The sequence below is a fragment of the Mustela nivalis genome, assembly GCF_964662115.1.
Source record: "Mustela nivalis genome assembly, chromosome: 8".
NCBI lineage: Eukaryota > Metazoa > Chordata > Mammalia > Carnivora > Mustelidae > Mustela > Mustela nivalis.
In genome coordinates this window covers 118,451,320-118,521,023 of record NC_139027.1, presented here as the reverse complement: position 1 = coordinate 118,521,023, position 69,704 = coordinate 118,451,320, and the positions used below count along the sequence as shown (strand labels likewise).

General features: G+C 52.1%; 2 protein-coding genes and 1 long non-coding RNA gene across 16 annotated transcripts in view; 1 reads left to right on the top strand and 2 right to left on the bottom strand.

Moving 5' to 3' along the window:
• The window catches only part of ID1 (inhibitor of DNA binding 1), a 1,258-nt gene extending 708 nt beyond the window's left edge, over positions 1-550 (bottom strand). The window contains exon 1 of the mRNA XM_082745908.1: positions 1-550. This exon is cut by the window's left edge and continues 20 nt beyond it. Within this exon, the coding sequence (XP_082602034.1) occupies positions 1-403 (403 nt within the window). The 5' untranslated portion in view covers positions 404-550.
• Positions 551-19,239: 18,689 nt separating this feature from the next.
• Positions 19,240-68,491, bottom strand: HM13 (histocompatibility minor 13). 14 transcript variants are annotated; one of them, XR_014315694.1, is made up of 14 exons: positions 68,169-68,470; positions 58,380-58,478; positions 53,348-53,430; positions 47,555-47,643; positions 45,828-45,967; positions 45,605-45,730; positions 44,091-44,148; positions 40,879-40,962; positions 37,849-37,885; positions 35,910-36,012; positions 30,820-30,905; positions 28,905-29,107; positions 28,174-28,350; positions 27,595-28,055 (listed from the first exon to the last, which is right to left on the bottom strand). XR_014315694.1 is itself a non-coding variant. In XM_082745839.1 (14 exons), exons 1-14 carry the CDS (start codon positions 68,349-68,351, stop codon positions 27,953-27,955), a joined length of 1,515 nt encoding a protein of 504 aa, XP_082601965.1. In that variant the 5' UTR covers positions 68,352-68,472; the 3' UTR covers positions 27,595-27,952. The 14 variants fall into 14 exon arrangements, 10 of the variants coding, with proteins under 10 accessions (XP_082601968.1, XP_082601967.1, XP_082601965.1 ...); XR_014315696.1 differs by having other exon boundaries at positions 45,828-45,913; positions 68,169-68,469; XM_082745839.1 differs by having other exon boundaries at positions 28,961-29,107; positions 68,169-68,472.
• LOC309872172 lies at positions 23,623-25,483 on the top strand. Its single transcript, XR_014315703.1, has 2 exons — positions 23,623-24,549; positions 25,068-25,483. It is a non-coding gene; the product is annotated as an uncharacterized lncRNA (long non-coding RNA).
• Positions 68,492-69,704: the final 1,213 nt, after the last annotated feature.

The window sequence follows — 69,704 nt, the reverse complement described above, 5'->3', positions numbered from 1 at the left end:
TCTCGCCGTTGAGGGTGCTGAGCGGAGCCCGGGCAGGGAGACCCCGGCCTCCGGGGGTCCCGACTTGGGATTCTGAGTTCAGCTCCAACTCCAGGTCCCAGATGTAGTCGATGACGTGCTGGAGGATCTCCACCCGGCTCACCTTGCGGTTCTGGGGCAGGGTGGGCACCAGCTCCTTGAGGCGCGAGTAGCAGCCATTCATGTCGTAGAGCAGGACGTTCACCTGCTGCTCGTCGAGCAGGGCCGGCAGGCGCGCCCCAGCGCCCCCAGCGCAGCGCGAGATGGCCACGCTCTGCTCGGACAGACAGCGCACCACCTCGCCCGCGCCGCCCGCGGTCTTGCCGGCCTTCAGCGCGCAACTGGGGCCCGCGGCGGCCGCGGCACTGCCACTGGCGACCTTCATGATTCTGGCGTCGGAGTAAGAGGAGGGAGGCGAAGCGCACGGAGGAGGCGGACGCCACGCGAAAGCTAAGAGCGAGAAGTTGGGAAAAGACGGTTGTAGAAAGCGAGGGCTGAAGCCGGGAGCCGTCTTTATAGAGGCGCCGCGGCTCGCCCGCCCCGCATGCCCCCACCGCCAGAGGCGGGCTCAGAGGTTCAAAAGCAACCAATGGGCGGTCTAGAGGCGTGGCCTCCGGTGCCTCTGGGTCCCGCCTCCTGCTCCACTCGTGCACCCTCACGGCCTTGGAAAGGGAACCCAAGTCTCAGGAACAGAGAGTGTGAAGGCTCGGGGCGGGGTGGCTAGTGGAGGCGAGAGCTACTTTGGTCTTCTCGTAAAGGAAGCATTGCCGACAACAAAAAGACTTCAAGAATCACTTTTCTGAGGTTCATCTTCTCAACTCTCCAGCTCCATTTTACAGATGAGAGAAACTGAGGCCCGGATGGGGAAGCGGCTAGCTCTGGGTTATCTAGAGAGCCCAGGACTACAGTCCGGGCTTCTGGGAGCCTGAAACTTAAAGCGGGCCCTCCTTTACACTCTGCCCCCCAGAGCTGGTCTCTCTTACCCAATTCCCAGAGAAAGTTGCTGGTTAATATTCCTAGAACCAGGAAGGCTTTACCCAGGCCCCTCGGGGTGGGAGCAACTAATTCGAAAAAGTCTTCCTCTGGGATTGGGGGCCCATCCTCTGGGACATGAACTGGATAGAAGGCGCCCAGAGGGGGGCTGCAAGGCCTGATTCTATCCTAAATTTGCATCCCCTGCAAAAATGCCCGAAATCTGCATCAACTAGTGATTTTAGAATTTTTCTCCCTTTTTTGGCTGTTTCCTGTCCCTCTCTCCCCCCCCTCCTCCTTCCAAAGACCTCCGATCAGGGTCTCCCTCCCACGGCGCGGCAGCTGCGGAGCTCGAGTGCTCCCCCCACCTCCCGGGCGGGTCTGTGTCAGCGTCTGAACAAGCGGCTCAGACCGTTAGACGCCAGGCCCGTGACGTCACCCATTCATAAAACCGGGACGGGCTGTCAGGCTGGCGCCGCGCGGGCGGTCGCCATGGAGACGGCAAACCCAGCTAGAGCGCTCCCCCACTGCGCCGCGCTCGGCCAGTCACCTGCGGACCTCTGGCGGGAAGCTGGGAATGCGCTCCTCGCGGGCGCGGTCGCTGGGCAAGGGTCACCTTACCTCCCCGGCTCCACACCTGGGACTCGCCCCCCAGGCTCACACCTCAGACCTCTGGGAAGTTTCTTCACCTCCTCCTCCGCACCCCTAGCTTCCCCCTCCCGCCGGGGGAGATTTGATCCCAACTCTGCAGCTGAGTGAAAAGTTAGTTGTCTCTGGCCCTTTCTGATTCCTAATAGAGTATTTATTTGCCCGGTATTTGGATAATGACAGAAACGGCTTATTGAACTCTTAGTTCGTGCAAGGCCCTGTGTACTTCAGTGTGTGCAGCCTTTGCTTTTATCAACTTCTGTAATCCTGGCCACGCCACAACTCTAGCGGGGTCTCTTTGGTTTCTTTATGCAAAGGAGGAAACTGAGGCTCAAAAAGCCTTCCAAGAACAATCGCTGTTGTAATGGCTGTATTATTATAACTGCGGCACTGTGGTGTAATGCGATTTCTTCCTGCCAGGGTAGGCAGTCCGGCTCCGGAGTCCTAGACTGTCCAGAAACGGGGGACATCGAAGTTTAGAATATCCACCCAAGGGCACACAGCTTTAGCAGGACTAAAATACTGTACCCACCAAGGAGAGAGTCGGTATTATGTTTATGGCCCCTCCTCCTCCTCCCCACCCCCCAGCAATTAATTCACTGGGTATAGCAGGTTTCCTTTTCCCACAGAAGTCTGGGGGAGGGGCCAGTGAACCTGGCTTCTGCCTCCACATGGGGGACCCAGGAAAACTGATCAGTGAGACCACCTTCAAAGGAGAGAGACATTACTAATTAATTAATCAGATTCCTCATCCCCTTTACCACACCCCCCAAACTCTCCAAACTGCCTAAGCCTTGTTTAGCAATCTTCTGATGACTGAAGGGAACATTTTGCTGTGCAAAACAATTGCTAAAGACTTGGAAAGACAATGACCAGCCAGAGGAAATTAGAGTATTAATTCATTACCCAGTGTTTATTAATTGACCCAGCAATTCTACTTGCAGGCATCAATTCCAGAGAAACCTACACACACAGACACAAAGATGTCTGCCCAAGGATGTTCACTGAGGTGCTGTTTTCAAGAGGGGAGGTTGAAGTAACCTAAATGTCCATCAACAGGGGTATTATAGGAACTATAAGTGAAACATACATGTTATGAATGGAACATCAATGCTGTGGAAGGTCTGTGCAGCAGGTGGGAAGTGGGGCTGAGAGATATCTAGATTCCACTGTTGGAGGTGAGACCAAGTATTAGACTGGGGGTCAAGGTAGAACCTCTTACATGTGAAAAAGCAAACATACTGCTCCCAAGTGCAAGCATATCTGGAAATGAATTTTTTAATTAAAAAAATTTTTTTTGAGAAATTAATTTTTAAAAAACAGGCAATCAAGCTGTGGGAAAAATTTCAAACACAGTACTATGTAATGTCTCCTATATGAAGTTCTAGAACAGGCACAACTAATCTTTGGTGAAAGAAATCAGAATGGTGGTTGCTTCTGGGGGTGGAGGGTGGGAGTTGCCACAGAAGGGGTGTGAGGGAACTTTCTAGAATGATGAAAATGTTCTATATGATGATGAGGCTGGTGGTACACAGTGCATGAATTACTCAAAACACACTGGATTGTATACGTTTGTGCATTTCATAGAATTTAAATTTCAGGGGCACCTGGGTGGCTCAGTGGGTTAAAGCCTCTGCCTTCGGCTCAGGTCATGATCTCAGGGTGCTGGGATGGAGTCCCGCATCTGGCTCTCTGCTCGGTGGGGAGCCTGCTTCCCCCTCTCTCTCTGCCTGCCTCTCTGCCTACCTGTGATCTCTGTCTGTCAAATAAATAATTAAAAAAACAAAAAGAATTTAAATTTCACCTCAACAGGGCCCCCCTGACTGGCTTAGTCAGTGGAGCATGAGACTCTTAATCTAAGGATTGTGAGTTCAAACACCAAGTTGGAGGTAGAGATTACTTTTAAAAAATTAAAATAGGGGCACCTGAGTGGCTCAGTGGTTTAGGCCTTTGCCTTCGGCTCAGGTCATTATCTCAGGGTCCTTGGATGGAGGCTCTCTGCTCCATGGGGAGCCTCCCACCCACCACCTGCTGCCCATCTCTCCTCCTGCCTCTCTGCTTACTTGTGATCTCTGTCTGGCAAATAAATAAATAAAAACATAAATAAATAAATTTTATTCGACGGAAAAAAAAAAAAGATGAACAAACATAAAACTTGATGTCCCTCAGTGAAGACTGAGGGAAGGAGAACAATATAAAGTAAGACCTTCCCTCTTATTCACATAGACATTTCATTCTTATATTTTTTTCCTGAGACAGTGTTATTGAAGTGTAATTGATGCACATTAACTGCATATATTTAAGGTATACATTTTGATAACTTTTGACATGCATATATACCCATGGACCATCACCACAATTGAGAATATTAACATATACTTCCTCAGCTTTAAAAGCTTTCCTCTGGGGGCGGCTGGGTGGCTCAGTGGGTTAAAGCCTCTGCTTTTGGCTCAGATCATGATCCCAGCGTCCTGGGATGGAGCCCCACATCACATCTGGCCCTCTGCTTAGCAGGGAGCCCGCTTCCTCCTCTCTCTCTGCCTCTCTGCCTACTTGTGATCTCTGTCAAATAAATAAAATCTTTAAAAAAAATAAAAAATAAAAGCTTTCCTGTCTCTCCTAATGCCTCCCTGCCTCCTGCTTCCACCCAGTGTCCACACAACCACTCATCTTTCTCTATAGATTAGTTTGCATTTTCTAGAATTGTATATGATTGGAATAGAGTATTTACTATATATATATTTTTTTCTTTCCTATCAAAAAATAGCTTTTCAGCCTAGATTCTTTCTTTCTTTTTTTTTTTTTTACTTTTTTTTTTTTTTTAATTTGACAGAGAGAGAGACATCACAAGTAGGCAGAGAGGCAGGCAGAGGGGGAGGGGGAAGCAGGCTCCCCTCAGAGCGGAGAACCTGATGTGGGGCTTGATCCCAGGACACTGAGATCATGACCTGAACTGAAGGCAGAGGCTTAGCTCGCCGTGATTGTATAGTGGTTAGTACTCTGTGTTGTGAAGGCAGAGGCTTAACCCACTGAGCCACCCAGGCGCCCCTCAGCCTAGTTTCTTTAACTCCACATAATTATTTTGAGATCCATCTGTGTCCATTCCTTGTTATTGCTGAGTAGTAGTGGTATATGGATATGCCAGGGTTTGCTTATCCACTCACTTGTCCAGGACGTTTGGGTTGTTTGTGGTTTGAGGATAGGACAAATAAAACTGCTATCATCATTTGTGAACAAGTGTTTCTATGAATCTATGCTTCTCTTTCTCTTCCGCAAATACTTAGTAGTGAAATGACTGGGTCACAAACTATTTATGTAACTTTATAAGAAAGCGCTAACTTGTTTTCCCAAGTGGGTATTCCATGTACATTTCTCTCTCCCTTTTTTTTTTTTTTTTTTTTTTAAGATTTTACTTATTTATTTGTCCGGGTGAAAGAGAGAGCACAAGCAGGAGTGGGGAGAAGCAAGCTCCCCACTGAGCAGGGAGCCCGATGTGGGACTCGATCCCAGGACCGTGGAATCATGCCCTGAGCCAACGTCAGATGCCAGCTGACTGAGCCACCCAGGCGTCTCTCCGTGTCCACTCCAATCAGCAACACTGAGGGTCCAGTTCCTCCACAGCCTCTCGAAGTGTTGGTATGATCAGTCTTTTTCGGCCATTCTGATAGAAGGGTTAAGGTATCACACTGCGGCTTTAATCTGCATTTCCCTAAAGACTAAAGATGTTGATCATCTTTTCATGTGTTTATATGTCACCCATACATCATCGTCTTAGGTGAAGGGTCATTTACTTGTTCCTTAAAAAAAAAATTAGGTAATTGTAGACTCACATGTCGTTATAAGAAATAACACAGAGAGATCCCTTATAGCCTTCACCCAGTTTCCCTGAGGTAGCATCTGGCAATACAATACCCCAGCTGCATTTCTCCAGCTTTACGCGCACTTGCTTGTGTGCATGTGTTTAGTTCTATGCGATGTTATCCCACATGCAGATCCGCACGACCACTGCCATAATGAAGACCCAGAATGGTTCCATCACAGAGGTCCCCCGTGCTACCTGTCAATCTTTTGGCCATTTCTTTTCATTTGTTTGTCTTCTTCTTATTGAGTCATAAGAGTTCTTTATATATTTCGGACACAAATCCCCAGACATATGATTTGCAACTATTTCCTGTGTCTGTTCTTTGCATCCTCTTTACAGTATCTTTTGAAGAACAGAAGTTTTAAATTTTGTTGAAATCCAGTGTATCAATTTTTTTAAATTTTATAGATCACACTTTTCTTATCATATCTAAGAAATCTCTGCCTCACTCAAGATCACAAAGATTTTCTCCTCCTATATTTTCTAGATGTTTCATAGTGTTAGGTTTTACATTTCAGTCTGTGATCCATTACACATGGTTACTTCCTGAATATATATATGTGTGTGTGTATTTAAATTTTATTTATTTGAGAGAGAGAGAGCAAGCAGGAACAGTGGAAAGGGGCAGAGAGAGAGGGATAAGCAGACTCCCCACTGAGCAGGGAGCCTAATGTGGAGCTTGATCCCAGGACCCAGGGATCATGACCTGAGCCGAAGGCAGAAAGTTAACCAACTGAGCCACCAAGGTGCCCCTCTTGAATATATTTTTATACAAAGATGTATTCATGTACTACTTTGTGTCATAAAAAGTCAGCTCCAAATGTTTAGTGTACCTCCCTCTGGCCTGACTCCTAGTCAGGTTGAGATTGAATGTCAATGACACTCTGCAGACAAACAGAAGAGAAAGTCAAGGGACAGTTAGGACCCCCAATAGTTAAGTGTACTTAACAGTCACAAACACCCACCTCCTGCAGGTCCTGTGCTGGCCACGGGGCCATAGAAAGGAATTATTCTCACATTGAGACTATATTGAGAAATTTCCCACTAGGTGCCTTAGAAACACAAAGAAAGGAAGACATCTATCTTGGAGGAAATCAGAATGGCTTCCTAGAGGAGGTGACTTATCCTCTGGGCATTCTATGTAGGAAAGGCACAAGAAGAAATGGCCTGAATGAAGACAGGTGGGGCCACTGGTGTCTGGACAAACTTTGAGAATTTGAAGAGAAATAGGTGACTGTGGAAAATTGGAAAGGGCTAGAGTTCATGGTCCGACAGCTCAGGCTTCAAATCCTTATTATACTGTATCTGAAGGAACACCCTTCACCTCTCTGAGCCCCTGCTTCCCCACTGGCAAAATGACAGAAGTTCCCACTTCCCTAGGTTACTGTGGGGAGTCATTGAGATTAGGCTGGTAAAGTGCCTGCCATGGTCTTGGTACATAGTAGATGCTCACTGAACAGTGGATGGGCATAGCAACTGGCCAATTCCAGGCCAGACCGCTGGGACCCATTGGGTTACTTCCAGGAGTTTTTAGGGAACTCTGTGGGTTTTGAGGGAGCTCTGTGAGATGGGCTTCCAGATCCTCTGAAATGTTCTCTTCTCTGTGCTTGCTTCAGGCTTCCCAACTGAAATAGTTAGACCCTCCTATACTCAAACCCATCCCAGGCACACGGGGGAAAGTTGGCTTCATTCCTTTCCAGAAAATGTTTGGTACTCCCAGACATCGGTTATCATCTCTTACATTTTTAAGGCCTGACAAGGAGTTTGAATAAAGACTGTTTATCTGGTTGCCAAATGGGCATTTTGCGTGCCCTCTCCCTCAGGGTGTGCCCTGAGCGGGGGTGGGGGGGTATGGGGGGGTGGATGTGGGTGGGGGGGCAGTCTTCTCCTGGTCCTACATACCAGGTCAGCTGAGGAAAACAGACTCCTCTTTCAGTGGCCAGGAAATTTGAAGGACTCATTAAAAGAACCCTCGTGGTCCCAGCCCAGGGTTCGTGCCTGGGGTCTCTTTGGAAGCCCTTCACACATCCTTGGCACCGTCTGATTTCCCCAGCTCCTCCCTGGGGCTGGCAGTGGCTATATTACTATCACATGCCATTTCACAGATGAGAATACTGGGGCCAGAGAGGAAGAGGGACCACGGCCCCTTTATACCTTCAAATCCTGGCTCCTCTACCAGGAGCCAGCTGTACCTGTTTCCTCATCTGTGAAGTGGAGATAATGCTTAGCCCTTTTGGTACCGTGGCTGGGGGAGTGAATAAGCTATGCCAAGAGGTGACATTATTTCTCTGTCTCCACATCTCCCTTTCTGCCTTCAAGTACCCTCCTGTGGCCTCCAGGGCTCAGGGACTCCCATTTTGTAAGTGCTCATACTGCATCAGGCATGGTTACAAGTTTTAACCGAAGACAGTGAGCTCAGGAGGGGCAGGGACCACACAGTCCTCTTCCCTGCTGTAATCCGGGGCTCAGTGCAGTGTCTGGCACCCAGGAGACACCCAGGGAATATTTATCCAACGAAGAAAAACAACCCATGACCTAAGGAGTAATGTTATGTTCCCTTTCCCACTGAGGCCACTGAGGCCCAGAGAAGTAGAGTGATTTGCTGCAGATCACACAGCTGGGATGTGGCACTGAATCTAGGGGGTCTGGCTCCCCGGGGCAGTGGCTGTGTGGGGCTAAGGGACTTGCGTGCATGCGTGTCTCCACTGCAGAGTGCATCCTTTTTGATGCGGGTTCATGTCCGGCCTGTTCACCACTGCCCCTCCCGAGTCTTGGCCTTGTAGGCTCCAGGGCGGGCCTGCCTGGGCCACATGACCCGCTCTGTCCCTGGCCCGGCAGCTGTTCCCCAGATGTGCCCACAGCATGGTCTTCCAGCCGCCAGGCCGGCGCCTCTGGGCTGGGACTGCTGGAGCTGCGGGGGAGAGACCTTTGGCTCTGACTATCCCCGCCCCCTCCCTTGTAACAGGAGACGACAAGGCCCCCCTCTCCCCCCAAAACACAAACACACTCTACCCCCAGAACCCTGTCTTTGCCAACACTGCCTCTCTGCCCATCACACTGAGAATAAAATCCAAACCCCTCCCAGCCTGCCGCCCCTGCCCACAGCTACAGACCTCACCACTTGCCCTGCCCTTTCTCTCCCAGGCCACGGGTCTCCTTTCCTACAGGACCAGGAGCAGATCCGACCTCAGGGTGCCTCTGCCCTTGCTGTTGCCTCTCCCTAGAACTCTCATCCCTATTGTCATAAGACTTCTTCAAGTCTCAGGTTAAATGCCACCTCCTCAGAGGCCTTCCTAGAACCTGCCTTGGGTATTCACTTTCATGCACATTTTCCTGGTCTTAATTATTCATAGAATTTATCTCCACCTGAAATGATGGATGTTTTCTTGGGCATTGTTCATCTTCCTCCACCCAACGCTCTCCCTGGGCTGTGAGCTCTAGGAAGGCAGGAACTGTGGCTCCTTTGGTCACTGCTATGTCCCTGGAGCGAAACACAGGACCTAGCCCAGAGAGGGTAAGGGACTTGCTCAAAATCACACAGCACAGGAGGTACCCAGCTGGCTCAGTTGGTAGAGCATGCAATTCTTGATCTCAGGGTTGTGAATTTGAGACCTGCGTTGGGCAGAGAGACCACTTAAAAAACAAAAAAAGAAAAACAGTTGTTGTGAAATTGCATTAATTATCAGTGATGTCAAAGTCACACAGCATGGTACCTAGAAGAGAGTAGTATTTAGAGTAATATCTGTTGAATCAATGAATTAGTACCGTATGGCCCTCGGTCTCCTCATGTACAAAATGGGGACAACATTTCAACTTAACCTACGGTTATGACACTGCGTCAGTCCCCGGCACATGGTAAGTACTCAGAAATGGGAACTGGAACACAGATGTGTGTTTTTCCAGGGGTTTCATTTCTTTGTCCCCCAAACCCCACGGGGCCCTGGATGGGCACATGAGGGTGTGGAAGCTTCAAGTTCTCTGTCCTTAACAGCTGTGAACCCTCTCCCAAACCCCTTTCTCATGCTGGACCTCAGTTTCCCCATCTGCAGCTAACCCTCCTTCCCAGGGGTTCTTTGCTGGACTCCTGGGTCATTTCAGGGAGGACAGGGGTCCAGGCTCAGGTCCACCTTTTGCCTCTCATCCTGTTTTCCAAAGAGGCCCCAGAACAATGGCCAGGGAGGCTGGAGCCCGCCAGTCTGGGCCCCTCCCTGGGTCCCCTGCAGATGGAGGGGGGTGGGGACTTCCTGTGGCCTGACAAAGGACCACTGCTGTCCTGGGGTCTCAGGGGCTAAGAGGAAGGGCAGTCAGGGCCCAGGGAGCTCCCATCTCAGGTCACTCAGCACAGGCCAGACCTGCGGGGCTGCACAAACACAAGCTGCCCACACCCACAGAGCGACACAGAGGGGCACTTCTACGCAGCCTACAGAGCGCATGTGCGCAAACCGCCAAGTCCACGGACAGCCACACCTTCCTACACACACCCACCACAGCAGCCCGCTGACGCACACGACGCAGCTACGCACCGTGCGTACAAGCAGCACGCTGACGTCACAGCGCACCATCCAAGGCTATACCACCAAGACACCCATGAATGTACAGGGACCAAGGAGGCAACACATCACAACGCCCTAAGATCACACCTGACAGAGCCAGGCTAAGGCAGCACACCACCATGACACCCTCCACGTACACGGCACACAGATGCACATACCCTGCTCGGTTTCGCCAAACACAACACACGCTCGCACCAAGGTGCTGACAAGCCGTGCCCGCGTCCTTGCAGAAGACAGCCCAAGGCAAATCGACAGAGCAGCGTCTGCAGCACACAGCAGACCCATGCCCACCTTCCCCAGTTCAAGTTCCCATACTGCCTCCTCCCACCTTAGGCTTCTTAGGTATAGACATTGCCTCCCCCAACACACACACACACACACACACACACACACACACAAATTCAGAATCCTGCAGAAACCCCGAGGACACACACCACACACCACTTGACCATATGCACCCAGACCCCAGGAACTCAGGCCAGACAATGCAGACCTTAGCCTTGTCCAGGCCAGAGGTGTGGGACCTGCAAGCCACAGGCTAATGCCACACCACTAGCCAGACTACCACGCCACCAGCCAAAAGTGCCCCAAGTTGGGGCCCTACCCCTGCCACGAGGCTCATGCAGGGCTAGAAGTGGAATCGGGGAGACTGGGTAGGAGGACTGGGAGCGGTTTCAGTGGCTTCCCCCCATGACCTCCCTGGGAGAGAGGATGGACAGGAGGCCCCAGAGGGCCCCTCCCAGAAGTAACATCTCTCCTACCTCTCCAGCCTGGTGCCCGGCCAAGCCTGCCCCTGACTCACCTGCCTTCCACGCATCAGGCTCCTCCTCCTGCCGGAGGGCCCGGAACCTGGAACCTGGGGAGGGTGTGCCTCTCAGGACCAGCCCTGTTCCCTGCTGGCCCAGAAGAGCCTGGAGCAGTCCCCACCCTCTCAGCTCACCCCAACCCTAAGTACCCTGTCACTAGGGGGTGGCACCTCCAGCTGCGCCCTTGCCTCAGGTCGCAGGAGTGCCTATACTCCTCAAATACTATGACTCATGATGATAGCTTAAGTCTTTAAAAAGGCTTATTACTTTTTGCTGATGAAAAAGCAGAACTTTCTGGTTGAAAGGAAGTGACGTTTCAGAAACACTTAAGGAAGAAAGGGACCCTTTCCTAGAAGACTGCAGTGTGGGGTCTCTCAGAGAGCCAAAGAGCCCAGGGTGACATTCTGCCACCGCTGCTGAGCTGTGAGACCACAAGTCACTTCTTGTCCTCCTGTCTCAGGGTCCCCATCTGTGACCATGAGGGTGGTATGGGTTCCCGTATCTATGAGGCTTAAATAAGTTAAGTCATGTCAAGAGCTCAGAACAGTCCTTGGCAAAGTCCACGTTCAATAGATTCTGGTCATGATTATTGCCCTACCCACCCCCCTTTTTAAAGTAGTCTCCTGGCCCAACATGGGGCTTGAACTCATGACCCTGAGATTAAGGGTCACAGGCTCCACCAACTCTGGTTGTTATTAGTGCGGTGACTCTTCCACCTCTCCTCCAGGTAACCCCTGTTAAGCAACTAGGTATATGCTCCACCACAGAATTACAAAACTTAAGGACCATTAAGTGCCAACCATTCATTCCATAAACCATTAGCGCGCACTACTCTGTGCTAGGCATAACAGTGAAAGAACAAGATGTGGGTTCATGCTTTTCAGGGAGCTGTGTTCATTTGGGAGTGACCGAGTGGAAGTGAACAGTGCTGGCCAGGTGGTTCATTCCTGGCTGCTGTGTCCACACGCTGAGGACCCGGTTGCCACCGAAATATGAGCTGTTGCCGCCCCAAGGGGGTGCTTTGTAGGACTTAGAGAAGCTCTTTATTTGGAGATGATGAAGCCTTCCTGAGGACACGTTCTGTAACCCCTTCACCCCTTTGTGCTCCACAAAACAGGCAGCCTGCCTAGTGGCCCTGCAAACCTGGGCCTGCCTGGGGAGTTCCCAGTCTGGCAGGGGAGCAGGTCTCTTGCCAATGCTCAGTGCCCTGATGGGGTTGCACAAGGGGCTGGGAAAGCATGGCCCAGGAGGGACCTCAGATCGCCAAGAGAGGTCAGGGAGGGCCTTCTTGGAGGAGGAGGCGATAGCCCTGTCCGGCTGAGAAGAAAAAAGGGGAGAAAGGGCTAGGCAGATGCCCCTGAGTCTTAGCATTTGCACATCTGGGACGCACAAGGGACCCAGCTGCCACATCAAACTGCAAAAGCCTGGAAGTCTGATAATATGCAATGTGGTAAGGATGTGGGAAAACTACCCTCATCCCCTACGGGTGAGTGTGTAAACTGGTATGATCACTTCCGAGCTCAATTTGGCAATATTGAGTAAAAGTGAACATTGGAGTACCCTCTGACCCAGCAGTTCACTCCCACAGACATTCCCCTCGAAGTCCTGCACACAAGACACCAAAGACATGGGCATGACCATGGCTGCTGTGCCCAAAGCAGCAGCAAATGGAAAACTCTCTACGTGTACCCCCCACAGAATGGCCAAAGAAAACAGGGGTGCCTCCACCGACAGACAGCAGTTCATGGGAACGAATGATCACCATGTGTATTCTGCTGGATACATGCAAAATCTGATGTTGCTTATGGAACCTGCAGAATGATTCTTTAAAAAGCATAAACACAAGGGCACTTGGGTGGCTCAGTCAGTTAAGCGGTTAAGCAGCTTCCTTCCGCTCGGGTCATGATCCAATCCTAGGGTCCTGGGATGGAGCCCTGGAGAGCCCCCACCCCCACCCAAGGCTCTCTGCTCAGTGAGAAGCCTGCTTCTACCTTTCCCTACCGCTCTGCCTGCTTGTGCTATCTATCTCTCTGTCGAATAAATAAAATCTTAAAATTAAAAAAAAAAAAAAGCATAAACAGAAATACACACAAGCAATGCTACCACATTTATGTGTAGTAGAAGTATGAGGAAACGTGTCCTGTCATGGTGCCAGTTGGGGAGGAGGTGGCAAAAAGTCTCGGAGAAAGGGTCAGGGGCCCTGGTTACAAGGTCAGCGCCATCTCCAGAGTTTTATTTTTTTAACGAAGATGACAGGGGACCAAATACAGCGAATGCCCACAATCGCTAGCTCTGGGCGGTGGGAACCAGGGGTTAGGAACACAAATCGCTGTTATTTCTCGGTAATTTTTACATTTCACAAAACAAATTAGACGAGCAACGAGAGACAGGGGCATCTCCTGGCAGCGGGGCCCCGCAGATGCGGACCTGGGGGCTGGAGGCGGAGGGGTGCGCAAGAGCACCGGGACCGGCGGGTGCGGACTGCAGAGGTGGTGGGGGCGGGAGGCAGGCAGGTCTGCCGGTGGGCCGGGCGGGAAGAGCAGGAGGCGGGGGGTGGGGGTGGGGGGAGAGCCGGCGGCCGCCCTTTGGACTGGCAGCCTGGGGCGGGGACGGCGGGGACGGTGGGCCCAGCCGGGCAGGAGAGGCTTTGTTCGGGGCGCGCACCCGCCTGAAAGGCATTCTTGGGCACGGCGCCCCGCCCCTTGGGGACGCCTGGCGGCTGGATCTGCCGCACGGGGCAGATGGGCCGCCCGGCTTCCCGCGCTCGACCCGTGGGAACCGAGCCTAGCGGGCGGGGGCGGGGGCTTCGGGAACCGCCCCGGGGGGAGGGGGCGCGTGCAGATGGGGCGGGGGCCGTGGGCGCCGGCAGATGGGTGCGAGGCCGGCCTGGGGCCCGGCGACAAAGGCTCGGGGCAGATGTTCGCGGCCAGATGTTCGCGGGATGGGGGGAGCCTGGGAAAACCCAGGTTGCTCTCCCGCCGCCCTCCCCCTGCGGCAGCCGAGGGCGTGCGGCGAGCAAGGTGCGGCTGGGGTGTCCACCGCCGGGGAACGACCGGGAAGGGGGAGACGAGGCGGGGTCTGAGGGCTTCTCTGGGGCAAGTTGTGTACCTCTAGGCCCGCCCCCACCCGTCCCACTTTCCGGCTGTAAAGTGCGGGAGAGGAATCTGGGCGGAGCTCCCTGTCCCCTGCCCTCCCCCCGCCAGCCTCTGGTATTCGTGCGGCAGCCGGCAGGTGGACAGGTGGGCGTGTCAGTGCGCACCCCCGGAGGTACACCGCCGCCGCCGCTGCCGCCGTCATCATAGCACCAATACTGGCGGACATTTACTAAGCATTTATCGAGCTTTAAGTAATTTCCTTATTTAAGTTGTCACAGCCTCCTCTCCCCCCGCCCCACCCCACTCTGCGCAGAAGTTGCGCTAAGTACCGCTTCCAGTTGAGGAAGGAAGAGCCTGGCGGGTCTGAAGTAGATAAGGGACTCGGGGAAGGTCGGGGAAGGTGACGACAATTTAGTGGCAGGGCTAGGGTTGGAGTTCAGGATTCTCATAGCGTGTGGGTTCCTGAATACCGCACCTGTTTTCTCTTCCTGTGGGCTAAGTGCTTTAGGAACCTTCTTTTACTTCATCGACCAGTATCTGTGGAGCGCCTGTCTCGCACCGGGCTCTTGGCACGAACACAGCAGGCAGGAGTCCCTGTCCTGGGGAGTTTGTGTTTGGGAGAGGGAGGCACACAATGGACAGGGTCAGTGCAATATATATTATCCTAAAGGGTGATAAATATTATGTAGAAAAAATAAGTCAAGAAAGGAGGGGATAGGGAAGCTGGGATTTGGCAGGGAGTGGGGGTGTGTGTCAGCAAAGTCCTCTCTGAGAAGGTGATATTTCAGTGAAGAACTTGTTTTCTCACATCCTTCTGCTATCAAGGGGAAAACATTCCATGCAGAAGTCACAACCAGTGCAAAGGTCCTGAGGCTAAGACTAGGTGTTGAGCCTGGTGTGCTCAACAAGCCAGTGTGACTTTAGCCTGCGGAGCAAGGAGGAGGGTGCTAGGAAGTGAAGTCAGGGAGATATGGGGGAGTGGGGGTTGGGCATAGCTGCTGTCATGTAGACCACAGTGAGGACCCCTGTTTACTCTCGGTGAGGCAGGAGCCATGGGAAGGTTTTTTTGTTTTTTTGTTTTGTTTTAAAGATTTTATTTATTTATTTGACAGAGAGAGAGACACAGTGAGAGAGGGAACAGAAGCAGGGGGAGTGGGAGAGGGAGAAGCAGGCTTCCCAACAAGCAGAGATCCAGATGTGGGGTCCCATCCTAGGACCCTGGATCATGACCTGAGCCGAAGGCAGATACCCAATGACTGAACCACCCAGGCACCCCATATGGAAAGGTTCTGAGCAGAGAGGACTGAACTGACTCTGCGGAATCTCAACAACTCTGTTGCTACTGCTGCCAGTTTACTGCCCCCCTGTGTGAGGCGTGGCCCTGCCCACCCAGGCATTATGTTTCTCCATTTGAATAATGACAGCCCTTGGTTTAGATTAGAGTTTGCTTCTGGGTAGGTTTCAAAGGTGGGTGAGTTTGGTGCTTTTTTTTCTTTTCTTTTTTTATTTTTTTTGGTGGTGGTGGTGGAGGGAAGCTTCTAACACATTACCAAAGGGGTCTGGGAGGGATGTATAAAGTGTTCACAGCAGATTTGTTCATAAGAGCAACCAATTGGAAACGATTTAAGTGTTCATCAAAAGGAGAATGGTTAAATAAACTATGAAATACCATGTGGCCCCAGGAAATCATGAGACAGCACTTTCACTTTCAGGAATTTATACTAAGGACACACTCTGATGTGGGAAATGATGTACCTACAGGAAGAACAGACAATTGGAAAAAACCCATATGCTCATCACTAGGGGACTACTTGAATGAAGAATGTTCTCTTCATATAATGGACTGCAAGCTGCTGTAAAAGAGAAAAAACCGCCTGCTATCCACATTTGCTAAGATCTCCAAGGTACATTGTTAAGTGGAAATAAACCCCACACGAAGTGAGTTGCACGGTATGCGTAGACCGTCACCACTTACACTTTATTTATTTATTTATTAAAATATTTTCTTTATTTATTTGGCAGAGAGAGAGAGAGGGAAAGATCACAAGTAGGCAGAGAGGCAGGCAGAGAGAGAGGGGGAAGCAGGCTCCCCGCTGAGCAGAGAGCCCAATGCAGGGCTGGATCCCAGGACCCTGGATTCATGACCTGATCCCAGGACCCTGGAATCATGACCTGAGCCAAGCCATTGAGCCACCCAGGCGCCCCACTACTTACATTTTAAAAAGAAAAAAAAAAATTTTTTTTAATTCAAAGAAGGGCGCCTGGGTGGCTCAGTCGGTTGAGCGGTTAAATGTCTGCCTTATGTTCAAGTCATGATCCTGGGGTTCTGGGGTTGAGTGAGCCACATATCAGGCTCCCTGCTCAGGGGGGAGTCGGCTTGTCTCTCTCCCTCTGTCTCTTGCCTCGCTTGTGTGGTCTCTCTCTCAAACAAATGAATAAAATCTTTAAAAAAAAAAATAATGAATTAATTAAAAGACAAAAAAGAAAAGAGAAGAAACAAGATCATACACCTGTTTCGAGTTTGCTTATATCTCACTTTGTACTGATCACCGTCTTTGCCTCTGAAGAGGGTAAGTGAGATGTCCACACTCTCAAAATATTATGCTGTAGGAGCGCCTGGGTGGCTCAGTGGATTAAAGCCTCTGCCTTTGGCTCAGGTCATGGTCCCAGGGTCCTGGGATCGAGCCCCGCATCAGGCTCTCTGCTCAGCAGGGAGCCTGCTTCCTCCTCTCTCTCTGCCTGCCTCTCTGCCTACTTGTGATCTCTGTCTGTCAAATAAATAAATAAAATCTTAAAAAAAAAAATTATGCTGTGAGCATGTATTATGTATTCAAAAATGAAATGAAAATGTAAAGGGGAGAGGTCTAGACCAAAACAAGATGAAGGGGGAGGGCTGTATCCCAGGAGGGACTGTGTGGTTTGGAGACCCTGGTGGACGCTGAGTCTGAGAACTGCACCTGAGAATCGGAACCATCTGGAAGTGGGACCCAGAAGGGGGTGGCCCTTGGAGGTAGTGAATGCCAGCCCTCCCCCGCCCCCCGCCAGGCAAGGGGCTCAGAGACAAGGGTCTCTCTAGAATTTCCTTTCCTTTTTTTTTCTTTTTTTCCCCTTTAACAGCTTTATTGAGTTACAATTCACATATTATACAATGCACCCCTTTGAAGTGTACAGTTTAACTCAGTGGTTCTCAGTCCATCCTGGACCTGTACAACCTTCATGACAATTAACTGTAGGACATTTTCATCAAAATGTTCTAAAGGAAGAGAAGTCCTGCTCGTTTTAGCAGTCATGCTCCATTTGCCCAACCTCTCAGCTCCTGGCCACTAACTTAGTATCTACTTTCTGCCTCTAGATTTGCCTATTCTGGATACTTCATATGAGCAGGGGCCTCAGACTGAAGGCGGACCTTCCCTTTTCATTGTATGTACTTCTGTAAGATCTGCTTTTTCATAACAAGCTATTTTTTTTTGTATAAAATCTGATTAAAATGATAACAATCATTGTAGAGAGTTTGGAAATATAGATCAGCTCTAAACAAAATTAAAATCATTCTTAATCCTATCCCTGCCCCCATGAATGCAGAGGAAACCTCTGAATATTCAAATGTGTGTCAGGGGTGCTGGATTTGGGCAAGCTGCAGGAAGGCAATTTCTGCACCAGAGAGCAGCAGGGATGGTGGGGGCAGAATCTAGTGATTTCCATGGCTCCGTTTATTTATTATTTATTTATTTGAATAGATAATGCCTTTATTTATTCGTTTATTTACTTATTTAGATCAGCTCTTCCCCCAGTGTGGGCTTGAACTCAGGATCCTGAGACCAAAAGTGGCATGCTTGAGGGACTGAGCCAGCCAGGCGCCCCCAAGACTCCATTTAAAGAGGCAGTGAGGGGGCGCCTGGGTGGCTCAGTGGGTTAAAGCCTCTGCCTTCCGCTCAGGTCATGATCCCAGGGTCTAGGCATGGAGCCCCGCATCACAGTAAGCAGTGCGGAGACAGTTTGAAACCAGGCAGGGCCCAGGGCCTGGCACGCACGAGATGCTCAGCAGAGTGTAAGAGATGAGGAAGCCGACTCCACTACCCAGAGAATAAAGACGGGTGCTTTGATTCTCAGTTACCTCCCCCGCTCAGTCCTCCGTTATTAGGCCCCTACTGTGTGCCAGGCTGTCTGGCCAAGTCCTGGGGAGATAGAGATGAGTAACAGGTAGGCCTTCTTCCCTTCCTAGCTCCTTTAAGAACTTTCTGTGACCTTTTCCAGGGTCATTATCTCACTCAGTAATTGTGATGGTGATAATGATGGTGGTACAGATCTAATATGGCTAAGACTTCAGGCTCTGGGGTGAGGCAGAACTGGATTCCAGTCGTGACTCTGTTGCTCCGAGGGACGGTGGTGCATGGGGCACTCTGTCCATCTTCCCCGGGCCTCTGCGTCCTCTCCTGCAAATGGGATCCTAGAGGCCACACTCCAAAGGGCTGTGGTGGGGACACACTGTGACAAGGATGCAGTGATGACTGACAGTTTGTCATCTGGCAGGCTCATTGCTGCCCACAGCCCATGCTTCCCGGAGCCTGACGCTTAGCGCCATTCCCCAGGAAATCATTCCAGCCACACCAGGACCCAAGTACCATCGCCTCCATTTTGCAGATGAGGAAACTGAGAGCTTAGACTGCTGTAGGGGGGAGCAGTTGAAGACATGGGTGCCCTCTCCATCTGACTCCCAGGACCGGGGGGCAAATGGGGCTGGGGGCTGGGAGGAAGGGGCTCTTCTCCACCCTCTCCCTCCCTTCCCTGGGAAAGTCCAACAGGTGGCAGGCCAAGGCACTGGGGGCCATTGTGCAGGGGGCCTGGGAGGGTCGGAAGGCCCAGTGTGTGTCTGGGGGAAGATGGATGCCTTCATTACCATGTGAATCCTGGGAAACCGCGCTGAGGCTGGGTGGTGGGTGGGCGTGGGCCCCAGGGCGGGGGGCTTGGCGTTCTCAGGCCTGGACCACACAGCAGCTGGGAAGGGGGGGGTCCCCGTGGAATCCTAAGGGGCCCATTAAAAAAACCTAGATAATGGGATTTCCCCTCTTGTTTAATTTCTTATTTTAGGACATCTCCATCCTGTGGGTCTTGAGAGAGACACCGACTGAAAACAAAAAGATTTTTTTCAAGGACACCCCCCCGCACTTTTCCCCCTCTCGGTTGATAGTGTGCACATTTGGGCCTGAACAGTTTAAGTCAGTTTAAGTCAGAGCCTTGTTCTGCTTGGGATCAGCCGCTCTGTGGGGCATTTTCCTGGCTGTTCCTTGAATGGCTCTTTCATTCTTGTAAAATCTGTCCTAGGTAAACCCAGGGGGATTAGCCAAGAGTCGGTGAGCAAATTGGGAAAAGCAGGTTTTAAGCTTAGAGACAAAGATATCATCAATTTGACAGGAGCAGAAAGGCCGGAGCCAGCGTTTGGAGGGGAGGCAGGTGGTGGGGAGAGTAGGAGTGATCAGAACGACAACGATGTCCAGTGACACCGTATCCGTGTCTCACGGATGAGAGAACCGAGGCTTCAGAGTGACCTGTGCAGAGGGGAGCAGGGACCAGAGAATGAGACCTGGAACACGGATTTACACACAGGAGGGCAGGAGGAAGGTTGTAGAAGCTCCTCAGGGCTGAGCCTTTCCAAAAACCTTTTCACAAGCCCAGAGGCTCTCCCAGTCACACACAATCCTGCTCTCTCTCTCTCTCTCACATGCACACACACCAGTGCAGGCATTTGCTAACAAATGTTCTCACAGACACACACTCTTTTTTTCTTTTCTTTTCTTTAAAGATTTCATGTATTTATTTCAGGAAGAGCGAATGAGAGACACCGCAAGCAGGGGGAGCGGCAGACAGAGGGAGATGCAGACTCCCAGGGCAGGGCTCCGTCCCATGACCCTGGGATCATGACCTGAGAGGAAGGTAGACCCCTAACTGACTGAGCTACCCACGTGCCCAGGCACACACTTAAAATACACAATACACGTCCACGCAACCAGGCAGGGAAACGTCCACAACACCATCCACAGAAGACCTCAGCACCCTCATGCTTCTGCACACTTGTGCAGACCTGGACACACAGGGATTCTCCCAAGAATATATTTATTCTCTCTCCGCGCATGCGCGCGCACACACACACACACACACACACACACACACACTCACACACACACTTCCAGAGAAGCGCGGAGGATCCCTCCTGCAGAAAGGACTGGTGGGGGAGAGGCTGGACTCCGGCCCCAACTGCCCCAACTCCACACTTTGGCAGCTGGCTTCCCAGCCTTAGCTCTGGGGGTTTCTCTACTTCCCGCCCCCCATGTATGATGCGAGTGTCCCGTGCACCTCCACCTCTCCCCCATTCCAGGGCCCTCACTGGACCCTGGGGGAGCCGGAGAAACGGTGGGCACCCAACTCTTAGCAGCAAGGGTGGGCACCTTGCCTGCGAGGGACAGGAACGTGGAGGCCTTGTCTGCAGAGCCAAGGGGCTCGTTCTTCTCTGGGTCCTTCCCCACCCCCAACCCCCACCCGCCGGGCAGGGCTGTTCCCCGGAGGGTGCAGGGCCTGGCTCCTCAAGTCTCCCAACTCCGGGGCGGGCAGGGCACAGAGGGGAGGGAGGAAGGGCTCACCGCGGAGCCCAGCGGGCCTCATCCGCCTCGCGGGGGTCTGTCTTCTCATGCAGATAGCCTGTTTGTCTCACCTGGTCCACCTTTAAATAACAAAAAAGGTTGGAAGCAGTCAGGGTATTAGATGAGAGTCCCACTGACCAAAATGGGAAGGGGAAAGTCGTTAACAGTGGAAACAAACTAGATGTCAAAATAGATGCGCAGTAGATACAATTTGCGTTACAAAAAAGACATAATAAGCATCAGAAAAAAAAAAACCAACAACACGGAAATCTATGTTGAAGTGTCAACAGCGATGATCTCTGGGTGGCAGGAATATACTGCTTTATTTTCCTTTAAAAAAATATATATATATATTGTAATTTTCTCCAAGGCATGGATATAAGCTTCTGGATAATAAAAGGTTTTTGTAAATGATTATTTAATGACAGAAAAAAAACAATTATAAGGGGTGGTGGCCACATGTGAGCCCAGAGCTTGGGCACGCCGTTGGATCGCTGTCTGTGCAGGTCCCTTTTATCCCTTCGGTCCTGTCTGTATAATGGAGACTTGCCACGTGGAGGGTGAGGTGAGGTTTACGAATCTAACTCATGTAAAATGGTTGGCACACAGTAAGTGCTCAATAAAGGTAGCTCCTTTTTTTTTTTTTTTTTTTTTAGAATTTTATTGATTTATTTGAGAGAGCAAGAGCACGAGAGGGAGCAGGTGGGCAGAGGGAGAAAGAGAAGTAGACTCCCCGCTGAGCAGGGAGCCTGACACAGGGGTCAATCCCAGGACCGCAGGACCGGGACCTGAGTGGAAGCAGAAACACTTAACCAACTGAGCCACCAGGCACCCCAAGTAGCTGCTCCTTTTCTTCTCCCAGTGCAGGTTTCTCTTTACATTGCCCAGTAGGGATTGGACACCTCCTGGGTGCCTGCAGGGAAGGGTGTGCTCCAGGCCCCTAGGCAGGCTCACACACTCCCCCAAAGTGTGGAGCATCAGCTACATGCCAAGCACATGCAAACAGGAACCAGGCCTTTGGCCCAGAGCCTCTTGGTAGGAGGTGCTGACACCATCTCCGCTCTCCACCCTGCTCAGCACTCTGGTCCTGAGCCCCTTCAACTCAAAGATGCTGGAAATCTAGGCTTTTTTTTTTTTTTAAAGATTTTATTTATTTATTTGACACACAGAGAGAGATCACAAGCAGGCAGAGAGAGGAGGAAGCAGGCTCCCCAACCGAGCAAAGAGCCCAATGTGGGAGCTAGATTCCAGGACCCTGAGATCATGACCTGAGCTGAAGGCAGAGGCTTTAACCCACTGAGCCACACAGGCACCCCTAGGCTTTTTTTTAAGATTCTATTTATTTATCATTTGAGAGAGAGAGAGGGAGAGAGAGAAGGAGAGAGAGAGAGAGAGTGAGAGAGATTGGGAGAATGAGTGGGAGGAGGGGCAGAGGGAGAAGCTGACTCCCAGTGGAGCAGGGAGCCTGGGACTCCATCCCAGGACCCTGGGATCATGACCTGAGCTGAAGACAGACGCTTAACCCACTGAGCCACCCAGGCGCCTGGAAACCTAGGATTTTCCTAGCATTTCATGGAGGCCCAGGATTGCTTCACGGGTCTTAGGACATTTTTAAGGTTGAGAGTGGTGTGGGTTGAATACCCTTCAGGGGAAAGGACATTGATAAGGGGAGTTGGGACACCTGGGTTTGTGGCTCTGCCATGCTGTGGAGGGACATGTGGATGGGTGTGGGTCCATCCTTGGCTGGCTTTGAGTTCCTAGTCTCTCTTTTCCATTCATGTCCATGGCCCTTGTCCTTTTATCACTCAGAGCATCATCATCTGGGGCCTGCAGCCCCACTCCTGGCTTCCTGACCTCCATTTCTAAAGCTCAGAAAGGACTATGTCACTCTGCTTAGAATCCTTCCTTGGCTCCCCACTGCCTCCCCACTGCTTAGCCTGGCTACGCTCCTTGGCCTGGCCTATTGGACTTGCTCACCTTTTCCTCTTTCTCTCGCTTTTTCTCACTCTGCTGGCCTTTCCCCTCTACTCAGCCTGGGATCACTCCTGGAAGCAGTGATCCCTTCTCTCTGTATTTAATTTGGAGTCCAACAAACTGCCATTCAAATTGCATCTTTGCCATTTCCTAGTCCTTTGTGATCCTGCGCAGCTTCAGACCCTCTCTGATTTTTAGATGCTTCCTTTGTCACATGGAAGTAATAGTTAATATTTCATTCTGCTAGGGCTGGATTTCTTTTTATTCTCAGTTATATCTGTATTGTTTCAATTGTATTTGTTTTTGAAAACTATGTTCACCTGGCTCAAAATTTAAAAAAATACAAAATATACAGGGGCGCCTGTGTGGCTTAGTCCGTTAAGTTTCTGCCTTCAGCTCAGGTCATGATCCCAGGGTCCTGGGATCCATGGAACCTTTCATTAAGCTCCCTGCTTACTGGGGAGCCAGCTTCTGTCTCTCCCACTCCCCCTGCTTATGTTCTGACAAATAAGTAAATAAAATCTTAAAAGAAAATAGAAAATATACAAAAGACTACATATACAAGGGAAATTTCCTCCCAAATTGCCCTCACATTTACCTGAATAGTATCTCTTTTTACACATCTGGTGGATACTTCCATAGATACCATCTATTGAGGACCTGGACCTGCTATGTGAGCTTCCCATGATTATCTCACTTAATCCTCATAGCCACGCACCAGGCATATGGGGAAACAGGCTCAGAGACAAGAAGACACTAGCTTGCAGCTATATGACTGGTGAGCGGTAGACCCAAGATAATGTGTGTTCGTTTATGAAGTGCCTGCTATCAGTTAGGTCCCTGGGATTGTTCCATACTTGGGACTTTCAACAAATACTGAGTGCCCTCATGTTTTGGTCACTGGGCCAGGCCCTAGGTTACAACAGTAGGGAGGACAGCTCAGCTCTCCCAGAGCTGGTATTCCAGTGGAAAAGGCTCCTCCTGGTCACCCCATTTCCCGGGTAAGGAAACCAAGGAACAGAAGAGCAAGAAACTGCTTACAGTCACAGGGCGGTAAGAGAAGAGGTGGGAGGGGCTACGGGATGCTTCCATAAGTTAGGCATGTGAATTTTTTTTTAAAGATTTTATTTATTTGACAGACGGAAATCACAAGTAGGCAGAGAGGCAGGCAGAGAGAGTGAAGGAAGCAGGCTCCCTGCTGAGCAGAGAGCCCCATGCGGGGCTGGATCTTACTACCCTGGGATCACGACCTGAGCTGAAGGCAGAGGCTTTAACCCACTGAGCCACCCTGGCGCCCCGGCATGTAATTCTTGATTTGGGCTCAGGTCATGCTCTCAGGGTCCTGGGATGGAGCTCCAAATGGGCTTCCTGCCCACCGGGGAGTCTGCTAGTCTTCTTCTCCCTCTTCCCCTCCCCCTGCTCACTCTCTCTAAAACAAGTAATTGTCTTTTAAAAAAAAAAAAAGAAGAAGAAGAAGAAAAGAGCTAGGATAAACAGACCCGTCTCACTGGTGGGGAAACTGGGGGACACAGAAGGGGAGGACCTTGGCCAAGGGAACCCAGCTAGCGGTGGCGGATCCGGGAGTCAGGGCTCTCACGGTTAGACGGCCCCTCCCCTCAGGGGGCGGTCCCAGGGCGGACCCCGCCCCCGGCGCTCGCGGCCGCATCCCTGGCAGGCCCAGCGGCCGTTTCCTGCCCGCGTCGCTGGGCGGGCGGCCGGCCCATCTGGCGGCCCCCGCGGGGCGGCGCGGGGAGGCGGCCCAGACTCGCTGGAGCCAGGCGCCGGCCCGCGCCCCCCGCCCGCCGGGGGAGCCCAGGTGTGGCCGCGGCGGGGGTGGGGGTGGTGCCTTCCTTCCCGCTCGGCCCTTCCTGACGCACCCGGGCAGGATGCAGCCTCCGCCTCCCAAGACCCGGCCTGGAGTCGCTGAGGGAATCCCAGCGGTGGGAAAGCCTGACGGGTCTGAGCAGCCCCCGGGATCCACTCGTTGTGAGACTTTTGGGGAGGGTGGTGGTGGTGGGGGAAGTGCTCAGTCTTCCCATTTGTGCAAGGACGCATGAGTTCTGACCTCCTGGATCTCGCAAGCTTTCGCCTGGCCTCTCGGGTACCCCAGACAAGACTGGGAAACCGGAGGCACCACTCCCGTCCCAAGTGTTGACTTGACATTTTTCACTTGTTCAGCCACTTTTCTTTTCTTTTTAAAAAATTTAAAGGTTATTTATTTGGCAGAGAGAGAGAGCTCTCAAGTAGGCAGAGAAGCAGCCAGAGAGAGAGGGGGAAGCAGGCAGAGAGGGAGGGGGAAGCAGGCTCCCTGCCGAGCAAAGAGCCTGTTGCGGGGCTCGATCCCAGGACCCTGAGATCATCACCGGAGTTGAAGGCAGAGGCTTAATCCACTGAGCCACCCAGGCGTCCCTGTTCAGCCATTTCAAGTCTGTTTCAGGCTTGACATTGTGTTCCCTGCTGTGCCCAGCTTCTTGACCAGTGCCCAACTCATTCCTGGTGTTTAGGCCTGAAAGGGTATCTCGAGGCTTTACCCCCAGAAGTTGGAGTCGCGCTGGGAGGCTCCCATTTCACAGCTGAGGAAACAGGACAGAGTGGGCAGGCCCCTCCAGTCAGCGTGGCAAGCCAGCCCTGCTCCGCCAAGACGCTGACCCTCTTCTCCAGCGCTGCTCCCAAGAAAGGGAACCCGGAATCCAGCAGCCTCATTTATGTCAAACAGCACCTGTGGTGAACATCATGGTCTTCGAAGCCAGGCATCCTGGGTTCAAATCCCCCCTGGGTACTTAATTCTCTTTGCTGCAGTTTATCTGTAAAAATGATGGTACTACCTTATGGGGTTGTTGTAACGACTAAATATTTCAAAAATATGTAACATATTGCTAGAAACATGTTAAGTACAAATAAAATTGTATTAGGGCTCTCAGCAGGGCTGGTCTTCCCCCTTGGAGTCCCTTTCCACCTCCTGTGGCCAGAGGGGAACACCTAACAAATCAGGGACAGGACTTGGGGATTTTGGAGCAGTTTCCCAAGAATCCACTCCCACCCGGGGTGAGGCTGGCACTAGGCCCATCCAGAACCCTACCCAGCCACCCACCCCCACCTCTCCAGCGTGCAGGCTCAATCCATGCCCGGCCTGGTGCCATTTTTCCATGGGACTCTGGCGGTGGCGGTTCACATCTGGAGTCTAGACTCGGAGGCTCTGCGGGCCGGGCCTACCGCCCGGGCTGGGCCACCGCTGCCCGCTGTTTGCTCAGCTGAAGCTGGTTAATTGGAATTAGAGTGGCCTCTGTGGTGCCGGCTGGCCGGGCGGGCCCTGGATGGCCGCTGCCGAGGTCTGTGGAACATCTGGCCAGGCCGGGCCGGTCATTAGGTGGCAGGCGCCCGGCGCCACTGCCACCTCAGCCTCCGCCGGGGGCCGGCGGTGACTCAATAAGGCCTTTGTAGGCCCTGGGCCGCAGAGCCAACCATGCTGTGTGCCTGGGCTGCCTGCCCCATCTGTTGCCCTCAGAGGGGCCTTGTTCCAGGACCACACGGCCTCCCCTCCAGAGGTGGCAGGGGTCGGCAGGGATCCGAAAAGCCCCTGAAAGGGACCCCCTGGCTGGGAGAAACCTTTGAGATCTCCTAGCCTTCCTTTCTGTCTCTATAGGCCCAGAGAAGTGGGGCAGCTATCTCAAAGGTGTCCAGAACACTAGCCAGGGACTCGGGCCCAGGGTCCTAGAGGGGAGCTGCACAGTCCTTAGGAATTCGGGAATTCAACATGGACTGCTTGAGGTCAAGTGCACATCTATGGTAATCCACCTCAATGGTCTCATCTGCACAGTGGGGCTCATACTAGTGCCTGGAGCCCAAGACTGAAATGAGGTGAAATCTTCGAGTGAGGTGCTTGGGAACAATTTAATACATGGATACTTCCCATTCTCTGCTCATACCTGTCTTTTGGCCACCTCCGAACTGTCTGGAAACCAGTTATTTTCAGCCTTTGAACCTGAAGCTTGGGCATGAGCGAGCCCTGGGTTGGGAGCTGGAGGTCCGAGTCCTGGGCTGGTGGTCACCCCCTTCCACCTGTTTTCTCCACCAAGTGACCCCACAGCAGGCAGGTGGATAAGGGCTGGGCCCACCCCTTGCCTGGTCCACTGGGGATTCTTGCAGGCCATGGCTCCTTGCTGTCTTCAGCAAACTTTCACTGGGCCCCATTCCTTCCCATTCCAGCCTCTCAGGGGCCCTGGCCCTGTGCTGTGACTGGCCTCAGTGTGCGGAGGGGGTGGCTTCTAGCATCAGCATCCTTCTGGCCTTGCATAGTCATTTTGGGAAGAATGCTGGGAATGAGCAGAATAGGAATGATGGGGCCGTGATCTCCAGGGCGATCTAGAGTCCATGTGCTCTCCAGCTGAAGCCATAAAGACCTGGCTCCTGCCAGCCTGGGAATAAAATCTAAATTCTTCCCTGGGATCCATGAGGCCCTGCCCATTTCTCTAGCTTTGCAGATACTGGTCCTCTTGCTGAATCAGGTCAGCTTTTTGGTACCCTCCCTTGTTGTCTCACCAGGGTAGATGGGCGATACATGGAGCACCTAACAGCCTCACTGCACCCAAGTGTTGTGAAGAATGTGAAGAAAACTAAACGGGGGTGGGGGGGTTGGGGGGGGTGGGGAGTTGGGGGGGTGGGGGGTGGTTATGAAGGAGGGCTCGTGGGCCCCCTCTGCTGGCAGGAGGCATCCCTGGCGTGCTGAGCTAGCTAGGCACTAGGCGGGCATCCATGAAGATGGAAGGACCTGGAGGTCAGGGTCTGTCCCTGAGGTTGTGAGTTCCTAGTTCCCAGGAAGGGGCTTCCAGGCAAGTTTCTGAGTGGCAGGGTGAGCGCTAGTAAAGGCAAGATGCTAGATGCAGAGAATCCCTCCAGGGGCACAGTGGCCTATCTGAGCAATGGGATGACATTTTTTTTTTAAGTGGGCTCCACACTGGGCATGGAGCTCAAGCCCCAACCATAGGGCTTGAACTCACAACCCCGAGATCAAGAGTTGGACACTTAACCGACTGAGCTACCCAGGGGATCCTGGGATGAATTTTTAATGTAAGGCAAAGTCAGTCCACAATACAAAAATCTAAAAATCAGACCCACTTTTCCCGCCTGGCATCTGGGAGGGTGGGGGAGTTGGGGCTTCTTTTGCCTGCAGGGGATGAGAAGGGGCAGAGGAAGGCCAGAGAAGGGGGATGAGGGAACCAGGCCATGGGAGTCCCCGCAGGAGGGATCCTGTTGCCCCCGCCCCTCTGCTGGAGCTGCCCAGCCTCCCGCACCCTCGGCCTCCGGCGCCCTCTGCCCGTGCAGGCCTGTACTGGCCTGCCTCCGCCTGCCTTGCCTGGCCTGGCCCTCAGAGGGTCAGGCCCCAGCTGTATCATTTCTCCTTCTTCTCCAGCCCCTTCGATGCCGAGGCCTCTGTTCCCTCTTTGGATCCCTCTGTCACTGCTGCTGCATCCTTAGGATTTGACTCCTCATAACTGACCAAAAAAACAAAACAATAAGAACAACACCTTTAGAGGAGGGGGAGTGCAGAATTTCCAGGCCCCACCTCGCCACCATCCCAGGAAAATCCCTGGGCACACAAGGAACACCAGCCTGGCATTCACGGCCCAGCATCTTCCAGGCTTGGCCCCGGCCCCACCGTATGCCCTTCTCAGACAGGTTGCTCTCCTTTTTCTGTGCCTGGTGGTGCCAAGAGGTAGTGGAGGGCAGCGGCAGATGGAGGAGAGGTTGGGCTTGGGTGGATTAACTTTAAGCTTCTTGGACCTTCCACTGGAGAGAGTAGGGAAAAAAATGGGGCAGCCAGGATGAGGCTATGGGAGGGGGAGCTGCTTCCCAGGGTGCGTGGCAGGTGTCAAACAACTCAGCCCCAGGACGCAGGCAGGCAGGGGGCTGCTCTTCTGGAAAGTGGCAAGGTGCCACTCTCGAAGGTTGCCACCCTGGCTCAGGTCTTGCTATGGGTCCCATTTATTGAGCAACTGAGTTCACGCCAAGGACAGTACCTGTATCTCTTCCCCAGGTCAACCCCAGGAGGCAGGAATGTGCCCACTTAGATGAACAGAGAGAGGTTCTGGAAGAGGAAAGTGACCTGCCCAGGGTTTCTTATAGAGGCCAACAACAAGAGCATCTATTCCTGAATGATGAGGGCCGTTGCTCTCTGCTCTCTCACATGAAGCCCACACCACTGGCGAGGACAATGAGGTTCTAGAGCCCAGCTCCGGCCCCGAGGCTGGGTATGGTGACTGCCTGGTGATAGTGGAGGACTTGCTGCCTACCCCTGGCAATGCTCCCGGCCCCATCCACTGGAGCTGGGGTGTCTGCCCTACCTTGGGCCCCGGGGCAGTGGGGGGAAGCGGGCAGGTGGGCACCTGCCGGGCATTACATGGCGCTGGGATTCTGCGGGCGCCGGCGGCGAGGGCCAGCTAGCTTCTGCTGCATGGAGTCGGCCAGGCTGGCGGGGGAGCCCGAGACTGTGGGGAAGTGGGTGAGCCTCGGGGTGTGAGGCAGGATTTCCGCCGAGGACTCGTAGCTGTGTGAGAGACAGAGAGACAGAAAAAAAGAGATGGAGAGGAAAAGACTAGCGGGGGAAGGGAAGGGGACAGAGACTTCTCTTGGAAGGAGCAGGGAGCAGAGCTGTCTTATTTTTATCTTCCTCTGCATTTTCAGACTCAGTGCGAAAGCAGCTGGACTTACTAGGTGTATAGAAAAAAGATGCACCCATACAAAGGGACACCATGCAGCTGTGCAAAAGAGCAAGGATGTTCGAGATGTGCAGGTGCTGCTGCAGAAACACCTCTGAGACCTGCTGTTTGTGTGAAAAATCCAGATGCAGAACACTCCAAGGGTGCTTCCATCCATGCAGGAACGCGCATGCGTGCTGTGGTGTCTGTGAGACAGCGCTCTGGGGTGGCTGCGGCGCGAGGGGGTTTTCCCTCTCCTGGCCATGAAATTTTGAGCCATGTGAGTGTGTGAACTAAGTGAATTAAAGAAAAAGAGCATCTCTCAAGGGTGAAGTAAAACAAAAGATAAGGTGGAGAATTAGGAAGAGAGCTGGAGAAAGAGAGAGACAACCCGCTCTTTCACCTTAACCCGAGAACCTCCTGGGGGCAGGGGCAGAGGGGCAGAGTGCCCATGTGGCAGAATAGTTACGGAAAGCAAGCACTGAGCAGGTGCCCTCGCTCTGAGAGTTTAGAGCTTGACCCTATGTGGACACAACAGGACTGGGACTGATGGGGGGATGGTGACCGCAAGGCAGGGATGTGGCTGAGAATGGACGAGCCAGACGGTGAGGGTAGGTGCTGAGCTCAGGGATCAGATCCCATCCGTCCCCACATCTGCCCCCAAGTACACCCCCCAGCCTGGCCTCAGAGTCCACAGGGCTTTGCCAGCCAGGAGATATGGGCAGGCAGCTTGGGAGCCTGGGGCTTCTAGGCAAGACAGGGAGGGCAAAGGCAGGTACGGAGGAGGGGTGAGTCACAGGTTCCCTTGCAGGCAGCCAGGTGCACAGATGGCCCTGGCAGGCACTCGAGGGACAACTTGGAGGCCAGGCAGGTGGAGCTGGGCGGAAGGCCCCCGAGTGGGCAGCTTCAATTGCAGTTGGCAGCTATTTCTGGGTCCCTGGCAGGCGGGGTCAGTGGTGCTGGGGAGCAGACACCTGTTGGAGTCACGCAGGCCGTGGGCTATGGGTGGGGCTGTGCACAGGGTGTGGCAGAAGTGCATATGGCCACGGGGAAGGGGTATGAGTGCAAGTGAGACACTCGCTGAGACAGAGCTATGGGTGAGAGCCACTGAGGCGGCTCAACAGGGACTGACACCTGATTTCCAATCTGGGGCACCTCCTACCACACTAGGATCCTCCCTATTACTCACATGGGAAAGCTGAGGCTGGGAAAGGGAAAGACTTGCCTGAAGTCACATGGTGTCACAGGCAGGCTGGGAACCTGGGGCTTCTGACAGTGGGGCAGCCTGGGGCGGGAGGGAACTACACCAGCCAGTCCCTTCTGAAGACCCAGCAGGCATCTGGATGTGGGGGCTGCCCTCCCCTGGCTCCCAGCCCCGCAGAAAGGTTCCCACTGGTGCCACAGGCCAGGCACCCACGTGCTGGCAGAAAAGACAAGGGGTGGGGCCGGTGGCAGGAACAATGTTCCCCTGGAGACGTGTACAAGCAGCCCCGGCAGGCTCCACGAATTGCTTGCGAGTGCACCTGTGCCATGCAGGTGTCTGCCCCCCGCCCTGCCTTACCTGAACATCTCCGTCACTTCCCCCTTCGCCAGTGCCACCAGGACAGGAAAGCCAATGCAGGCGGGGACCAGGTACAAGAGGGCAGGCTGTGAGAGAACAGAGCTGGTGACCAACTGCTGGGTGGCACACCTGCTCAGGGCCATGACCATCATTCCAACCTTCTCCGGGGAATGACTGCTCAGGTTCCTAGAGCTAGTCAGTGGGTGCCTGGGCAGAGCTGCTCGTTCCTGGGAGGGAATGCAAGGAACCCAGGAAAGTCAAGCATGCAGGGCTTTAAAGGTGCCCAGGCGTCTGGCTGGCAGTATCTTAATGTCCTGGGACATCAGGTTCAGTCAAGCAACCTCCTAAGTCCACCCTACTCCCAGGGATTCTGCTTCCCTCATCTGGGGGTGGAAGTTTGCTCCAGGAGATGCTGTCAGATGCCGTTACAGTAAGACAACCTAGGCAGTCCGGCTCTAGAGCCTGTGCGGAGAGTCCTGGTGAAGCTGGGTTTAGAGGACAGGACGGAGAGCCTGTGGTGTATACTAGCCTGAGCTCAGCCTCCTGAGGAACATTTCAGTCCATCTCCACATCCCCTATGACCACCCTCCTTGTTCACACGAGGAAGGCTGATGCTTTGGGAGAATAGGGGACAGTACAGACCTCAGATATCTAAATGGTCAACGGGGGACTGGACCTCAGGCATATTGGATTCTAAAGCTATTCCTTTCCCTGTAGCCCCTGAAAGCTGAACATTACTTTTCAACCCTCTGTGACCTGGCAGGCACAGTGGCCTAAAGTCCCCCGTGAGATGTGACCCTGTTTCCTTCTCCAATATTACTTGATTGGCTCTACTCTGGTGAAAATGACCTTTAAAAAAAAAAAAAAAAGATTATTTATTTATTTATTTGACACAGAGAGATAGCACAAATAGGCAGAGCGGCAGGCAGAGGGATAAGGAGAAGCAGGCTCTCCACCAATCAGGAAGCCTGATATGGGGCTTGATCCCAGAACCCTGGGATCATGGCCTGAGCTGAAGGCAGATGCTTAACCGACTGAGCCACCCAGGCACCCCACAATGACCATGTTTTGGTCCTTCTTGTCACCTCTAGCCACAGGACCTCTGCACATGCAGTTTCTGCTGCTTGTGACGCTCTTCCCACTTCTGCCTAGACTCTTCCTCCTTCAGGCTTCTGCTTCCCTCCTACTTTCGTGGGGAAGCCCTCCCTGGCAGGGGGCCAGGCCCTCTTGTTGCCTACCCTCCAGGCCCCTTGCCATTCCCTGCAGCATTCCTGGCAGTCCAGAGCGGGACATCGCTCTGCCATTACAGACCTCAGTCTCTGCTGCTAGGCTGTCACCTTCATGAGGGCAGAGTCCACGACTGTCTTGGTCACTGCTCTATTCCTGGCGTTCAGAAGAGGGCCTGGTAAGTGCTAAGCAAATGGCTTCCTCATGGGTGCTCACGAAGTTAAGAGGGTGTTCTGGAGATGACTGGGGTAAGGGTGAGGAGACCCCACTCCTAAGGCAAGTGAGGTCAGAGAACAGGGCTCTAGAGCCCACCAAGCCTGACCTTCAGACCATTTCTTGGCACCTGCTATGTGTGGCCTGTGAGCCACACTACTTCATACGTACTACCCTTGGAGCTAAAAACATAATCTGAGGCTTAGATAGGGATAAGGACTTGTCCAAGGTCACATGAGGTATGTAAAAGTGGCAGAGCTTCTCCCACTGTATCGGGGATTTGCTATGAGTTAGGCTTTGCATAGGTCAGGTTTTAGGCCTTTTGGATGGCAACAGAATGACAATGACAAAAGTCTACACCAAAGTATGTGAGAGGCAGCCAAAGGAGTACTCAGATGGAGATTTATAACATAACTCTAAGTGCATTTATTAGAAAATAAGACTTGAAATAATTTTAGATTTCAAGTTAAGAAGCCAAAAAAAGAGGGGCACATGGGTGGCTCAGTCAGTTAAGCTTCAACCTTTGGTTCACACTCTGGATCCAAGGGTCCTGGGATCAAGCCCTGCATCAGGCTCCCTGCTCAGTGGGGAGCCTGTTTCTCCCTCTGTGTGTGGTCTCTCATCTCCCTCTCTCAAATAAACAAAATCTTAAAAAAAAAAAAAAGGGAAAGAAAAAAAAAAAAAGCCAGAAAAAGAATAAGACACCAAAAAGCAGAAAGAAAATAATGATGGTAAAAGCCCAAATGGGGCGCCTGGGTGGCTCAGTTGGTTAAGTGACTGCCTTCGGCTCAGGTCATGATCCCAGGATCCTGGGATCAAGCCCCACACCAGGCTCCTTGCTCAGCAGGGAGACTGCTTCTCCCTCTGCCACTCCCCCTGCTTATGTTCCCTCTACCACTGTCTCTGTCAAATAAATAAATAAAATCTTAAAAAGAAAAAAAAAAGCCCAAATGGATGGAACAGAAAATAAAGCAAATATAAACTTATCAGAATTTAATTTCTCAAAAGGCCTCCTCACACCCACTTTGCAGACAATGAGACAGAGGATCAGAAGAGGGAACTCCTCACACAGTTGGCCAGGATGTGGCTTTAAGTACCTCTCCGTCTCTAAGTCTTCATCAAGGCCAGGCCAGGCAAAGTAGAGGGCTTCCATGGGAGGTGGGGTAGGGGAGAGGTGGTATAAGTTTAGCTTCCCCGAGGCCCTGAGAGCCAGGAGCCACTGAAGGGCTGCTGTGGGAGGTGGTGAGGTTGCTATTCTCAAGGCACCAGGGGCCTGCTCCAAGGTCAGTGCTGAGCAGAGGCTGGGATGTACAGCTCCAGACAGCAACTGGGTGGTAGGGCTCTTGACATTTCACCCGGTGTTGGCTCTGCCGTGTGACCCCGACTAAACTGCTTCCCTCTCTGTACAATGAAGACACCCGATCATCTTGAAGGGCCTTTCTAGGTGGCTGCCAGACCCCTGGCTTGGAGTGGGATTAAAAAAAAAAAATTATTTGAGAGAGAGAGAGAGTGCGCGCATGTGAGCACAAGCACATGGAGGGGCAGAAGGAGAGGGAGAAGTCTTAAGCAGACTCTACACTGAGCATGCAACCTGATGCCAAGGCTCGACCTCAGCACCCTAAGATCATGACCTGAGACGAAACCAAGAGTAGGACACTTAACTGACTGTGCCTCCCAGGCACCCCTGGTGTAGGTTTTTGATAGAGGCAACAAGGGCTGAAGACATGGGCAGTGGTGACTCCCACCTAGGGAATTGCTGGCACTGGGGCTGCATGTGTCTTAGAAAGGAAGAGGGTCCTCAAGAAACAGGTCCCCTTGTGTCCTGGATCTTCTTTCCAAGATTTCCAGGGAGATGCCGAGGTGGATGATGGGACAATGGCTAGGCTGCTGCTGGGACGTAGCACAGGTCTGGGGCCAGGGTTAGGAGTCCAGGGCTCCAGCTGGGGCCTAGCTCGACTTGCTGTGTGACCCAGGAAGTCTCGTCTTCTCTCTGGGCTACAACATGCCCACACAGAGGACCTCTCCAGCCAGGGTGGGAGTGCCCAATGGGGGCCGGAGGAGGGGGTGGGGGGCGGGGCGGGCCGGCTCAGAGTCTAACCAGGCAGAAGGCAAGGCTGCCACCTGGTGGCCACCGGGGGAATGGCGCTCAGATTGGAACAGATGGGGCTGGGAGCGGAGACTTCCCAGAGGCCTCTAAGCTAGTCCCCCCAAGCCATGTCCAATAACTCGGTGACCTCCTCGTTGAGTGTCACTCTTGGCTGACACAGCTCTCCAGGCTATTTGGAGTAGAAATGAATGAGAGGTGGTTTCTCACTGAGTCTTGGTTTCTCCACCTATAGGCTAGGGGGGACCCTGGACCTTGGACCTTCTGTAGAATGAGAGAATACTATCTACTTTGTAAGTATCACGGATACTATAGAGAGTAAGTGAGTTAATGAGCAAAAGAGTTTAGCATAGTGCCTGCCACACAGTAACTGCTCAACGAACAGCTACCGCGATGAATTCAAAGGTGGTTTCTCAGTGGCTGGTGGCCCTGGGAAGGGGGGAGACCAGAGGGAGTGGAGGATGGAGGGGACAGTGCCAACAATGACAGCGAATACGACCTGGGCCAGGCAAAATTCTGAGCACTCTCCTTATACTAACTCATTACCTCCTAAAAAAGCCCCAGGCTGGCTACTATTACTATCCCAATTTTTAAAAAAATTAATCACCGAGGGAAATCAAGTATAACTTCAGCAAGCTGCCCAGAGCCCTGCAGGGAACAGATGGAGGAATGTGGACTTCCTCCCACCTGTGTCCCTTCAGCCCTCATTCCACCCAGCCTCTCCCACCGCCAGGGGTCCAGAGCCTGGGTTTGGATGCCACGTGACACAGGTTTGGATCCTGGCTCTACCACGTGCTGGCCGTGTGGCACATAACCTTCATCCACTCATGAGGGCCCCCATGAAGAACTCGGCAGAGCCTGGCACATGGGACGTGCTCTGATTTCCAGTAGACGGTAATCCTGTCTGCTGGCTGTCCCCTCTCAGTCTTACCCTCTTCGGGCCACAATGACCACTCTCAGCCTTCATCCTGCTCTGATTCACTCTAGGGCAGCTCACTACCCAACGTGCTGGGAGGAGGGCGCAGAGGCTGGCCTTCCTGGGGAACCAGAGGAGAGGGCCCCTGACACCTCATCACTCATCTGGTAAGGTAGGCACTGGGCCAGAACACCCAACATCCACCCCAATACTGTTACGTCTGCCCCACTACAGAGGTGCAGAAGCCAGAGCCCCTCTTTCCTAGACTCCTTGCGGTGGGGGCCACAGGACACTGATCTGGCCTGTGAGATGAGAGCAGCAATCTGCCAGGAGGGTTCTGGAAGGTTCTGTCTTCCTGATGAAGGCAACAAGCATGGCTGGTATTTGTGCTCCTCCCCCTTGCCACTCACGTGCCTGTGCTACCTGGAGCAGCTACTGGCATCCTGCAATGGCCGCAGGTGAAAGGCCACGGGTCACAGACGTGCCCCCGCTGACACTGCTGGAGAGCACCTACCCCTGGACTGCTTGTGCATGTCACAACAAACAAGCCCTACATACGGAAGTCCCTGCTAGCCACAGTGGGAGCACTCACCACGCATCCCCCCCGGCACGCAGTACAGCCCCACTCACCTGGGCATGCTTGAAGATGTGCATGATGAAGATGGTGAGGCCCAGGCCGAAGATGTAGGCTGCAAAGCTGGTGTAGAAGTAGGTGTGAGTGTTCTTCTTTAAGCTTCAGGAAGGTGTGGGGAGAAAGAGGAGGAGGGTTAGTTGCAGGCATGGGAGGAGCGCCATCTCTTCGGAAGGGGGAGCTGGGGAAGACCCTGGAGGTGTGCGATGGCTGAAAGGCTGGCACTGGGCATGCATCCCGGGACTGTCCCAGCTATAGGTCTTTGGACAAGTCACTTTCCTTCCTTAGGCCTCCATTTATTCATCTGCAAAATGGGAAAACCGTGATCCATCTGCTCAGTGACTGTGAATATCAAGGGCCATAACCTAAAACAGTGGCTTTAAGACCTTAGCTACCATACAAATCACCTAGAGAGCTTACAAAAAACCCCCCAAAACAAAAAATTCCAGGTACAATTCCCCGGGGAGTCTGACTGATTAAGTCTGGGGCAAAGTCCAGGAATCTGCATTTTGAGAAGCCACCCGGTGAAGCTACGAGTCACACTTTGGGCGACACTGATGCAGAAGCTGCACCGCTGACTTCCTCCTTTCCAGAGCAGTGGCCATAACAGATCAGGGAACCTGTCGCACATGCTAAGTAGCTGCTGACCACGTGGATAAAGTACCAGGGACTTCCGGGAGGCGAGCCATCTGAGAGGACTGAATCGCACTGCCGTTACCGGACTCCCCTTCACAACCTCAGCTCTGTGACCTCTGCGTGTCCCCGGCACCCAGCACAATCCCCTTGCCACCCCCCCACCCCGACCCCAGCTACTGCTGAGCCTGGAGTTGTGGGCACACTGGGGGTTCTGCTGTCGTGGAGTCTGGGTGAAACCGACCACTGTGGGGATGCGGCACAGATTCCAGAACCAGCTTGGAAAGGCTGGCCAATCCTGCCCATCCAGGCTAGGAATGAGGTTCTGCTTCTGAGGGTGCTGGCAGCCAAACATGACTTTGTGTCACTAGTCAGTGGCCCAGGGACGCTTGTGGGTTCTCTTTACGTCACTTCTGCACAGCCAGAAGTACAGCTGGCTGGCACAGATGTGCCTCTATTTACTGACTGGCCAGGTCCCTCCCAAAGGCCGTGGATGTAAGCAGAGGCAAGTTTCACAGACAAACCCGATTTCAGAGACACTGGTATAGTTTCTTGTTACCACTGTCAACACTATTACTGCTTTTGCAATTATGAGGCACAAGGAGATTAAGAATAAAGTTCACAAACCACCTTGAAATTCGGTGCACATACTAAGAACCTTCCACTGGGAAGACCGCGCCACCTACTGGTGGCACGCCCAACTGCATTAACAGTGGAACCTTTCCTGTTGGAAATGGTGACTGGAGTTGGCCCCCTTCCCGCTCCTTGCTCAGTTTCCACAATGGACTCCAAAAATCTGAGTGAGGGGAGCACGCAGGGAGCAGCCAGAGAAGCTGGGACACAGTGACCTGAGCCTGGGCTGATAATGCATGATGACGACTGGACTGCAGCTGGGTCTCCCTGTGGCCCTGTGCTCAGCGCTCCCTCCAGGTTTTCCTGGTAATGCCAAGGTCTGAGCTCTTGTTTACCACAAAAGTTAAGAATGAGAAACCTTAGCCAGAAAGGTCAGATCACTTGCCAAGGTCACGCAGTGAGAAAGCACTATGAGTACCACTAGGACCTTCTGGGTTTAAATCCATTGGGAGTGTGATCCTTTTTTTCTTTTTGGCCACACGGTCTTTGAACACTCAGTACGTCAAAGTGCAGATAAATCAGAATTGCACCGGCCACTGCGGCGGCAGAAGGTCTGATCAGAGGTCACCTCTTCTAGGCTCCTGAAAGCCACCAAAGATCCCTTGGGGTACCCTGCCCAGGGAAGACCCCCCACTCATGGAGCTTGAGAGCTAGAGTTTCCAAGTAGCTTACCTGATGTCAAACCGTAGCAGCAAGGCAATGAAGATCCCTGCGGGCAGAGAGCCAGGGTTAGTGGCAGGGAAGCCAGTACCTTGGGAAGGCCTGGGGATGGAGTCTCCCGCCTGGGATGGGGAGGAGGGGGAGGAGTGGGGTAGTGAACGAACACTCAACCTGGTGTTCCCAGTCATGGAGCAGTCACTGGGGCCAACACTGCCGACCGCCAGCAGAAATCCTGTCTCTCTACCATCAGGCCTCTCAGAACAATAAGAAGGTCCCAGGAGTTAGCTTTGGTCTGGGACTACACTGACCTCATAGCACCCTACTGTGTCACACTGGGCCCATCTACCCAAATGTTTATGGAGACCTTCTAAGTACCAGGCCCTGTAGACAACAGGAAGCAAAATCAATGTACCCACAGAACTCAACCAACGTGACAGGAGATGGACATGGCGATCAAACAGGAACAAAATTCACTCGGAGATCCTAACTGTGAAAGAGTGCTTTCTATGTCATGGGTAGGTATATCTGGGGATATGCCAGGCGAGGGGTCATGGGTGGAAGAGGAAGAAGGGCTTCTTTAAGGAAGTGAGGCTTGCCAGGGAGAGGGAACAGCACATGCAAAGGTCCTGAGGGAAGAGGGGTTAGGGTGTGGCATGGGCCAAGGAGCCAGGAAGGCTGCGGCCCGGAGCAGGAGATGCAGGGGATGGACCAGCCAAGTGGGGCTGTGGGGCACAAGGAGGAACTGGGTCTCTTCCCTGAGTGAGGGAACACATGGAAGAATTCCGAGCAGGGGAACAACCTAAACAGATTCTGGGAACAGACCTCGTGGCAACTTTTAGTTGGAGGGCAGAGGAGGGGAGGCTCTGCGGGAGGGCGGGGGAGAATGACTCACTCTGCCCACCCACTGCACCCCTACTGGCACTTCCAACCCCAGCCCAGACACCCCAAAAGCCCAAGGCTCTACAAGACACAGCCAGCCGGGCCAGCCTCTGTATGCTACTCACATACGACGACCATCTGTGTCTGTCTCCCTGCTGGTCTCAGGGCTCAGACAGGGCAAGGGCTGAGCTGATTAGAAGCACTGACTAGCAGCATAGGACTTACTTTATTTTATTATTTATTTATTTTGAAAGATTCTATCCTTAAGCAAGCTCTACCCGATGTGGAGCTCGAACCTACAACCATGAGATCAGGAGTTGCACGCTCCACCGAGCCAGCCAGGCGCCTCAGCAGATGACTGATGTTCAATCGGGAAGTGAGAGAGTCTCCCCAGAGACCTGGGGACTGTGTGTGAGGAGGAAGTGGGTGGCTGGAGAGGGGACAAATGCCACCTTTCTGGAAACAAAGCTGGGGACTCAGCATCCCCCCGGCGGACGAATTCTACAACTGTTCTCCAACTCAGAGCCTTTACCGCCTGTCAGGCACCTGGTCCTCACAGCAGTGCTCTGCGGCAGCCAATGCTTTGAGGGATGTCACTGGGGCGCTGCGAGGGTGCAGTTGACTTTCAGCTACTGAAATCACCAGAAGACTTAGATACGTAGGTACACGCAGGGGTGTCCTGTGCACACCCCAAGTCCAGAACCATGACCACCCAGGATATTGGGGAAGCTGTGGGAGTGCCTGGCGCAGCCCACGCCCTGCACAGCGAGCTGGCTGCTTTCCAAGACTCAACTTCTTCTGCCTGATGGAGCTGCGCCCCCCACCCCCGCCCCGGCCTCACAGCCCTGCGAGTTATGGAGAGTCTGGGGTTCAAGACCATCCCCCTCACATGCCCAGGAACTCGAGCAAGTCTTTTTGAGTCTCGGTTAGCTCATCTGTAAAATTGAAATACCTTTACCTCACTGGGCCTCGAGGAGCAGCAAATCAACAATGTAGGAGAAGCAGCTGGCCTGGGGGCAGGTGCCCAGCAGATGCCCAAGAGCCACAGCGGCTGGGGCGATCACCTGCCTACTGCTGCCATTGCTGTTACAGGCCATTTCTGACAGGGGAGGCTTTTTCTGCAGATGGGTGACCTGGGGTGGGGGCTTGCTAGTGCATGAAACTATGAAAGTCCCTTTACTTCCAGGACTCAGTTTCCTTGCTGTAAAGAGATCACCTCTCCTTCATGGCCACACAACACCAAAGTGTCGCAAGGGAAGTGGCTGTGCCACCATCCCAGAATATTAGAACTGCCATAGTTTCTTAGAGTGAAACATAGGTTGGCTTTTCATTTGCTCTGCACTTTTTCTTTTAAGCAAGCACCAGGGGTGCTTCTCGTCCTTGGACTCTGAGCCTCTGGACTACAGGAACAAGTGTGCCCTTCGGATACCTGCCACCAGGCCCAGATCTGCAGAGACACACATCAGCCATGGCAGCGGCTCGCAGAGCAGCAGCTCAGCTTTGCCCCAAGGCTTTGGGATGGTAGCTGAGGCTGCCCCAGGGTCAGGCCATGCTGTGCGGCCCCAGGGCTGTGTGCCCGGAGCCCAGGTGCACAGATGAGCACCCACATGTGGACGGCTCTGTGATCTGCTCCCGTGAACAAGCCCTTTGCCGAGAGGACAGGAGTGCCCGCTCATGGTGCCCCGCGTCCGTGCATGCAGGCACGCTGTCCCTGGGACTGGGGGAGGAGGACCCTGGGGACGGTGGCAGTCCCAGTGGATAGGTCCTACTGGGAAACACTGGCAAGGGGCAGGCACGCGCGTGAAGGCTCATGGGATGTGCTTCTCACAGAATATACTTCAGTCTGTCACAGACACTTCTTTTAGCTGTTCTGCAGTAAGGACTATTCATTCAGTCAGACCAGAAGCTCTGTGAGGACGGTCTTGCTCACTGCTGTCCTCCCGCACCCCCGCCACCCACGCCCCCGTCCCAGATGCCCGGCTCAGCACCTGGCATGTGACTGCTGCTCGACCATGGGCTGACACAGGGCTGGGTGTCTGCAATCTCCGTCCCTTCCCCACTCCCAGTGGTGATGCTGCATCGCAGTCCTCCTCCTCCTCCTCCCCTCCCCACCCCCAAGTCCCTCCAGCACTCGCACCGGGGCCCCCACCCCGGCCCGCTCACCCGGAATGACGATATCTCCGAGTCCCAGCATGGCAAAGTTGTCCGCTTCGAGGCCCTTCTCCAGCAGGTCCTGGGGAAACACCACTGTGGGGGGAGGCAGGGATGCGAGGAACGGGTGAGAGGTGAATTCCGACTGTCTATCCCCCACCTCTGTTGCATGAAACGCACACACCTGCATTTAAAGATGGGTGAGCGTGGAGGCGAGAGGACGGGGACAGGCTGAAGGGCAAAGTCTCCACCTGGAACCACAGTAGGTTAGAGGGGGAGGAATCTAGGGTCACCTAGATCAAATGCTGCCTGCCTTCACGGAGCTAGAACTCACACAACACACCATTCCAGTGCTCTTTGGTAGCTATGGAAGCCTCTGGGGATGTGGGATTGACCCTAAAGCCACACGGATGAAAGGGACCAAAGAGCCCACACGGTGCTGACATCTACTTGGCTTTCCCTCTCACTCTGGTGAGGGTGGGGACAGGTGGTGGCCTTGCTCTGCGGCAAAGGGGAGCCTGGGCTGGAGGCCCTTCCTGGATGTGCCAAACTCCTACAAACTCCCTACACAGAGCCCCTCACTCAGAGATCATGCTGGCCCACTCGTTTAGACAGTCAGTCACGGATGGACAGAGACGCCTCCTCTGTGCCCGGTTAATGGCAAGAGGTAGTGGAACTGGATCTCATCCATAGCGCCTTGCTGTTTTTTTCTTTTTAATATTTATTTGAGAAAGAGAGCTAGAGAGCACAAGGGAGAGCAGGGAGGTGGAGGGAGAGGGCAAGGCAGGCTCCCTGAGATCGTGGCCTGAGCCGACGGAGCCGTCCAGGCGCCCCTCTATAGCGCCTGTGAGCAGAAGAGTATCTAGGTGCGGGCTCCAAGGTGAGACTGCATGGGTCTGAATCTTGGCTCTGCTCTGTGACTTTGCACAGGTTACTTAGCTACTCTGTGCCTCAGTTTTCTTACCTGTGAATAGGTACAAGAGAACTGACCCCACAGAATTGTGAAAATCGAGATGATTTGCACACATTGTTAACTGTCACCCCGTGCCTTCTTTATCAACCCAGTTCTGACTTGGGGTGCAGCAGCCTTCCCAGGGGATGGAGCCAGTGGCACAAGACTGGAGCAATCTGGACAACCCCGGTCCCTGAATTCCCGATTTCCCTTCCAGCTAGGGGTAGCCACATGACCCAGCTCCGGCCAAGGATACGTAAGCAGAGGTACGCCGGGGTTTCTAGGTGAGCCTGTGCCTCCCTAATGAACACACAGATGCCCTTCCCCATCTACTTCTTCCCGCCCTGAGTGCTCAGTCACTGTGATTTACAGATCCCCGCATTCGATCTTCCCAGTCCTGGTACCATTCAATTCTAAGAGGCGGATGTGAAAACCAGGGCCCAGAGAGGTGAATGAAGATCTTGCCTAAGGCCACTCAACCAGCTAGTGTCATATCTGAGATTCCAATCCAGGCAGCCCAGCTTAAGCACTCTGCTATCCTGCTTGAGCACCACGCCTAGCAGTTGAGGGCCATGGGCCTTCTCCCCACGCTAGAACCCAAGATTGACAGTGTCACTGCCCTCTTCAGAACCTTCCAATGGCTCATTCACTGCCCCCCCTGGGCAGTCCAGGCTTCCTGGAATGATACTCTTGGCTTCCCAAATCCGGCCACTTTTCTGCTGCTCTCCTAAACTCAGCCACGTTCCCTCCCCAATCTCTCTCTGCTCCCAGGGCCCTCCGTGCATTTCCCTGCCTCTGCCCTTTGCTGAAGCCCTGTTCTCTCTTTCAAAGGCCTGCCCTGCCCCTGCCTCCTTGGTGAACACGTGTTCTTTATCCTTCATGAAAGCTTTCTTGGCACCTGGGCTGGCTTCATCTATCATGGCACGTGGGGACCGGGGCCGCCCTGGCTGGCTCAGCACCTGTTCTCCTGCCACAGAACAGCCTTGCTTTTACACCCCCGGTTCTGGGGGGCTGCCAACTCAAAAACTCTGCTCCCAGACACTGAGGAGGGCCATGACCCAGGCCCATCCACTGTGATCCTCCGTCTCCCCAGCAGGAGGGCCTGGCTCAAGGGCCCATTGGTTTATTCAAACCAAAGCTGGCTGAAACTTGTTTCACTCGTCACTGAGCTGGGACCATCGCACCAGGGAGCAGTGTGCATCCAGGAGTGTCTGTCCCGGATGTCCTTGGTGAACAGCTCACGGAAGCCCATCTGCAGCAGCAGCAAGACTTTGAGGACAATAGCTCTTTCTCGATCCTCTGAGGCCAGCTTCACCCTGGCTGCCCAGTGCCCACGGTGCTCACTTCCCAAGACCAAAGCCTTGCCAACAAGACTCTCCCCTTATTTCTTGCTATCAGCCTGACTCATTCCATCCTCTTCTTTGGGTCTCGTCATCCCAGGAGGGGACCCTTGAGTGGTCTGAGCCTTAAACCTGATCATGACTCCTCCCCCGCCACCCCCAAAACCAGTTTGGGTTTGGGTCTGTGGGGGGAAGAACTCCTTCTCTACTGAGGCATGAAGTTCCTTCTCTCTGCCTCTGGGCATGGCTGAGTGAGGAGTCAGTACTAGGAGCTGTGGCAGCTAGCTTGGGACCACGAGGCCATGAGCTGCAGGGACAGGTGGCCGCGCTGAAGACGGTGGGGTAGACACTGAAGCCAGCCAGCTCTCGGTGACGTCACTCGGTGAGGGCCGGTAATGCACGGCCGAGCCGAAACGCTGTGCCGCGGGCCCGCTGCAGAGAGGGACGACACTCCTGTGCGGCTTACTGATGCCTACATGCCCATCACTGGATTTTCTCATCTTTATAAACAATGGGTAGCTACATGGAAGAACAAAACCTGAGCCGTGTGAGGGGTGCAGGACAGACCATGCAGGCTAGCGCGCCCAGTGAGAGGCTTTGGGCCTTAGTGTGGAACCTCCTTTCCTGGAGAGCCCCCGCGGGCCCCGCTGCAGGCCCTGTTAGACAGCCCCGCTGTCTCCTCCCATCACACACTACACTGGGGCCAAGTGACAGGACGCCAGGGCCTGGGCAGAGCGTGGCTGCATGTGAACACAACCAGATGAATCAAAGAGGGGACGGAAACCAGGCTGGAGACACAGGACAGCGTGGAGAAGGAAGAGATGCGTGTGGAAGAGCCAAGGGAGAGGTATGGACCAAAACAGGGACCACGAGGGGAGAAGGGCCATGAGGTGGAAAGAGAGGGGCTCCCCACAGTGGATGTAGTCACTTACATTTTATTGGTGCCTCAAAGGACTTGGCCACTGTCACCATCACGTTGGTGCCAAATACCTAGGAGGAGAAGACAGGAGTATGGAGGGAGGCGAGGGCCAGACGGGAAAGGAACACTGTCCTAGGAACTCCTTTTCTTTTATTTTTTTTTTTATCTTATTTTTTAAAAGATTTTTATTTATTTATTTGACAGAGAGAGATCACAAGTAGGCAGAGAGGCAGGCAGAGAGGGGAAAGCAGGCTCCCTGCTGAGCAGAGAGCCTGATGCGGGGCTCCATCCCAGAACCCTGAGACCATGACCTGAGCTGAAGGGAGAGGCTTAACCCACTGAGCCACCCAGGCGCCCCTCTCTCTCTCTCTCTCTTTTTTTTTTTTTTTTAAAAGACTTATTTTAGAGAACGAGAGAGGGAGAGCACGGCAGGATGGGCGGAGGGAGGGAGAGAGAGGAACTCCAGGAGACTCCTTTCTCAGCTCAGAGCCTGATGTAGGGCTCGATCTCAAGGCCCTGAGATTATGACCTGAGCCGAAACTAAGAGTCAGATGGTTAACTGACTGAGCCACCCATGCGCCCCCGTCCTGACACAATGCTGCCCGAGACCCACAGGGAAAGGGGCAGGGAGTGATGAGGTGCTCCAGATTAGATGTGAAGCCGAGATTAGGTGGCTATTGATTTTGGTCATAGGGATACCTCGTGGGACTCCTAGTTCTGGGCAATAAACAGGGCAATTTGAAGGAGCTGGGAAAGGGCCTTTGATGGTCCAGGCTAGGTCTCCTGTATGTTCAGGGCTCTGCTCCTCCAAGGAGATGAAATCCTCCAGCACCATGAAGTCCTCCAGCACTACCCACTTAAGGGGGAAAGAGGCTGCCCGAGGCCAGGGAAAGGTGCCGAAGTCAGGCTGCCCTTGATCCCTCAGTGATGGCTGTTGGGAGTGAGCATGGCACGTGAGGGGCCAGTGTGTGCCAGAATGTGCTGCCCCCCAGCAGCCTCTGTCCTCAGACTGGTGCCCGCACTGGGCCCATTCACCAGTATTAACCTCCTCTGCCTCAACTTCTCTGGGTCCCAACTTGCTTGCCAGAAAGAAAGAGGAAAGGAACAGCTCTGCCAGGACCACTGGGTGAAGAAGTGAGGGTGGCTAGAAGGCCTGGGGCACAGGGTGGGCTCTCAGCCACGTGGGGAATCTGTTCTTTCATTTGTTTCACAGACGAGGGCAAGTGGGCCCAGAGAAGACCTGCTCTGGGGTCTTAATTTCCAGGCTGAGGCAACCGCCTTCTATCAGATGACTGCTGCAAGACAGGGACAGAGGAGGCAAGCAAACCCCCTTAAAAAAAAATTACTTATTTATTTGAGAGAGGGAGAGAGAGCACAGAGGAAGAAGACTCCCCACTGAGCAGGGAGCCTGATGTGGGGCTCGATCCCAGGACTCTGAGATCATGACCCGGGCCGAAGGCAGATGCTTAACCAACTGAGCCACCCAGGCGCCTGGCAAGGGGCCCTTTGTGCCCCAGCCCCACTCACCCAGAAGACATCGTAGATGAAGAGTCCACCCAGCAGGATGCAGCCAGTGCTCACGTTGTTCAGGTGCAAGAGCTCCACCCCGTTAAGGGAGAAGGCCAGGCCAAAGAGATTGTTGGCAATCCAGTGCTGGGGAAAGGCGGGAGTGAGATCGGCTGTCTGTCTACCCTGCCCCCGCATCCTCTCTCACGCTCCCCTCATCCTGCCCCAGGCCCTGGCTCCTTACCTTCCTCAGCAGGTACCAGACGCCAACGATGCTGCTCAGGCCCAGGCATACCAGGTCCTTGGCGTCAAATTCATAATTGATGATCTCTGGGCAGAGAGGCCGGGTAAGTCCACTCCCCGGGGCGGGGCTGCCCCTCCCACCTGTCAGCCCCTGGACGGAGGAGGGCATGGCTGTGGGCACTGTCAGAGCCTCCCCAGCACCCCCTCCCTGCCCCGATTTCCTAGAGGAGGGCCTGGAGGCCCAGAGAGAACACAGGCCTGGTGCAGGGTCAGTGGGAAGTGGTCCGTGGTGTCAGAAGCATGGACTCTGCATTTGTAGCTGGGTGACCTTGGGGGAGGCAGTTCCCTCTCTGAGCTTCAGTCTCCTCCTCTGTAAAAAGGGGACTGTGGCACCTCCCCCACAGGGCTGCTCTGGGGAGCAAGGGAAGTGGTCCTCACGAAACACTCAGCACAGTGCCTGGCAAACAGTGGGTGCTTGGTCAATGCCAGCTGCTACCCAGGTCTTTAGCTAGGTCCCAGTCCATTCGGGAATCTTCCTACTTTGCCATCAAAGGAAAGCAAGAAGGTTGCTGGCAGCCCTACATCACCAGCTAAAGAGGAAGAGGAAGAGGAAGAGGAAGAAGGGGACAGCTGGAGCCCTGGAGAAAGGAGGAGGGAGCCCCTGTGTTCTCCTGAGGGGGGCCCTGAGGCAGACATTCCCTATCACTTCCAAGTTTCCCAGTGAGGAAGCCCAGGAAGGTGGTGGGGCTTGCCCGGGGTGAGAGAGTGCAGCCATTTCTTTCAGATTCAAGTGGAATGGACTGCTGGTTGGCCCCAATTTTTGTTCTCTCCTCTCTGGTGATGGCATCCTGGGGAATTTTTCTTGGTTTTTAATTCAAGTTAGTTAACATAGTATAGTATTATTTTCAGGAAGCACCTTGGTGATTTTTAACTGGTGACAGTACCCCACTCTGGGCCCAAGAGTCACCCGAATGTGACAAAGCACAAGACAGATGGAGCCTTGGACCTCAAAGACTCTGTGGTGCAAGCTTAGCTTTTTTTTAAGTTCAACAATCATCTCTTAGGCACAGATGCATTTGAAATGCGAAAAGGAATGACTTAAACTCACCCCTCTCTGGGAATAAGGCAGAATGCGTCAGGCACCCGTAAGACAGAGTGACATTCCCAAGCTCAGACTTTGATGTAAGAAATACTTTTCATTTGGTCAAGCCCTCGCCAATCGTGTTACAGCACCAGTACTCCTATCTGAACCAACCCACAAAGCCCAGGCTTCTCCCAAGGTCCCAGAGTTTTCTTTTCTCTTCTTTTTTTTTTTTTTTTAAACAAAGACGCCCTGTTCCAGGTCTCAGGTGGGAGAGTCATCACATTACATACAGGTATGATACAAGAAGCTACGCCGGCCAACATCACCGCGTGCTGCCGCGGGCCAGGCCATGTGCTGAGTGTGCCCCTCATCACTGACCCCCAGTCCTAACAACATGCTGTGAGGGAGGTTCCAGATGTATCGTTTTCATTTTACAGCTGGAACAAACACAATGACTCGGAGAGGTAAAGGCATTCACCCAGAGCCCTCCGTGTAGGCAGCAGCAGAGCTGGGTTCCCACCCAGGCAATGTGACTGCAGAGCCCACCTTTTCCACCCCTTGCTCTAGTGGAGAACCCTGATACTGGAGACAAGGGGAAGACAGGTGAGAGAACCCCAAGGCCAGGAAAAGCAGGCGGCACTGACCTTCCTTGTTCTCCCCAGAGCCCTGTGTGAAGAGCAGCTGGTACTGTCGATTTGGAAAGTTGGCTGGAAAAAACTTATTCATGAAGGGGCTGGAAGGAAAGACAAAGCAGGTCGGCAAACAGGACCCCCATGGGCTACCGCAGCCCCAACACCATCCCAGAAGTGCCCATTCACACGTCCTTCCTCCCGGCACCCTCGAAGCTGCCCTGACGGCGAGTCCTCTTGACGGGGAGGAGTTCCCAGCCCTATTTCACAGATGGAAATGGAAGCCCTGAGAGAGTAAGGGACTGCCCAGGGCTGACTCCCCATCTGAGCAGGGACTCAAACACAGGTCTCTGGAATCCTAGTGCTTCCGCGCTGCCTCTTGGTTCTCGTCCAAGGAACACAAAGCTGGGCCAGACTTCCATGTAAAATGCAGCTTTAGAACAGGAATGGATGCCAGAGTCTGGTCCGTGCACGCTCTGTGAGTCCCTTGTCAAGAATGCATATTCCTCGACTCTTCCACACCTATCAAGTCAGATGATCTGACGGTTACTGCCTACCCCCCACTCCATGACTCGTCAGGCCTGAGTGTTTTATAAACTCAGCTGGACTCAATCAGCTCGATGAATCACAGCCCCGAGGTGGAGGGGGGAGGAGCACCTCACGTCCACTCCTTCCAAGAGGCCTCCGCTGCTCAGGATGGGCTAGCCTCATCTCTGGAAAATGGTCTCAGATCACCCAGTGTACTCTGTGCCTTGGCCAGGCAGGGAACAGAAACTTTCTTTTCTGGATCACCTTCAGACAAAGATGAACAAATCAGGGCCTCCTGGCCCAGCCTGGCCCTGGGGGCAGCTCAGCCCAGAAGACTACCCTGCCATATGCTAGCAGTGTGGCTGTGGGCGAGTCACCGCAGTGGCTCATCTTAGCACTACGTGGGAGTAACAATACCACCTGTCTCAAACCGTTGCTGTGAAGTGAGCGAGAAGGCAGGGGAGAGAGGCTTAGCCCAACTCTGGACCCACAACAGGGATGTAAATAAGAACTGTGAGCGTCTGTCAATGCTGGCACTTGTCCAGAGCCTGAGCTCAAAAGCATTTGGCGACACTGGATCAGCCTGACAGTGACTGATGAGGTGGGCAAATCCAGAATGGTGCTCCCACCTGGTAGGTAAACAGAGGCAGGCCAAGAGGTACCCAGGGCACAGCAGAAAGGCAGGGAAAGAGAGCTCCCTTTCTAAGACCCTGGTGGTTAGAGAAAGAAGATGTGGAGTTAAGAACTATTTCAGGGCCTGTTTCCCCACTTATCAAACAGGTTCCCCATCTGCAGGGCTGTGGCACAAACAAGAGAGCCCTCTGAACCCAATGTGGCAGGCACAAGTATGCAACCAGCAGTGGGCTTCCACAGGAGGGCTCTGAGAAGTGGAGGGCAGAAGCTGGGAGAGATGAGGCTGGAAGCTACCTTCAGCTCAGTTCGCTGAATCACGTCTGGGAGATCCTAAAGCCAGAGCGTGTGAGCAGAAACAGAGAAAAGGCCTGAGGAGCTAAGGCCTTCACTGCAGACCTGCCTCTTCCTTAGGAGCTTGATGTTTCACTTCTGAAACAGCAGAGCGCAGTGGTTCTGGAGCCAGACTTCGTGGATTCAAATCCTGACTCTGCCACTGATTAGCTGTGTGATCTTCGGAAAGTTACTTAACTGTTCTGTGTAACTGTTTCCTCATTTGGAGCACTACAATAAGATCTTTCTCTTAGTTATTAAGATGATTAAATGAATGCTTGGCAGCCTGTAACCTTTTTTTTTTTAAATTTTTATTTATTTTTATTATTTTTTAAGATTTTTATTTATTTGACAGATAGACCACAAGTAGGCAGAGAGGCAGGCAGAAAGAGAGAGGAGGAGGAGGCAGGCTTCCTGCGGAGCAGAGAGCCCAATGTGAGGCTCGATCCCAGGACCCTGGGATCATGACCTGAGCCGAAGGCAGAGGCTTTAACCACTGAGCCACCCAGGCGCCCTGGCAGCCTGTAACCTTAACTGCCGCTTTGACTTCAGGTAAGAACTCTCCAGACTGATGACTTGGTTATCCTGAGCAAAGAAGGGTCGCTGGATAATGTAGGGCAAGAGACAAGCAACCTGGCCAGTGAGCCTGAACTTGAGAGTGGGGGCCCGTCTCACCACCTACCCCCACCTACGGCAGGCCTGGGGCCTGGGTGGCAGCTGGTAAATGCTCACTGAGTGCCTCTGAAGGCAGACCTCTGCAGCAGGCAGAGGCTTTCTCCAGCTTTCATGGCTCACATCAAACCTAAAGGTCACTGCTTCCTGCTGGGAAACCACATCCTGGTGTCCTTCTCCCCTGGGAGTGGAAAGCAAGGGTCAATAAAACTGACTTTTTCTTCCTAGGGTGGTAGATTTTGACCTTATGGGTCCTTTTCCCTCTAAAGGTCAGCTGGATAGGGTATGAGCTCAGAGATGATAAAAATAAGCTGAGGTTCCCTTGGCAGGAAGGCTTCTGGCGTGGGCTTGTAAATCTTGGTGGCTGCACAAGGTGAAGGCAGGCGGCAGGCTGGGGGTGGCAGCAGGGGTGGAAAGATCCACGAGAATCCCCACCCGGGGCTGACTCGGCTCGGGGCCAGGCTCTTCCAGTCCCTTATCAGGTCTGTTCCCCCAGTCCTCTGGGGACCGAAGGACTGCTGGGAAGCAGTGGCCAGCCCACCCTCTATAATCTGTTTCCCCCTCACTCCTGCCAAACTGGGAAGAATACGGGCCTCGAAGTCAGACAGACCTGGGCTCAAACCCCCTGCCTCTACCAGCCACGAATCCTGGTGGTTACACAACCCTGGTTACACAACCCCTCAGGGCCTCGCCTTCCCTGAACCCCACTTTCGGACCCTCTGGTTTGGATCCTGACAGAGGTCTGCCTCCAAGTCTGTGAATATCAACAGCTTATGGAAATTCTAACTACACTGTAGACTTTCGTTGAGAAAGTATTTCAGAAAACGCAGTCTGACTGAAAAAGAAAAATAGTTTTTGGCTCAGCTTTCCATATAATATGATTAAATTATGCTTTCCTCCCTTTTTGCTCAAATTATGTGCATCTGATTCAGTTTTTCTCCATATAAATTTTTCAAAACAATTTCTCTCATCCCACCGTTTTTGGTCCGTATGAAATTTTTCACAGGACAGCTCTGATGCTATGTGGTGAGCACCCCTCCTGCCCACGGTTACCTGTTGTGTTTATGAGGTCTGATTTTGCCAGGTCAAATATTGTGCTATAAATTTCATCAAGAAGATGATTCTTCTGGTAAGTTTTAGTCACTAATCTATTTTACCATATGCAGTTTCAGTTGCTATTGGTTCTATGTCAATAATTTCTACCAGTCGGGACGCCTGGGTGGCTCAGTGGGTTAAAGCCTCTGCCTTTAGCTCAGGTTGTGATCTCACGGTCCTGGGATCAAGCCCCGAATCAGACTCTCTGCTCTGTGGGAAGCCTGCTTCTCTCTCTCTCTCTCTGTCTGCTTCTCTGCCTACTTGTAATCTCTGTCAAATAAATAAATAAAATCTTAAAAAAAATTTAAATAAAAAAAATAATTTCTACTAGTCAAAATTATGAATTAGTTAAAAAAGACAGATAAAATACACCGGGTTCTCTGAAGTGGTGGTTGGGTCACGGGGAGGCCCGGGAATGTCAAGCCTCTCACAGATGAAGGGGTAGGATGGATGAGAATTAGGGGGACCCTAATCAGCATGGGGAAGGAGGGGTCCCAGTGCTTGGAAGCGACTGCCCCCACCGTCCCCCAGATTCATCAGAGAGCTCTGCCCTGTGAGGTTGGGTCTGCCACGGTTTTGTGAAGTCCAAATCACTCAAGTAGGTTCTCTAGGCCTTCATTTTTTAGGACGGGGGCTGGATTAAAATTCTTATCAGATGGCCAGAACAAAACTGCATGGGGAAAGGGCAGGTAAAGTTGAAGACAACACTGAACTCAGTTAAAAAACCAGAATTCCAGTCCCAGCTGTATGATCTTGGACCAGAAGCACAACTCATGGTGCACTTGGTACGGTACTTGAGCCATGTTATAGTCGTGGCTCATCTGATCCTTCCCACGCCCCAGTGAGGAGGTGCTCGCAGTGTCTACGTTTCTTTCTTTCTTTTTTTTTTTTAAGTGTCTCCGTTTTATAGGAACTGATACTCAGAGGGCTTGAGAAGCTTACACAAATTATCGAGCTGGCAGAGCTAGGCCTCGGTTCGAGGGCCAACATCTCCTGAACCCACGCTCTTGAGTACCACAATGTCTTGCCAGTGTGCCTAGGGAAACAAGGCCAAACCCAACTGGCTTTTGATGCCTTTTGTGAACAGGCCCTGCGCTTCCTCTCTGACAACTGCAGAAAGATCCCAAATGTGTTTTCACTGCACACAGATCTTCTACTCCTAGCTTTCCCCTCTCCTTTGTGCCTCTTCCAGGTTTCCCACCCTTCAAGGCTGACTTTTAGCTGCGTTCCTTCCTTCTGGGAACCTCCATAGTCTACAGGCCACCTTATGGTCAGTGGTTCTCAACCCGACACTGTATCCAGCTGAAGGGACCAGATGGAAACAGGCGGGGAAACTTTTGGAGTCACAAGCTAGGGGGCAGACTGGGGACATAACTCTCATTTAGGAAACAGGGCTAGGGAATGCCAAATGTTTACAACACACGGAGAATTGGCCTGTCCATGACATGAAGAGCAGTACCCCTTCAGGGTCCCGGCCTAGGTCCTTCATCCCCACTGGACAAACACAGCACGTGCCTGTCTGAGCAGGTGGCAATGGGAACACGACTCTGGGGCCACTCAGACCTGGGTTTGAATCTTGGCTCTGCTGCTTATCCATTGTGCGATCTTGGCAAATTCCTAATCTCTTTGTGCTTCAGTTTCCAAAGATAACAGAAGATTTAAAGCAAAAAGCTAAAGGCGCCTGGGTGGCTCAGTCATTAAGTGTCTGCCTTAGGCTGGGGTCATAATCCCGGGGTCCTGGGATCGAGCCCTGCATTGGGCTCCTTGCTCAGCAGGAAATCGCTTCTCTTTCTCACACTCCCCCTGCTTGTGTTCCCTCTTCTGCTGTCTGTCTCTGTCTCTCTCAAATAAATAAATAAATAAAAGCAAAAGCTAACCTTGTAAGTTACCTGGCAGGTTAGCACAGGAAGTAATAGTAACGACAACAGTTAACAGTTATTGGACACATTAGGTGTCAGATACTGGGCTAAAAGCTTTCCCATGACCCATAAGGAAGGTTCAGTTATTTTCCTCCACATTCGGCTGAGGAAATTGAGGCCAGAGAGATTAAGTGACTTGCCCCAAGTCACAGGGCTATTAAGTAGCAGAGTCTGGATTCAAATTCAGGTAATCAAATTCCAGAGGCTGTACTCTTAACTTCTCACTCTACTGCCCCTCTCTCAGCAGGAAACAAGATCACGCGTGAGAAGCCGGGCTTACCACGAGGTGCCAGCAGCCTAAAACACCTGGCATGTGGTGCTGCTATTACCCGTCTCAGCACTGTGACAAGTGACATCCTGGTACTACAATGTGATTAACCTTCCCAACAACGGTGGTGGTGGGAAACACCCCCTGGATACTCTTGTCAGTCCCTGGGAGGGGACTGTGCCACAGAGGTTACAGGTCTTGTTCTAGCTCACCCACGCTGTACCGCAGGGGAAAGAAGCCCTTGGATTGTACAGCCAGGATTCAAACCTGGCTCTGAATGACGCCAAAGGTCATGTTCTCATCCAGGACCCTGTACTGGCTCCTGAGAAAGCTGCTTCAAATGTTGAAGAGATGCCTTCTGACCTGATGGTGTGGGACAGGGCCAGGATCCCCAGCACGAAGAAATACATGGACAGCAAGAGGTTGATGTACTCCTGGGAGAATATCTGAGGCAGAAATAAAAAAAGAAACAGGAAGTCAGGGTTGCCCGTGGCTATGGGGAAATCAGAGTCCCCGCTTCAACAGGAAGTCAGGGTTGCCCGTGGCTATGGGGAAATCAGAGTCCCCGCTTCTCTTCTGGAGGTTGGTCTCATCCCTCTGGAGCTAGGGAACGGTGGGAGGAAGAATCTCAGAGAGTTCTAGGGGCCTTCTAGCTTCTGTGGCTACAGAAGAAAAGGGAGCAACCTCAGGCCCCCGGAGGGACACCCAATGGAGTACGTGTGTGCCTGGTAGCTCCATTATCTGGAGACAGGCAATACTAGGTCTGTGCTCAGAGTCCTGGCATGGAATCATGGGGGAGGACAGTCCTGAGTGCAACCCCCCAAGGGAGCCTCAGAATGCACTCTTCCAAGTTTCCTTCTCCCTGCTCAAAAATCTAGGGAGCCCCCTATGGTGGCTACCAAGGCCCCAAGCACGCTACTTTTAAGTCGCTTGTGCCCTGCCCCATCGTCTACCTGATGGTCTTCTGGAGGACTTGTCCCATGGTGATGGCTAGAAGCTGTGACAGGAGACCCTGCCTGCTGCTGCTTCTCAGTCTTACTGTCAAGTGGAACTGGGATATGTTCTCTTTTGTGATACTCCAAAGCTGCCTGTCACTGCTGGGAATCCTGGACTCTGGGGAAGGCTCTGCATCTCCTTCCACAGTCATCCTCTCCTTCCTGAGTTTGCTCTCCTGAGGGTCTCTGGCTGGGGGGGATTCATGTGCTGTGGTATGGGGCACAGGGGCACTGGGTGCTCTCAAGGAAGCCGTTACAGAATCTGTTTAAAGCCTGTCTGCCCACACTCCTCCCCTGCTTAAAGCCTCGCCTTCACAAGCTCAAGGCCCACACCCTACCCGGGCCTCAGCCCCTGCGATGGCCACCGCAGACCTTCTCAGCTGTGGCTCACAGCACACTGGGGTCACACCAGCCTTTCTGAGGGCCCTGTCTGTGCCACAGCCCCACCACTAGGCAGCTGGCCTGTGCACACACTCTTCTGTTGTCCTGGACATTCTCCCCACCCTTCTTTCTTCGACTCTCAGCTCGGAGCAGCCTTCCTTGATACAACCACCCCTCATTAACTCAGCTCACGTGTACTGACTGTCTACCATGTTAACGGCGTCGTGTGAACTCTGGGGACACAGCAAGAAATGAGGCATCAAAGTCCCTGCCCCCATGGAGTTTATGTGCCAGCAAGAGAGAAAGAATCTCAAAAGATACACGTATGTAATATATTGTCAAGTGGTGATGGGTCCTCAGAAGAAAAGCAGAGCAGGGCAAACAGAGAGAAGAGAGGAGAGCTGCTCTTTTAGACTGGTAGGCAGTGAAAGTTTCTCAACGGGAAGATACTCACCTTGTTCAGGAATAGAACCTTAACAAAGCGAGGGAGCCACTGTGAGGGTATTCGAGGTGGAAAGCATTTGGGGCAGAGAGAAAGGTGAGTGCAAAGGTCCTGAGGTGGGTATGTTGCTTATGTACGCGGCGAAGAGTCAGGGCCTGTGAGCCTAGAGCTGAGAGAGTAAGGGTCCGGTGTGAGGAGATGAGGCTGGGACCACTGAGGGGCAGAGAGACCCTATAGTGCCGTGAGAAAATCTAGATTCCTCTGGGTGAGTCATGCCAGTACTGGAGACCAAGGGCAGGGCGGTGACATGACTGGATGTCCTGAGAGGATTCCTGTGCTGCTGTGTGGGAGACAGACTTCCCAGGGCACGGGTGGAAGCAGACAGCCCGGTGAGGAGGGTACTGCAGACTCTGGCGGACAGAAGACGGTGCCCTTGACTGCAAGTGCAGGGAGGACGGCTCCCCGGGTTTGCGGCCGGCTGAGCAGTGAGGTAGGTGAAGGTGCTGCTGCTGGAGGTGGGAGTGGGGCAGGGGCAGAGGTTCATGCTAGCTGCGGGGCTCTTCTGTGCTTTCTTGTTGCTACGCCTTGCTTCTGCAGCACTTCCCAGGACTGTAGCTTTACATTTATCAATGTGACTGACTGGTGTCCATCTCCACCAATTAACAAGAGACTCCTGGAGGGCAAGGATGGTCAGTTTTTCTCACTTGGGGCCTTGTATACAGCAGGCACCCAGTTAATGTTTGCAGAACGGATGGATGAGCAAAGCAGTGGCCTAGAATGTGACTACCGTAAGAAAAAGCCCTACGAACATACTTCATAGGCACATGGGCCATATTTTATGACGATGTGGTCTACCTCTCAGTAGTGTTCCTTTCGCCTGGGCCCTTAGGAAAATCTCTCTGGCTGCAACTTAGAGCGAGTTGGCTGGACTGTGTGGCCTATGGACTGTGCACCCAGTCTCACCAAGCCTGGCTTTCTCTGTGTTTTAGCTGCTAGAGGCGCAGAGCGACACCAGTATCAGAAGCACTCTTGACAAAAGTACGGCCTGGGTTCAGGGTATGGTCCTCGCCCAAGGCTTTGTTTTATCCTATTTTAATTTGCTCTTTCACTCCAATTTCTTCCTTTACTTTTTTATGCTTATGCTGCTGGGTATAATTTTTGTATGCTGCCTCAGAGCAATCAGTTTTAAATGAGGTGGAATCAGATATATTTTATAATGTTGAGAAACATCCCAACCAGCGTGGTGGCGGGGAGGAAAGGGGCCGAGGGATCTCACCACTTGGAAAACTAATTCACAAGCCGCCAGCCTGGAGTTTGGGAGGAATCTGTTGGCTGTGTTGTCCAGATGGCCACCTCTCAGAAATCCCAGTGTGGGCCCTCTAAAGACATGAATAAGAGGTATGCTGTGTCCTCTGGCGCACGGCAGGTTGGGGCTTACCCGCCTGCAGTGGGGGACAGGCAGAGCATACAGTGGCTTAAAGAAAAATGCTCCTACCCTCCACTGCCAGAAATTTCTTTCTGAGGGAACCTAGCTAAAGGAAAGAATCCTAAGTACTAAAAATGTCAGAGGGTCTTGAGGCAATGGGCCAGATGTGCAGACGGCCTCAGAGGGATCTCAAAAGTACAGGGGAGAGAAAAGGCAAACAGAGGGAGATGCACCGCACAGCTCTGTTTATGGAAGCTGGACTCTCAGTAGACACAGACAGACCGACACCATACGTTTTATAAGGAGACACACATCTGAAGACAAAGCAAACGCATCAGAGCAGGTGTTTCTTGTGGACAGGGACATGGAGGTGGGACATGGAGGCGGGCACTAGGGGTGGAGGGGGCGCCTGGCATGGACTGAGGACGGGATGCTATGAACCGAAGCATGGAGTAAATCCAACTCTTCACCCAAGGTCCAGGAAAAAAAAAAAAAATCCATGAATACCTAATGTTACTTGATGCACGCTGGTTTGTAAGAGTAAAAACTGGAATGACTTCTTTTGTTTAAAGTGGGGTGCGGGGGGTGCTGGAGGTGAGTTGTGGTCAACCTGCCTGTGGGGGGATTCTGAAACCATTAAGCAGCATAGTTCTGATCCAACAACGAGGGAACGATGGGACAGGAAGCAGGTGTTAAATATTACATCGTGGACTCACTCACAGACTGGCAAAGATGAGGAATTCTGATGCCACCCCATGCTGGTGAGAGTCAAGGCAGCCAGCCCACTATTCCCCATCAGGGGAAACGAAAAAGGGCGCCATCTTTTGTGGGGATTTGGAACTATCTGTTCAAACTACAAATGGAGATGCTACATGACCTGTTCCTCCTACTGCAAATACACTTGAACACACGTGCCCAGGCCGAGATCCTGTACCCCGGGGCTGGCGCTCTTAGCAGCACCTCTGTGACATCCCAGCACCAGACATCCCTCAGAGGCGCAGCCATAAAACAGAGCCACAGGCAGGTGTTAAGATTAATGAGGCAGACGTGACTGCACAGATTGAAAAATATCTCTACAGTAAACAGCCTGTATCTCATACATATATTTGTTTTTAAATTTTAACATAAAGTAGATCTACGCGGAAGATCCAGGAAAAACTACACTGGGGAGAAGATTATGGCTCATTTACGTCTTCCCTTAGACCGAAAATGGTTTTTTTCGCCATCTACCTGTGTTTTTAACACGTTAATTAAAAGTCGTCCTTGAGAGCTTTTCAGTGACCAGGGGAAAAGCACTTGTGAGGCACGACTGCAAAAACACAGGACACAACACTACAGCTAGGATAGGATCATACTTATGTGAAAAGCATGCTTATTAAAAGCCTGAAAGGAGACATGCCCAAACGTTAATAGTGACTGTTACCTCTACACATTTTCCCCCCGCTCTTTAAAAAGTTTTCTGCACATCTTACTTCCATAATCAGAAAATAGTATGTGTTATAGTAAAAAAAAAAAAAGAAGAAAAAGAAAAGCTTCAGAAGAGTTTGCAGTTAACATGAGAGAATGCTTATGATGTTATTAATGGGGAGTGAAAGCAGCAGCTACAAAACTGAGTACGCCACGTGGCCACAGCTACGGAGAAACCATGCACCGGGAAAACAGCGCAAGGACACACCTCCAAAGGGAATCTGTGATTGTCTCTGGTAGTGGGGTTTTGGATGACTGCTGTTTTCCCCTTTTTACTTTTCTGTGTTTTCCACGTTTTCAACACTGAGCCTGTGTAACTTTTATTTGGAAAATAAACCTCGGTAAATTAAAGAAAAAAAAAGGCAATTAGTATGGTAGAGGTGCATTGGAGACACAAGCTATACCCCATCCCAGCATAAACAGTACAGTGCAAACCAAAATGGTATCATGAAAACAAAACAAAAAAGCCACACAGAGAAAAGAAATAATGACTATGGGCAAGACTCCTAAATGCCATCGGTGGTTATCTCTGTGTTGGCAGTTGGTCTAGAGGTGAATTATTAGGACTTTTTTATCCCCCTTGTTTCTTTATTTTCTACATATGAACATGCATATCTCCTGTGATGGGAAAAACAAAACAAAGTTATTTAAACCAAATAACACAACGGGTGGTAAAGGACTTACTTTGAAAAAGAGATAGAGCCCCAAGAGTGTGCAGCTGGCGATGATGGGGAAGCGGGCAGCGTCCCGGCTGGTGATAGTCTCCGGCATGTCCGAGGCGTTCTAGAGCAGTCAAGAAAGGTGCCTGTGAGTCGGGGGTGCAGTTTTGGCCTCTGGGGCTGCGGCTCATTCACCTTCCCACCACATCGTTCCGACCCCAGGCTTTGGCAATGCGGTTCCTTCTGCCCACCCTGGGGCAAGATACTTCACCCTGCTATTTTGCACGAGGGCCATCTGGGCCCCAGCAGGTCAAGTGTGGCATATCTGGGGACAAGAGTGATGGCAGAGGCAGTTATGGCATGAAATAATTGAGAGAAAACCCTGGATACTGTGACAACAGAGCAGTCCTAGACCTCATGAGAACTATTCCCGGTTTCCTTATGGATTAGCTACCAGGTAAACACGATGAATTTGTTATTCAATAGGTCTGAGGAGAAACAACCCAACAACTGATAAAACTGACAGCAATTGAAACTGCACACAGCGGACGCCAACTGCAAGGAGAAGCAAATCTTGACAAAACTTACACTTAAGAAATTTGACTGGGGAAACTGAATCTGGTAAGAGTAAAAGCCACAATTAAATCCATAATGGCAGATGCTACTGTTGGCGACAATGTGCTTTGGGTAAAGACACAACAGAGGATAAATATTTACATGAAAAAACCTGGATGTAGTCAAAATAATTTCAGTACTTTAAAAAAGGAAAAAAATGGGAGTGTAGCAACAGCACAGAATAGGGATTTTATCAACTTCATAGAATTCCAGCCAGAAAACTTTTTTTTTTTTTTAAGGATTTTATTTATTTATTTGACAGAGAGACACAGCGAGAGAGGGAACACAAGCAGGGGGAGTGGGAGAGGGGGAAGCAGGCTTCCTGCCAAGCAGGGAGCCCGATGCGGGGCTCGATCCCAGGACCCCGAGACCATGACCTGAGCCAAAGGCAGACACTTAACCAACTGAGCCACCCAGGCACCCGCCAGAAAACTTTCTAATGAGAATCCACCAGTGGCAGTATAATTCTGGTTTAAATTCATACTAAAAAACACAAAGTTGAAAGCTTTCAAGACCATCATGCTCTCTCAGCTAAGCAGAATCCTCAGTCATCAAGGACCTTGCCAATGTCGCTGCCATGAAGCATTTCCAGATTTCCCACTGGCTAAGCTTCCTCTCCCACTGCAATTCTCCCTGCACTTTGTATGTCTATTCCACTTTATATCCTAGCTACCAGAGGTCCTAGTAATGACAGATGAGACTTCTGCTCAAGTCAAAGTCAAGTTCTCTCTCCGCAGGCACATCTCAATGCCTAAGATTCCACCATCACCATGTCTATCCGGTGAATAAGGCACCAGCACCCTGGGGACAAGGGATCATGTTCAGCTGCAGAGTCTCATTAATTTTTTTTGGCTCACGGCTGCCTCCTAAAAACCAACAGGACAAAACATGCTCAAGGGGAAGCTGCCTGGAGAGGGCAGATTTCGGGTCAGGCAGACCTTCTGTCCAACAATGGAAGGAAAACTGCAGAAGGGAAGGAGACAGGGCAGAGAGCAGTAAGCCCATGCAATGGCCTCGAAATGGAGCTGGGATGTGCATACACTGTTGGTTATAGTGCAAATTGGTCCAGCCTTTTGGGGAGGGCAACTCAGCAGATGCACCAAACTGCAATTTACACGTGCCCAAGGGCACCGAGAAGGTTCACAGAGCAGGAACCACAAAAAGTTCTTATTCACAGGAAAAAATGTTATCCTCACTCTTTTTTTTTTCTTTCTTTCTTTCCACCCTCACTCTTAATAAGAGAAGCTCGAAGTGAAGTGCACTGAGATTCCAGTTTTCATCTGTCAGAATGGCGGAAGTCCCCACTGGGTAACAGAGTGAGCTGGTGAGGCTACAGGGAAATAGGTGCTGACCCTTGGTACCTTCAGGAGGGTAAAATCGGTTCCTGCAGAGAGCACACTGTCAGTATCTGTCAAAATCACAAGCGCATACACCTTTGATCAAGCACTTCCACTTCAGGGAATTTTTCCTACAGATAAAATTCACACACATGCAAACAATACACATAAAGTATGATAAAGGCATTCAGTGCTCTAGTAAACGGCTTGCTGGGTGACTGAGGCACATCCTTGGCTCTCAGTGTCTCAGTTTACTCCTCTGTCAAATAGGATCATAGTCTCTAGCTTTATTTACCTCTAAAAGGGCCGAGAGACGGGGCACCTGGGTGGCTCAGCAGGTTAAAGCCTCTGCCTTCGGCTCAGGTCATGATCCCGGGGTCCTGGGATCGAGCCCCGCATCGGGCTCTCTGCTCGGCAGGGAGCCTCTTTCGTCCTCTCTCTCTGCCTGCCTCTCTGCCTACTTGTGATCTCTCTGTCAAATAAATAAAATCTTAAAAAAATAAAATAAAAAAAGGGCCGAGAGATTTCAACTAAATGAGATATGGGATGTAGAACAGCCTGGCAAAGTATAAAGTGCTGTAACTGTGTATGAGGAGCTGGGACTGTCAGGGAGAAGGGGAGGAGGGAGGCGTTTCCCCAAACCCCAGCATGTGCCTGACTGAGGTGGCCGGGAGGGAGACCGACCTTTCTAGAGCACCCAGGGGCAGCTCTGCTGGGAGGAAGGGGTGGGGTGGGTGAGCAGTACTGACTCCCTCCATTTCCCCCAGCCCTGGGTGTCTGCTTTTGGCAACAGGGTGCTGTGGGGCTGGGGAAAATTTCCCCACCCCTCTGTGTACCTCCACAAGCACAACGTATGTCCCTCTAGCAGGAGCAGAGGCCCAGACGTAAATTAGACAGTTATTCATCTCAGAGTCCACAGGCAGGCAGGCCAAGACCGTGACATGCAGAGAAAACACCACGATACAGTGTGACATGTGACAAAACAAGACATACACTGCTGCAATACCCAGCCTGAGTGCCAAATGGATGGGAGAGGGCTCTGATGCCAGAAAGTGACTTCCAGCTCTGCCTCTTTCCAGCTGTGGGGCCCAGGAATGTTATTTCTCTCTCTCAGAGCCTCAATCTCCTCAGCTGTATGGTGAATTTCGGGATTCTATGACTTTTTTTTTTTTTTTTTAAGATTTTTATTTATTTGTTTGAGAGAGAGAGAGAGTATATGTGCACAAGCCAGGGTGAGACAGAGGGAGAGGGAGAAGCAGACTCAACATTGAGGAGGGAGTCCAATGCGGGGCTTGATCCCAGGATGTTGAGACCATGACCTGAGCTTAGGGCAGACACTTAACCAACTGAGTCACTCAGGTGCCCCAGGATTCTATGAATTTTGCACTGGAAATACTTAGTATTGTGCCTTGAGCTGTCACATGAGCTGTCTAGACTCTGTACTATTATAAGTAGTAGTAGTAGTAGTAGTGGTATATAAAGAATCACAAGAAAGCAGATGGCACTTAGGCAAAGCCTTGAAGGTCAAGCAAGGGTTCTGGTAGGGTGTAGGAGCCAAATATATACAGAGTTGAGGAATCTGCTTTGTGTACAAGTCAGGGAAACAGGAGGCAGAGGGAACTACAGTTGCAGAGCACAGGGGATTCTGGTCTCACCTACAAACGAGCGTTAGGGCTCATTTCCACATATTCCTTTCTCTCCCCCCCCCCCCCCGCTTTTAAAAAAGATTTTATTTATCCAGGGGCATCTGGCTGGCTTAGTGGGTTAAAACCTCTGCCTTCAGCTCAGGTCATGATCCCAGGGTCCTGGGATCAAGCCCCACATCGACTCTGCTCAGCGGAGAGCCTGTTTCCCTTCCTCTCTCTGCCTACTTGTGATCTCTGTCTGACAAATAAATAAATAAAATCTGTAAGAAAAAGATTTTATTTATTCATTTGTCAGAGAGAGGGAAAGAGCGAGCAAGCACAAGCAGGAGGAGCAGCAGGCAGAGGGAGAAGCAGACTCCCCAACTGAGCAAGGAGCCCGATGTAGGACTTGACCCCAGGATCCTGGGATCATGACCTGAGCCGAAGGAAGATGCTTAACCAAATGAGCCACCCAGGAGTCCTCCACATAATCCTTTCAATTCAGCCCTGTATCCTGGGTGGAAAGAAGCTTAAAATTACTTGATGACAAGCCAAGGTTGGACACACATCCCACTATACAAAGGACTCTGGCTCATCCATGGTGACTGTGTAAATATCCAAGCCGCCATGCTGAGTCAGAATGTGAGATTGGAAATCTGACAGTAACAGTAATAAAGGTAACACTTAGGAGAGTGTTTTATGTGCGAAGCCCTGCTCTAGGTGCTATATGTGATTTCATCCTCACAAAAACTCTGTGAAGCAGGTATTTTTAAAAGCTCCCCTTTACAGATGAGGAAACTGAAGCTCAGGGAGGTAAAGTAACTTGCTTAAGGTCACACAGCTGGTGAGTGGTGGAGCCTGGATCCAAACACAGGCAGTCTGGGTCCAGTGTCCCTTTTTTTTTTTTTTAAGATTTTGTTTATTTATTTGACAGACAGATCACAAGTAGGCAGAGAGTCAGGCAGAGAGAGAGGAGGAAGCAGGCTCCCCACTGAGCAGAGAGCCTGATGCAGGGCTCAATCCCAGGACCCCGAGATCATGCATGACCTGAGCTGAAGACAGAGGCTTTAACCCACAGAGCCACCCAGGTGCCCCCCAGTGTCCCAACTCTTAGCCACTACTTCCTAGATGACCTCTACCTTTCCTACCTGGAAATTTGTGCTAGCAAGTTGTGACAAGATTCTCAGGGAGCTTGTGACAATGTAACAATCAACCTTTGGGGTGCCTGGGTGGCTCAGTTGGTTAAGCGTCTGACTCTTGATTTTGGCTCAGGTCATGACCCGAGATGGAGCCCCATGTTGGGCTCTGTACTGGGCATGGAGCCTGTTTAAGATTCTCTCTCGCTCTGCTCCTCCCCTCACAAACACCCCCCCCCCCAACAGTTAACCTTTGTTGTTACAAAAACATAAAAAGTTTTTAGGATTCTCTACCAATTCGATGTGGGTTTTTAAGCCAGATGCTCTTAAGCAAATGCAAGAGCTCCCAAAACACAAAACGTAATTAGTGAGAGAGAAAGAATGTGTGAGTGTGTGTGTGTGTGTGTGAGAGAGAGAGAGAAGATGACACAAATAGCCGAAATAAATTTAGCTTCCAGTGACATTGTGGATGTTCAGTTATCAGGGCGGAAGCAAAAGCATCAAGGGAAGACAGATGCCCGGCTTCGAGTCATTGGCTCAGTCCGAGCTCTGGGAGTGCTGCTTCCAGGCCATGTCCTAGAAATGATCTGGGACTTGTGGACCATTCTGTTCATTTCACCCCAGCTGGAGACCCCAGGGTCTCCTCCTCTTTACACCACATTCACTCATTCACCTCACTCTGCTTCCTAAGCATTTCTAGAACTCAAACTGGCATCCCCTCCCCCCCACCAAATCCTGTGCCCCACTGCAGTCTTCACGGTGACCACATCACCAGCCTCCTTCCTGTTCTCCCTCCCGCCCATCACTGACTCTACCAGGAGCTCTTTGTGAAGCCTAGACCTGAATGGATCCCCCAGTCTGGCTCAGAAAGCCCTGGGACTGGACTGCTGCGCAGCCATCACACAGGAACTGAGTTCACTGCTGGTGGGTGTATAAACTTATACAACCTCTAGGGTGCGTAATTTGGTAAGATCCATCTAAATCAAACATGCACATGGCCCTTGACCCCGCAAATCAATTAAAAAAAAAAAAAATCCGAGCGCCTGGGTGGCTCAGTGGGTTAAGCCGCTGCCTTCGGATCGGGTCATGATCTCAGGGTCCTGGGATCGAGTCCCGCATAGGGCTCTCTGCTCAGCAGGGAGCCTGCTTCCCCCTCTCTCTCTCTCTGTCTGCCTGTCTACTTGTGATTTCTCTCTGTCAAATAAATAAATAAAATCTTTAACAACAACAACCAAAAAAATCCTACAAATACAAACAAGTGTGATGTAACAAACATATAAGGAGATGAATTTCAGCATGGCTTGTCATAGCAAAAGACTGACACTCATCTGAACAACCCGTGGAGAACTCTAAATCAGAGGTTCTCACATGAACACCCAGAAGAATTGTCAGGAGGGGTTGTGAAAACAGACTGCCAGGCCCACAGTGAGTCTCTAACTCAAAATCTGCATTTCGAACCAGCTCCCAGGTGAGGCTGTGGCCGCTGCTGCTGGTCTAGCAATCATACTCTGAGATCAGTGCTCTAAACAAATTGTGGGACACAGGCTGGATCCCACAGAGCTGTCGAAGAACATGACCACTCCGTACGCACAGATATACTGATCTCCAACATATACCTGGTGAAAAGAGCCAGGTGCCAAAAAGTGGATTTATAACAAAATGTTAAGTTATACTGCAAAAATGCAGAGAAAGCATATGCTTATTTATTTGTAAAGGCACAGAACTTTTTGGATATCCAAGAAACAGGTAACAGGGGGTGCCTCTGGGGAGGGAAGCTGAGTAGCTGGGTGGGATGGAGGCTTTCAAGATGCCCTCTGCACCTCTGGAATTTTATACCACAGGCATGTGTTACTTACCCTCCCTGACATAAAATAATGAGGCAGATCTGCAGATATGGACAGGAAAATGACCATGACACAGTGTTAAAAACAAAAACAACAAAAAAACCATGTCAAGTTACAGAGCAGTATGTAATATAAAAACCCACTGCTATAAAAATAAATTTACATCTGTGTATACACACAGGCACACACACATTTATATATACATAGAAAAGTTCTGGGAAATTACACACCAAAGAGCTAAATAGGTTCCTTCAAAAAGTGGTACTGAGGAGGCTTTTCCTTTATACTTCTGCATGGCTTGGATTTTTTTTTTTTTTACAAGTGTGTGGTCATTTTGTAGCTATGAAGATGAACTACTGTGTGGCTTTCAGGATTCTATCATGCAGAAAGGCTGCAGGCTGCCTGAACATCTTTCTGTTATGGCCTCCAGGGCCCTGCCCCGGGGGCTTTCATCGCACTGCTCGCTGCCCCTCTGAATGCACCCTGCAAAGCAATGCCTCCCTCTCTCCTGCTCTGCCTGCTGAACTTTCGCCCATCTTTGCAAAGGCAGCTGCAGCCTCCTCTGGAAGGCGTATCAGGATTCGGTTTAGTTGGCAGCTTACACATCTGTTTCTCCGTGGGGCACTGAGCTCTGGGAAGACAAGGCCTGGCATTTGTTGTCCCAGCACCCCTGGTACCTAGCCCAGGGCCTGGCACAGAGCAGAAGCCCAGTCCAGTTGGCTGAGGGGCTCCTCTGAGTTACAGGCCAAGGGCCTTTGAAGTAATCTGATCCCCAGCTATTGCTTGGGTTGGGATTTGCTCCCTTCTGGGAACACAGGATGGGCACCCCTCTAAGACTGCTCCTCCCACGGCTACTTCTTCCCAACACACTCCTGGATGCTCCACCTTCTTCTCTCCATGATTTCACAATTTGCCCTGCCTGTTATGGACAACTTGGCTCCAGAGATAATTCTGTCCTCACATGCCCTCTCTCAGCTGGCTTTAAGGTCTAATATTGGTGGGAAATCAAAACTCCTGGGCCCCCACACTAACTTTTCTCTCTCCTTGCCACATGACTGGGAAACATGACTCAGGGTAGAAAAAGGGAGTTGCTGGCTTTTTTCCCCCCAGGCCCAAATGCCACTTGTGTGGGTCTTTAGAGGCACATATATCAAGGACAGCCTTGGACTAGGTTTAGCAACACCTAGTTCTGCCCCTTATTGGCAGAGGGATCAAGAGTAGTCATTTCTTTGATCCTCAGTTTCTTTCTCCATAAGACAGGGAAAATAAAACTGGTGCCATCTGTAACATTCAGTTGCTGGGAGAACCAAAGACGGTGAAGGCTTTGTAAATTTCAGAACATCCTGGTTATTGGTGGTGGGTCTGGCTGTCTGCAATTTCACGCAGCTTGCAGGAGATGGTGGGCAAGGTATTCTAGAGGCCATGGTGGATGGAGAGCTCTCTTCTATGCACACCCTCTGTTCCCACCACACCAGAGCTTTGACCAACTCTTCAGCTGTCTTTTTTCTTTAAAGATTTATTTATTTGAGGGGCGCCTGGGTGGCTCAATCATTAAGCGTCTGCCTTCGGTTCAGGTTATGATCACAGAGTCCTGGGATTGAGCCCCACATCGGGCTCCCTGCTCCACGGGAAGCCTGTTTCTCCCTCTCCCGTTTCCTCTGCTTGTATTCCCTCTCTGTCTCTCTCACTCTGTGTCAAATAAATAAATAAAATCTTTAAAAAAAAGATTTATTTGCGAGTGAAAGAGAGGAAGAGAGAAAGTGCACAAGCATGAGCAGGAGGGGCAGAGAGGGAGAGAACCCCAAGCAGAGAACCCCAACCTCGTCGCAAAGATGGACGCAGGGCTTAATCTCACAAGATCGAGATCACGATCTCAGCAGAAAGTAAAAGTCAGACGCCTGAACCCTGCTTAGAAGAGGCAGAATGGAAAGGCAAATAGGGCCATCTAAGCCCTGACTATTTCCCTTTGTGTCTGCCCAAAGAAGGACCCAACAGAGAGTTCTCTGATCTTGGGTAAGGAAGGTGGCAGACCTCAAGTTGTGTAATGGTTTGAAAACCCGCACTTGAGCAGTTTCAAAAGTGGCAGCTGCCTTGCGGACCTGCCCTCTTTGGGTAAGACAGCTTCCGCTTAGGTTCAGCTTCAGGTTTTGGTGGGGGAGGAGCTACAGATTAGGAGGGGAGAGGGTGCCAGGAAGTGAGAAGCAATCGGTTCAAGGGGCTGGAGAAAGCTTAATAGGGAAGAAGATGGAGAGAGGGGGAAATGATGGGGCCTTCTAGGTGTCCAATGGGACATATGTTGAGAACGATCAGGAATGGGTCTGGCCTGGTCTCATAAGGGAGCCCCACAGCAGCTCAGTAGGTGAGCTCAATTTGGTGGAGGGACTGTCTTAGGGAGCACAGAGAGAAATGCTACTTCAAGGTAGGGTTAGGGTCTGGGGGGTGGGAACAGGGTGAGGGTGAGGAGTTAGGAACAGGGTCTGGGCTCAGGCTAGGACAGGTCCAAGACTAGGAGTGTCTACCAGTCAGGAAGACCAAACCAGCAAAAGAAGGGGTCTCTGCTTGGTTAAAAAGAGAGGCACTGCTGATTGAGTGAAACTGGTCTGAGAAGTGAAGCCAAAAACTGGTACCTGAGCTGCAGCTATATCCTTGGCTTAATTTTTTTGAGGTGGCTCAAGGGCCTGATCTGGAGGTTTTAGAAGAGTACACTATGGGTCACAGATTCCAGCTAGACAGGTGTCACAGTTTCAGGATGCCAGAATTTGCCCTAGGGTGGATGAGGCAGGGTTCCGAATGGAGGAATGACAGGGGACTGTACCACTCAGTTGTCAGGACCAGCGCCCCATCAGGTACAGACGGGGGTTGACCCAGAACCCAAGAAGAGGTGTCCCATATGGGATAAGCAGCCAGAGCAGAGGGTGGGGCCGGCCTCGCTGGGTCCAGTAGGCTCAGAATAATACACTGCCCGAATCCCGGTGTGAGGCTGACAGTGTTTGCTGCATGACGGACAGAGGCAGGGATGTGCCAGGGTCCGAGTGGGGGCAGAAGCAGGTCCCTGTGAGGGGATGTGTCAGATCCCGGAGCACCCAGGGCCAGCTCCCGGATATGGTCTCGGGATGGGGAAGCGGTGGCGATCCATGCCGTGAAGGGTGTCTGGGGAGAAGAGGTGTCTGTTCCGCCAAGGGCGGGAGGGAGGGTCCGTGTCAGTCGTGTCCCAGCTGGGAGATGGAAAGCGCGCGCGGTTTTGCCTCCGACCCTACCTTGCCGCGGGCGCAGCGCACCGAGCGCAGGGCACCGAAGAAGATGGGCAGCAGCGCCATGAGCAGAAGGCTGCCGTAGGCCAGCGCGATGCCCTCGGGCGTGGAAGGCGGCCGCGTCGTGCCGTTGGCTGCGCCGCCTGCCTCCGCGCTGCCGTTGTGCGGGTCGCTGAGGGCCGAGTCCATGGCGACGCTGCGCTCGGGGTCCGACTCCAGCTCTGGCCGCCGCAGCGGAGACGCAGACGCGAAGACAAGCGCTGCGGGGAAAAGCCACGTTCCCTTAAAGAAACAGGAAGTGACGTGCTGCCCTCGCCGGTCCGCGCCGCGCACGCGTGCGCGTTCACGTCTCCCCGCCCGCGCGCCCTCTAATGGTAGCGGAGGGCCGGGCGACCAGTTGCTAAGCAACTCGCGATGGGTCCGGAAAGGAACTCTGAGACCGCTGTGCGAGGCGTCCATCCCGAGGGAGACCTGAGGATCCCATACCCCGGTCCCAGACGACTTCCTCAATCGCCTTTTCCTCTCCCCACAAGACCTCATCCTGATAACTCAGAATTTGTTCACTCATGCATGATTCATCCGATATTTAATTGTTCGTTCACTCTTTAAATATTTGAGTATCCCATTATATGTCAGACGCTGCCCCAGGCTCTGGGGACACAGAGAGGGACAATACAGGCAAAAGTCCGTCCCTATACTCGTGAGGCTTGCACTTTTAGCGCGGTGGTAAGGGAAGGGGTTGGGAAAACAATAAAATGAAGAAAATAAATAAAAATATGGAGTCTGTAGGATATTGGTATGTACTTATGTATTCTATAGTACGTTAATGGACATAAATAATTCAGACAGACCTCCCTCTCTAGGAATCTAGTTCACTTCTGCATTTAGCTTGGGCCAGGGGACAAAAATCAGGGGGTTGGCTATGCAGATGGGAAGTCCTGAGGAGTTTCCAGTGTATAGGTGTGTAGGGCTGAGGAGAAGGTGTGGGCAGGAGTAACCTGAATTTGGGCACAGACCCATGCTGTCTGGGGCTCCTGGCTACGCAACTGCTACCCTAGTTACAAGCTGGAGGAAGTATGCGGCCGGCAAACTGAGAAATTTGCACCATGCAGACACCAGGCACTGGAGAAATTTGGGGCCAAGTAGTGGAGAAAAAATCATGCTCTCCAGGAACTGAGGAAGTAAGCCAACCTGAAACCTGGAAAGGAAGGTCCATTCCCCCTCCAATGTCCCTTTAGTACCCTGTAGTGAAAAAGCTTAACTATGTGAGCTGGAATTACTTAGAAGGCCCAGCTCCATTAATACAGAGTGGCAAAAAGAGTGGATTTAGAGCTGAGACGCAATGAGTTGATAAATGACACAGATGGTATAAAATCACATGTCCTGGTCCAAGCTTGACAGGCGGTGAGGTGGGGTTGGAGCATGGGAGTCATGGTGAGGGCAGACAAAGATGAGTCAGACTACAGGAGTTCTGTTTTGTTTTTGTTTTTAGAGGGCAGGGATGGAGGGAGAGGGAGAAAGAGCACCTTTTTATTTTTTTAA

Bases quoted from the DNA above. Each gene is read 5' to 3' on its own strand.
- HM13 (XM_082745839.1), bottom strand. From the start codon at position 68,351: ATGGACTCGGCCCTCAGCGACCCGCACAACGGCAGCGCGGAGGCAGGC. The intron at 40,963-44,090 runs GTAAGTGACTAC...CTCCCCCCACAG, and splicing joins CTTTGAGGCACCAATAAAAT to TGGTGTTTCCCCAGGACCTG. The intron at 30,906-35,909 runs GTGAGTGGGGCT...GTTCTCTCACAG, and splicing joins ACATCTTCAAGCATGCCCAG to CCTGCCCTCTTGTACCTGGT.